The 72,089-nt window shown below is 47.8% G+C and overlaps 1 protein-coding gene across 1 annotated transcript; it reads left to right on the top strand.

Moving 5' to 3' along the window:
- Positions 1-17,954: 17,954 nt before the first annotated feature.
- Positions 17,955-62,415, top strand: LOC146025510 (uncharacterized). The gene is made up of 3 exons (XM_083155523.1): positions 17,955-18,177; positions 27,608-27,845; positions 62,207-62,415. Exons 1-3 carry the CDS (start codon positions 18,100-18,102, stop codon positions 62,218-62,220), a joined length of 330 nt encoding a protein of 109 aa, XP_083011649.1. The 5' UTR covers positions 17,955-18,099; the 3' UTR covers positions 62,221-62,415.
- The last annotated feature ends 9,674 nt before the right edge of the window (positions 62,416-72,089 follow it).

Raw genomic sequence — 72,089 nt, 5'->3', positions numbered from 1 at the left:
TTTCAAAATACAATGCATTACTGTGACTTACCATCAAAAGCAGCAGCAAAGACCTCCACCGGGAGCTCACTATCCATATTGGATATCCCCCTGACCTCGGCCACATCAATTACATCCAACGCGTCCTGCTCCAGGGGGGTATACTCCAAATTATCTGGCATAGGCCCCCTCCCGGTGGACATGCTGTGGTTGTACCGGTCAGTCATCTTCCTCTTCAGTGTCGTTTTGAAGTCTGTCCACCTACAAGTTTAAAAATACAAATATCACCATGAGATATGTGCACCACTGTGCTAGTGAACATCATGACTACGTTACATTTCCTAGTGTGGGTGATCTTATGTTTTTTAGCCATATGTGTCCCACACACACATTAATGTCTCCATTAGGAGGCATTTCAGTGTCTCATCTCATTCATTAGGCCACTAAATGCACATACATAGATCACTATGCAGAAATGACATCATCCATGGCCAAATTATGCACCTCCACCTGTTGTTAAACTACACATTCCACCATAGCTTGACAGTGTGGTTATTATGGAGTAATTTAACTATGGGATGGCATACTGGGATGTGTAGTTTCTCACCAGCTACATGTGCACAGTTTGGTCATTCTTGTTTCAGTAGCATCATATGGAACATGTTACAACAACTCTTTCAAAAACACACTTTCTCTTGTCCCATCACATACTTCACATACTTCACATGAGCAGAACTGTGCCCATAACCTCACATCACACCAATGGTGCATGTTTCATATATAAATGTGGGTTATTAGACATGGTTGTGTTCACATGTGACATTGAAGTGTAGCACTATCTACAAACACACCTTTCTATTATTCTCAAAACATACATGTAACATATGTACACACATATGACATTATCAGGGGGACAAACACACTTGCATTTTCTTCACCGCTAGCCAATCTCTGACCACTGGTGACACCTGGTTCACTTCCTCTGTGATCTTGTCCCAAAGGTTTCTCCTTGCACTGGCACCCGGCTTCCTGGTTGCCAATTCGATCCATTCGCGTGCCCTGGGCACTAAAATTCACAATTCTGCCTCTACAAATGCAGGGTTTCTCTTTTTGGTGGTGGTATCCTGCTCAGTCCTCACCCTAGATGTTGCAGCTCGTTTTCTGGTGGCCCCAGTTCTCTCACCATGCACCTGCTGGGTCACACCTGTTTGGAGAGATGCAACCTCTTGTTCTGGCTGGTTGCTTGGCCCTTGTGGAGCTGGTGGAGTTTGAACAGGGCCTGTTAGTGAGGGGCCCGCTTGGTCTTGCAGGCTACTTCTCTCTTGGGCCCTCCTTCTCCGCTCCTGTTCCCTCTTCTGCAAAGCTTCAAGCAGGGATTCTGCTGTAGCTCTCTGTAGAGCGTCCTCAGCTGCGGAATCATCTGAGCTAGACATGTTTGCAGCAATTCTGGCCTGCATCTGACTGAATATTTATATGGTAATCTCCCGCCATGAACAAGGGGGCGTATATTTTTCCCCGCAATGTAGTAGCTAATTTACGCCGATATTTCCCGGCGATAATTCCCGCTTAAATTACGCAGGTCTCAACGCACCTGATCATTCACCTGTATATGCACATACACAGGTTGTGGAGCATTGTTTGCTACATGGTGAAATGTGTGCACCTGTCATTCCAATGATGAGTGTTGTCAGCTGGTATCTGTTGGAGTTCGTGTATGCTTTCTGAGTCACATTTCAAAACATCACTTATAATGCTTTCCTTACATATGTAATGAGTATGAAATTGTCATACACCAACATGTTGCATTGTGCCTTTTTTAGCAGCGTATTTATTAGTAGACGGTTGCGTGTATTATTTTCAGCACACTGTATATACAGTACGTCTCTCTATACATTGAAAGCATGCTGTTGGTTATGGTGTGTGTATATCAGAACGGTCCGCGTAAGTTTCTATTCGCATCCAGTTTGTTAATGTAAGAAGGATTAATAAAGTTAATACTAAACAAACAATTGTTTAGACCAATCAGCAAGCACCAAAAGTGATATATGTACCTGCAATTAATAACTGCGCCATTGCCAATATGACTTCAACCAGGGCTAGCGCGTTTTCTACCCAGGAGCTGGTGGCCTTGGTTGAGGTCATGGACCGGCGCCTGGGGCCCAGGGGCCCATATGTGTCCAACATGGACAAGCGGCGGGCATATAATGCTGCTCGCCGGCTAATATACGCCCGGACCGGCGTACAGAGAAGCCTAGCACAAGTCGAGCGGCGCTGGTCTGACCTGCGCCGGCGCCAGCCAGTGATGCTGAGTTCCATTCGCCGCCATATTGCCCGATGTAAGTTTTTATTAACTAGTATGTCTGCGTTTTTTTTCAATGATTTCTGTACTATTTATAAATATGTTCATGAGTATGTGGGTGTATATGGGTGTATAGGGGGTGTATAGGGGGTGTATATGGGGTGTATAGGGGGTGTATATGGGGTGTATATGGGTGTATATGGGGTGTATATGGGGTGTATAGGGGGTGTATATGGGGTGTATATGGGTGTATATGGGGTGTATATGGGGTGTATATGGGGTGTATATGGGTGTATATGGGGTGTATAGGGGGTGTATATGGGTGTATAGGGGGTGTATATGGGGTGTATATGGGTGTATAGCGGGTGTATATGGGGTGTATAGGGGGGTATAAGTAGTCGCTCTGTTTTTGGGTGTAGCATATCAATTAGTTAGCATGATAAATGTCTGAAATATAACAGCAATGATAATTTGGTCTGTAGTAGGGAAAGGGGAGTGGGAGGTTACCAGGGCACAGGTATGAGAAAATAAATAGAATAAAGTGTGTTCAAATCCACAGTATTATATATTTATAGATATAAGTACAGTACCTATATTCAAGAATAAAGAGTGTGGAGGTGCTCCCTAGAGAGTAAAAGTATAGTATCGGGAAAGAAGGGAACGACTCTCTTTTTGTTGGGGCACTCTTGTTCAGTAATTAATACAGTTTGATACAGAAAATTAGAGAAGATGGGTGAGTATGTGACAGACACAGTTACGTCAATTGTGGTAAAACCCTCAATTTGTAGTGATACACTATCGGTATGTTCAGGGATGTTCCCTGATACAAGTATTCTTAATTTATTAAAATATAGCTTTTAATGAAATTACAGTAAAATTAGACACTAGACATGGACACACAAACAGATAACATGAATAGATACAACCGCCTGGTCCAAGACTATACCTGGGATGTAATCCCTCTAATAGATATTTAAGGAATAGGCTCCCTCTAGCAAATTTATAGGTGTTTCTTTCTATAAGTCTGAATTGGTCAGACACAAAACAGCCACAGACAACGTATATACAGAGAAAAAATTATTATTGCTTCATAATCTATAGAACAAGTGCTGCACAATCTATGTAAAAGATTTAGATACTGAAATATTATATGTAATTGCTTCTTACATTAGAAGTTTACAGTGTTTCCATACTTGTATCAAAAGTTTCAATGTTTGGAATGTTGTTTGGATACACTGTGAAACTTTTTGCACTTTTTAATATATTGTGCTCATGTACAGTTCCCTTGTTTTGGCTGTATTAGCCACCCTTCTCCTACACAGTTCCAGCTGATATAGTTATGTTAAATAAACTCTTATCGACTGTTTTAGAGAATTAGTGGATTTTAGAAAGAAGGCTAGTATTGGTTTCTATGACAGTATACTGTATGTATCAGTTTCACAGAGAATAATATAGGTCTCAGCGAAAATATGAGTAGGTATTAAGGTCAATTTTGCAAAAAAGAGGCAAAAGAACCGGTCTCCACTCTACCAGGAAATAAGGGAAAGGAAAAGTGAGGTAGAACGAAAGAATTGATAACCAAAACAGAACACTCCAAGGTGACACTACGCCGACTCTATATACCTATAGTATGGATAGGAAGGTAATTGTTCACAGTCAAGTCTCCTTAACTGTTACTGGTCACATTCCCCCATACCGGCTACCACTAGGTATGTTTTAAGTGGGCTTTTGCAGGTATTGTGGGAAGTCAACCTTAATTCCCTATGAATCCCCTTGGGGTGGCTGCTGCCCAGCTTTATATACCTATGGCAAGGTTTGGGGATCAATGGTTTCCTACAGTGGGGTCACCCCCTCTGTGTACTTGAAAGTCCCAGGTTTTGCTAGCTTCCGTCAGGATATTGATGGGCTTTTAGGTATTGCGGGTGAGCGGACCTCAAAATGGCCTAGGGATCTATGTGGGAAGGAGGTGGGGTGGCTGCTGTCCGTTTCTATACCTGTGGCAGTACTGGACTCATAAGTTTCCTGCAGAGGGGTCACCCCCTCCGTGTACTCAGATGGTCCGAATAGATGCAGGCTTCCTGTCAGGGTCAGGTGACACTGAGGGGCCAATAAGGTATAACGGGTGAGCGAACCCCACTAGTTTGTTTGGTATCAAAGAAAAGTTATATAAGAGAGGGGAAGTAGAGAAGATGCATATATCTGTCACTGCATATTTGAAAAATAGTCTACCCTTCTGTTACGTCATACAATGAATAACAGTGTAATAGTGGCTATATACTAGCTTTATTGTATCATATAATCTAGCCAGCAAGGGGAAAGATACCACAATTTTAAGGAGGGTATAATGGTAGATATTGCGGAGAATGCTAGTGTATGGGTGAAATGTAGCAAGATAGAAAGACCAAGTAGGAAAAAGTAGAAAAAAGAGGAGGGGAGAGAGATAGTATGGTAAGGGATAAAGTAAGGATAGAGACAGAGAGGAGAAAGGGCAGGGGAGACCGAGAATACCTCACTGTTCACCCCGGGGATCAGGTCTGTGATCACGCCCGGGTATCCTGCTCAGATGTGGCCGCGGGTCTCAAAGGCTGCTGTGACAGCGTCTGCTGCCGTGAAGGGAGTGTAACACTCTGCAGCCGGCTGTGTGATCGTGTCTATGCTGCTCTCGGTGCTGCGCTCTGAGGTATTCCAAACGGATTAGCTGCAGTTGGGGTCTCTCCAGGCCGGCCAGAGCAACGCGAACAGTGGTACAAGGTAGTCACCAGGGACGAGCCGGGTAGTCCACAAGTCCCCACACGCTGCTGTCAGCGTGTGTACTTTGCATCCACAGCGGGTCTCTGCGGTTGCTGAGACAGCGTCTGCTACCTTGGGGGGGGGGGGGGGGTTTGTAATACTCTGCAGCCGGCTGTATGATGATGTATATGCTGCTGTCGGTGCTGTACTCTGAAATGTTTCCAGTATGAGCTGCCGATAAGGTCTCTCCAAACCGGCTAGAGCAGCGCGAGCAGTAGTGCAGGGTAATGACAGGGGACGAGCTGGGTAATCCACGAGTCCCCTCACGCTGCTGTCAGCGTGTGTAGTTTGTATCCACAAACGATCGTTTCGCCCTGAGGCTTTCTCAATGTGTGTGTAGAGAGTCTTTCCCTTCTTTCCCGATACTTGCAATGATAATTTGTAAGGTTATGAGCATGACTAATGTGAATTTTTCTTTCCCCCATTTTTATGAAACCCAACCTTCGATTTCTATGCCATCAACATGAACATTTCAGCACGGGCAAGGGCACGCATGGAAGCCCGGGAGGAGGCAGCCCGGGAGCAGGCAGCCCGGGAGCAGGCAGCCCAGGAGGAGGAAGAGGAGGAGGAAGAGGAGGAGGAAGAGGAGGAGGAAGAGGAGGAGACTATGGGTCCTGCTGGTGACCACCAAATTTCAACATCCCCTTCCACCAGCCACTCCCCTACCCCCACCCCCTCCCCTACCCACACCCCCACCCCCACCCCTACCCCCACCCCCTCCCCACCCCATTTCCAACCCCCCTACACCTCTCCACCTCTCCACCACCCACCCCCAAACCTCTCCAATCCCCACTCCAACCCACTACCTGTATCCCAAGTCCTATCCCATCCCCCTTGCTCCTGACCCCCCCAACCACCGGACACCCAACCAGCGGCAAGCAGGATGGCTCAACTAGCCATAAGTAAATAATGTGTCTAATGTTTACCTACACATTTCTACACATAAACAATCACAACAACCACATATGTGTATCCAACATCAACATTAGTTGCAACATATCACTGCAGGGCGACCATGAGGTGTGGCCTGTTCTTCTCCAGGAACAAGGGTCCCCTTGGTGGTTTTTTGGAGTGTGGCCATGGCTCACCCCTTGAATAATTGACATAACAGTACATCCAATGAGATATCCGACATTAGTGGTGTTGTAGTTATGTGGGTCCAGGTGTTGGGTAACTCCACTTCCCAGCATGATGTGCAACATTCATTTATAGATTGTTTTGTTCATAGTGTGTGAGGCCATGCGGATGCATGCTTTACAAACATAGCTTTAGGCCTATAATTTGTACAGCAATGTCCTAAATTTAAAATAGTAAGGAGTGCTTAAGCCGCAACAATGTCATAACCCTTAAATAGCACAGCCTAATTGTGAGGTTAGAGGTGAGTCCCCCAAAACAAAACTACCAATTGGGATACAGCATACATTCATCCAATAAGGAGTAATTTTTATATTTTTATGTAATATGTACAGTATGTGTGTGTCAACAGAATAGTATTTTGGACCATGTTTACAGCATACCCATCTTCAATGTAGTGGAAAAATGTATGTGGCCTTCACACTTAACTCACAAATTCATATTATGTTACAATGCAATAAACATTTATGTATATGATATATTAATTATAATGTGTTTTTCCCCTTCACTACAGACACTGAACAGCACCAGGAGGAGGTGGCCCATATAGTAGTGGAAATGTTCCTGACCATCCTCTACCTCAATATTCTTTTCGGCCAACTGCAGGCCCTTCTTTAATTTTTTTTCAGATTGTTATTTTCTATTCTTAATAAAAAAAAGTTGATGTTCAGTTAGAAGTTGGCTGTGTTTTTAATCATAAATATGTGAGAGGGTTTGTAAGGGCAGGTACATACAGATGTGTCATGTAAGTTATATTGGTAATTTGAGGTGAGGGGTAATGAATGATGTGTGAATGTGTGTGTTTTGGGGTGAAATAACACATAGTGAAAAGGCATGATTTTTTATTGTTGTTAGATGAAAACATCACACATAACATCAGGTCAGGTATACATGTTAAAAAAATCAGATCAAACTAATTAGGGACATAATTTAGTACATACACACAAACACCAACATAAAAGAGGATTTTGGTACTCACCGATAAATCCATTTCTCTGAATCAGCAGGAGACACTGGAGATTACATCGGAGATTACATCGGGTTTAGAGCTGGGAATGCTGGGAGCTAGGCACTACTAAATTTGTTTCAGGGCAGGCTGGCTCCTCCCCTCTAAGACCCATCATACCCCCAGTTAGGAAATTGTCCTACTCGAGGAGATGGTAACAAAAAACATAATTATACAACTTGAATCATAACAACTTGCATACAACAGTCATATTTAACTTTTATGAACAGACCGGGCCTGAACTGGCCCCACAACCAACAGGATCAAGAGCTGGGAGGGCGTCCAGTGTCTCCTGCTGATTCAGAGAAATGGATTTATCGGTGAGTACCAAAATCCTCTTTTCTCTCTCATGCAGCAGGAGACACTGGAGATTACATCGGGGAGGTACCAAAGACCGTTCCCCGGGCGGGTGAGCTCTGTGGATCCTGCAACACCAACCGACCAAAGTTTGTCGCCGGTGCTGCAAACGTGTCAAATTGGTAAAAGCGAACGAACGTGTTCACTGATGACCATGTGGCTGCCCTACAAAGCTGAGATGCTGAAGCCCCTCGCCTGGCAGCCCATGATGTGCTTACTGACCTGGTTGAATGTGCTGTCAACACTGACGGCGGAGTCTTTCCTGCATGGATGTATGCTTGCCGAATGGTCAGCCGAATCCATCTGGCCAATGTCTGCTTTGACGCTGGCCATCCTCTGCGGAAAGCATCGTAGAGGACGAACAAACGATCCGATTTTCGGATCTGTGCGGTTCTTTTGACATAAATCTTTAGAGCTCTAACTACGTCCAAGGAGGATTGAGACGTAGGAGCCCCTAGAAAAGAAGGGACTACTATTGGCTGATTTATGTGGTAAGAGGACACTACCTTAGGTAGAAAAGACGGGTGAGTCCTCAGTTCTGCCCTGTCTTCGTGAAATACTAGATACGGCGCTTTGCAGGATAGTGCACTCAGCTCGGACACGCGTCGTGCTGATGCCAGGGCGAGCAAAAGTACTGTTTTCCAGACCAGAGATTTTAAAGGAACTTCTTCCAGAGGTTCGAACACCTCTGATTGTAGGAACGTCAGGACTAAATTTAAGTCCCACGGCGGAGCCGGTGGAACGAAGGGAGGTTGTATCCTAAGAACTCCCTGTAAGAAAGTTTGAATCTCCGGAATGAGGGCCAACCTCTTTTGGAATAGTATCGACAGTGCAGAGATCTGTACCTTAAGTGAACCTAGGCGGAGGCCACCGTCTAGGCCTCTTTGAAGGAATAGTAAGAGCCTGGATAATTTGAATATCCTAAACGGCCACCCTTTACTTGTGCACCACTCAGCATACGATCTCCAAATGCGATGGTAGTGAGCAGCTGAAGATGGTTTACGCGCCTTTAACATAGTAGGGATGACTGTCCTTGGAATCCCCTTTTCCTTCAGGACCTCGGATTCAATAGCCACGCCGTCAAATGGAGGGAGGCTAGGTGTTGATGATGGAATGGTCCTTGTAGCAGTAGGTCGTGTCTCTGCGGTAGAGGGTATGGTTGGTCGGCCAGCAGCTGTTGGATGTCCGAGAACCAACTTCTCCGTGGCCAAAACGGAGCGATTAGAATTGCCTGTGTTCTTTCCCTTTTCAACTTCTTTAGCACCTGTCCCAGTAAGGGCAGAGGTGGAAATAGATACACCAGGCTGAACGTCCACGGAATTGCCAGTGCGTCGGTTGCTATGGCCCTTGGATCCCTTGTTCTTGCTACGTACCTTGGCAGGAGGTGATTTTTCCTTGACGCCATTAGGTCGACCTGGGGAGTTCCCCATCTCTCTGTGAGTTGCAGAAACACTTCGGGGTGTAGTGACCACTCCCCCGGGTGTAGATCCTCCCTGCTGAGAAAATCTGCTTCGAGATTTTCCACTCCCGGAATGAATATGGCTATCAGATGTACCTGCCAATTTTCCGCCCACTGTAGGATTCTGGTGACCTCTGTCATTGCTTGTCGGCTCTTTGTGCCGCCTTGTCGATTTACGTACGCTACTGCTGTTGCGTTGTCTGATTGGATCTTTACAGACTTCCCTTGAAGGAGATCCTGTGCTGCTATTAGAGCGTTGAAGATTGCCCTTAGTTCTAGAACGTTGATCGACAATAGACTCTCTTCTGCACTCCATCGCCCTTGAAGCCGAAGGTGGAGTACCACTGCGCCCCACCCTCGGAGACTGGCATCCGTTGTCAATAGGATCCAATCCCATATTGCAAATCGGCGCCCCTGCCTGAGATGGTCGGAGTGGAGCCACCACAATAGGGCGTGGCGGGCTCGAGTGGATAATTGGATCTGTCTGTGTAGAAACAGATGTGATCCCGCTCCTTTCCTCAGTAGGTCTAACTGGAAGGGCCTCGAGTGGAAGCGCCCCCACGTTATGGCTGGGAATGCTGCCACCATCTTCCCCAGAAGTTTTACACACAAGTGTAGTTGTACCCGACGGTGACTCAAGGTCTGTCGAATGAGCCTCTGTATGTCGCTGATCTTGTCGTTCGGCAGAAATACTCTCCGCTCTCTTGTGTCCAGCCAGAGTCCCAGGAAAAGGATCCTCTGTGTTGGTCGGAGCGATGACTTCTTGAAGTTGATGATCCAGCCCAAACTGGTTAGGGTCTGGACCGTCAACAGAGCATGATGTTCCAGTACTGCTGGAGATGGTGCTTTTACGAGTAAATCGTCTAAATACGGTATTATAGTGACCCCTTGGTTCCGGAGGTGCGCTATAATGATCAACAGTGTCTTTGTAAAGACCCTGGGTGCCGATGATAAGCCGAAGGGCAGGGCCCTGAACTGAAAATGTTCCTTTCCTATAGCAAATCTCAGATACGCTTGATGAGGCCTCCATATTGGTATATGTAGGTAGGCATCCTTGATGTCCAGCGAGAGCATGTACTCGTTGTGTTCCAAGGATGCTATGACGGAGTGAATAGACTCCATCTTGAAGGGTTGGTAAGCCACCATCAGATTTAGAGATTTGAGATTTAAGATGGGTCGTACTGACCCATCCGGTTTGGGCACTACAAAGAGATTGGAGTAGTATCCCTTGCTCCTTTGAGTAGAAGGCACTGGGATGATTACCTGTGCAGCAAGTAAGGTGTCTACTGCACTCTGGAGTGCCCTCCCTTTGTCTTGCGCAATGGGGAGAGCTGTAGTGAAGAATCGGGTGGGGGGAGGAAGATCGAATTGAATCCGATAACCCTCTGAAATTAGGCTGCGAATCCAAGGGTCCTCCGTTAGAGAGAACCACTGGGTTCTGAAATCCAGTAGCCTTGCCCCCACTATAGACTCTCCTAAGAAAGCTGGCAAATTGTCATGCCACTGGCTTTTGTGCTTGCTTGGGCTCTGTACGGGTGACAGTGGCCTGAGGTCTGCTTCTGGCACGAGTACCTCTAGTGGAGTGGAAACCTCGCCCCCTTCCTCGAAAGGAATTCTGTGGGCGAAAGGAATTAAATGACTGAAAGGACGGCCCTGTGTATTGGCGTCTAGCAGGTGGAGGTGCTGTTGGGAGGAAAGCAGATTTTCCACCTGTTGCTTGGGCTATCCATTTGTCCAATTCTGGGCCAAAGAGGACTTCTCCCGTAAACGGGAGACCCTCTACAGCCCTTTTAGACTCAGCATCTGCCTGCCATGAGCGGAGCCATAAAGCTCTTCTGGCGGATATTGCGTTAGCTGAAATGCGTGCGGATATCAAAGAAATGTCTCTGGCCGCTTCCCCTAAATAGTTAGCTGACTCTTTTATATGTTCCGCCAGTTGTCTTATTTCTTCCGGAGCTATGCCTGAGTCTAGTCCTTCTATAATCATGTCCGCCCACTTGGCATTGGCCTTGTTTACCCAGGCGGAGACAATAGCTGGTCTGAGTTGGGCCCCAGCCGCCATGTAAATAGTTTTGAGGGTGGACTCTAACTTACGGTCTGACGGGTCCTTTAAGGAGCATGCGCCTGGGACCGGTAGAGTGGTCTTTTTTGATAATCTGGACACCGATGCGTCCACTGGAGGCGGGGTCTCCCATTTTCCTAGGGCAGAAACTTCAAACGGATAGACTACTGGAAAACGTTTCGGAATTTGGAAACGTTTGTCAGGTTGCTTCCATGCTGCTAACAATTTTTCCTGGTTTGGACAGGGAAAAACTATGGAGGATTTCTTTGTTTGTCCAAACAGGTCAAACTCCTGTGGTTCTGGAGTTGGATCGTCTGGTAATTTTAACACCTGTTTTACCGCCACAATAAGAGCTTCCACTCCCATGTGTGTGGGTTCAGGCTCAGGTTCTGGAAGAACCTCCTGTACCTCTTCCCATTCTCCTTCCTCCATTTCATTATAAGGAGCATGATCCTCCTCTGAATCACCCTCCCCCTCAGAGTACACAACCTGTAGAGGACGCTTTTGTCTCACAGGTGCTGTTCTTTGGGGATTTTGCATGGATGTAGCCAGGGTGTCTACAGATCTAGCCAGGGTAGCCACCCATGGAGGTTCTGCACTACGGTTTTCTGCTAATTCAGCAGATAACCTCTCCATAGTACCTTATAAGAGAGATACCCATTGTGGTGTGGGTGCCTCCCCTGAATCACCTGCCTGGGAAGACGGTGGAGAAACAGTGCAGGCTTTACATATATTTGTCTTTCCATCAGCCGAGTGCTGTGTAAATCTAGCATTACACAAAGTACAAACATATAGCTTCTGTGAAGCCTTGGTGCTTGATTTGCTGGTCATGATTTCAGCACAAACCCGGTCTGAGAGTTATATTCACAGATACCTGCACGCACACACACACAAAACACACAACACAGATATGCTGTTTGGGGTGTTGGGTCCTGGAGGTTAGAAACTACCACCTATTTTCCCTGTGCTGTCCACACTAGGACAAATAATTTTCCCCACACTACTGTGCTGTGTAGCCAAATGCTGCTGAACACCTATAGGGAGAAGCAGACATTAACAAGGCTTTAGCGTGTGTGTTCTGGCCGCGCCATGCCGCTTACAAACAGCCTCAGGCTTCTTCCCGCCTGCACCCTCACCCAAAATGGCGGCTTCCCGCGCTCCCTCCGACGCGCTGCTCAGGGCTTCCAGCCGCGTACCTGTCCCTAAGCCTCCGACAAGCACCTGCGTGCACCGCCGGAGACCGGGGGAGCGCGGCTCTGACCCCCGCTGCCGCCTGAGGGATAGCGCGCGGTCGCGATGCAGTCTGCGGTACTCACTGTGTCTGTGTCTGACGGTCCCTTCGTAGGCGGCCGCAGGAACACTGGAAAGTCTGGCAGATGCCTTTTAGTGAGGCTCTGACAGGCTGCTTGGTAGAACCAAGGGCGCAGGACACCCGGACCCACACTTTTAAATGAAGCAGGGAAGGGTTCCTTTTCTTTAAAATTCTTCCGCTGTTGGAGCAGTGTAAAACTGTGACCAGCTCCCGTGGCACAATTTTCTAACTGGGGGTATGATGGGTCTTAGAGGGGAGGAGCCAGCCTGCCCTGAAACAAATTTAGTAGTGCCTACTGTAGCTCCCAGCATTCCCAGCTCTAAACCCGATGTAATCTCCGATGTAATCTCCAGTGTCTCCTGCTGCATGAGAGAGAAATTTATTTACAAGTAAAAGCAATGTGGGGACACATAGATAGTGATTAAAATGCCACATTAGAACATAACAAATATACATGTAATGAGGGTTAAAATGTTGTTTTATTAGGGTCTTTATTAAGGTAGACAATTGAGTTAATAGAAAACAATAATTGAATAACAATTAGAATAATTAATTAATTGTCAGAATTATAGTTGAAAGGCAAGATTTGCAGGTCCATATATGTGAAGGGTATGCCAGCGTGCACGGACGTACGCTCACTCTCACGAGCGGTGACATAAGCTGAGTTTTCCATTGAAAACAATAGGGACCCGTCCGTGCAAGCTGGCGTACGCTCAGATAGCCGCAAGAAGTCGGTGGGAAGACGGACGAGAGACGTCCGTAAACGGTGGCGTACGCTCTGTTGTACGCCAGTTGTCGGAGTCTAAGGGGTGAGCCGTCGGTGTACGTTGGCGTACGCTCAATTGTACGCCACTCCCCTTCGACGTTGTTTCTGGCCGTACGTATGCGGCTGATTTGTGGGTGGACTTAACCTCAACGGCCGCGTACGGAGAGCGTACGCTAATATGGAACGTACGCACGTTTGGCCGCACCGATCAGAATAACCTCCATAGAGTGTAAGCAGCACTGGGGCAGGGGCTGATGTGACTGATACGCTCTCTGTAATGTGTGTACAAGTGATAGGGAATATAGAGTGTAAGCACCACTGGGGCAGGGACTGATGTGACTGATATGCTCTCTGTAATGTGTGTACATGTGATAGGGAATATAGAGTGTAAGCAGCACTGGGGCAGGGACTGATGTGACTGATATTCTCTCTGTAATGTGTGTGTACATGTGGTAGGGAATGTAGAGTGTAAGCAGCACTGGGGCAGGGGCTGATGTGACGGATACGCTCTCTGTAATGTGTGAACATGCGATAGGGAATATAGAGTGTAAGCAGCACTGGGGCAGGGGCTGATGTGACTGATATGCTCTCTGTAATGTGTGTACATGTGATAGGGAACATAGAATGTAAGCACCACTGCGGCAGGGGCTGATGTGACTGATACGCTCTCTGTAATGTGTGTACATGTGATAGGGAATATACAGTGTAAGCAGCACTGGGGCAGGGGCTGATGTGACTGATACGCTCTCTGTAATGTGTGTGTACATGTGATAGGGAATATAAAGTGTAAGCACCACTGGGGGAGGGGCTGATGTGACTGATACGCTCTCTGTAATGTGTGTACATGTGATAGGGAATATACAGTGTAAGCACCACTGGGGCAGGGGCTGATGTGACTGATACGCTCTCTGTAATGTATGTGTACAAGTGATAGATAATATAGAGTGTAAGCACCACTGGGGCAGGGACTGATGTGACTGATACACTCTCTGTAATGTGTGTACATGTGATAGGGAATATAGAGTGTAAGCACCACTGGGGCAGGGACTAATGTGACTGGTATGCTCTCTGTAATGTGTGTACATGCGATAGGGAATATAGAGTGTAAGCAGCACTGGGGCAAGGGCTGATGTCTCTGATACGCTCTCTGTAATGTATATGTACATGTGATAGGGAATATAGAGTGTAAACAGCAATGGTGCAGGGACTGATGTGACTGATACGCTCTCTGTAATGTGTGTACATATGATGGGGAATATAGAGTGTAAGCAGCACTGGGGCAGGGGCTGATGTGACTGATACGCTCTCTGTAATGTGTGTACATGCGATAGGGAATATAGAGTGTAAGCTGCACTGGGGCAGGGGCTGATGTGACTGATATGCTCTCTGTAATGTGTGTACATGTGATAGGGAATATAAAGTGTAAGCACCACTGGGGCAGGGGCTAATGTGACTGATACGCTCTCTGTAATGTGTGTGTACATGTGATAGGGAATATACAGTGTAAGCACCACTGGGGCAGGGGCTGATGTGACTGATACGCTCTCTGTAATGTGTGTACATGTGATAGGGAATATACAGTGTAAGCACCACTGGGGCAGGGGCTGATGTGACTGATACGCTCTCTGTAATGTATGTGTACAAGTGATAGATAATATAGAGTGTAAGCACCACTGGGGCAGGGACTGATGTGACTGATACACTCTCTGTAATGTGTGTACATGTGTTAGGGAATATAGAGTGTAAGCACCACTGGGGCAGGGACTAATGTGACTGGTATGCTCTCTGTAATGTGTGTACATGTGACAGGGAATATAGAGTGTAAGCACCACTGGGGCAGGGGCTGATGTGACTGATACGCTCTCTGTAATGTGTGTACATGTGATAGGGAATATAGAGTGTAAGCAGCACTGGGGCAGGGGCTGATGTGACTGATACGCTCTCTGTAATGTGTGTACATGTGATAGGGAATATAGAGTGTAAGCACCACTGGGGCAGGGACTAATGTGACTGGTATGCTCTCTGTAATGTGTGTACATGCGATAGGGAATATAGAGTGTAAGCACCACTGGGGCAGGGGCTGATGTGACTGATACGCTCTCTGTAATGTGTGTACATGTGATAGGGAATATAGAGTGTAAGCAGCACTGGGGCAGGGGCTGATGTGACTGATACTCTCTATGTAATGTGTGTACATGTGCAGGGGCGGATCCAGGATAAAATGACAGTGATAAAAGAGGGTTTAGGTGGGGGAGGGGCAGTGTTAGTGGTGCCAGTGTACATGCTAAGAGAGCGGCAGAGAGAGGGTGGGAATGGGATTAAAAATAGGCGCTGGCATTTAAAGTACTCAGGCCCTTCATGGCGACAAAAGCGAAGGATGTAGTTGTACGCGCGCCGAAGGCGCGCTCCGGAAAAGGGGTGTGTTCACTCAACAGAGGTGTGTCCTTGAGTGTAGTCTACAACACCATATACAACTTCTACACATTATGCAACAAAATACTAGACCCCTTTATACTTCCCCCTTACACATGATGCCAAATGGATTGAGCCAAAATTCACATAATGCCACATGGATTGTGTCAAAATTCACATAATGCCACATGGATTAAGCCAAAATTTACATAATAACACACGGATTGAGCCAAAATTCACATAATGCCACATGGATTGTGTCAAAATTCACATAATGCCACATGGATGGAGTCAAAATTCACATAATGCCACATGGATTGAGCCAAAATTCACATAATGCCACACAGATTGATCCAAAACTCACATAATGCCACACGGATTGAGCCAAAATTTACATAATAACACACGGACTGAGCCAAAATTCACATAATGCCACACGGATTGAGACAAAATTCACATAATGCCACACGGATTGAGACAAAATTCACATAATGCCACATGGATTGAGCCAAAATTCACATAATGCCACACGGATTGAGACAAAATTCACATAATGCCACATGGATTGAGACAAAATTCCATAATGTCACACAGATTAAGCCAAAATTCACATAATGCCACACGGATTGAGACAAAATTCACATAATGCCACATGGATTGAGCCAAAATTCACATAATGCAACATGGATTGAGCAAAAATTCACATAATGCAACATGGATTGAGCCAAAATTCACATAATGCCACATATATTAAGCCAAAATTCACATAATGCCACACGGATTGAGCCAAAATTCACATAATGCCATACGGATTGAGACAGAATTCACATAATGCCACACAGATTAAGCCAAAATTCACAATACGCTTCATAAACAGGGACATTGTCCACCAAAGGCACGCATTACACATTTACACCATAATGTCCATTACACGTTAAGTTACACGCCATTATGTCCATGATGTATTATGCCAAACACCATAATGTCTATTAAAAATTATGCTACATAAGTGCTGCTTATCTACATGCTCACTGCCAAGGGTTCCATGCTCATTGCCAGAGGTTCCATGCTCGTTGCCATGTGGGATTACATGTTCATTGCCAAGGGGGAATACATGCTCGCGGTAAACGGGGGACAGCCGCCGCCAGGCAGAAGTGATAGCCACTGACAGTGGCAGAGCCTGGCTGTATTCAGAGCACTGCAGGTCCTGGCTATTTGAAATAATACCCCTTTCACACCAGAAAATGCATTCCCAGTATGGCCCCTTTTACACCAGCCTAGTTCCTGCATTTTCTGGTGTGAGGGGGAGAGAAAACTACCCCTCCCCCCCCCCCCCCCCCACCTTTAACCAGTTATCTCATTTAACCGGCTATATCTTCCGAGGCAACTGACCCATTTACATGAGTATCATACTGAAGAACTTTTGAGTAGGCTTTGAATGATTTTGGTCCAGTGAAACTGGAACGTTTGGTTCTAGAGTAATCTGCCCTCAAAGAACATGAACAGCCATGAAATTACATTTAAAAAAAAAAAACGGTTTACACGCTATATCACTGGAACCGATTGACCGATATGGACCAGCCTGGTATCATATTGAAGGCCCAGCGATTTGGAATTAAGGGAGATCAACCACAAGCTTCTGTGTTGCCAGGGCGGGAACTGGCAGCCATCGGAACCGGGTGGGGGCCGGAATTGACGGTCCCATATTATCCTATGGGGAAAAAACGTTACAGCTTTGCCAGGTGATATCTCCGGTTCCCGGGGGCTAGAGACACGGGGCTGGGCTCGTTGGAAAGCCCTGGTCCTCAGCTACCCCCCCCCCCTGAATCCGCCACTGTACATGTGATAGGGAATATAGAGTGTGCACATGTGCACCAGTTACATGATCTAGGAAATGTGACAGTTTGTAATGTCTACATCTGTGCACCAGCTAGTTGGTCTGGGAAATGTGACAGGTAGTAATGGATACTTCTGTTCACCAGCTAAGTGGTCTGGGAAATGTGACAGCTAGTAATGAATACACATGTGCACCAGCTACATGATCTAGGAAATGTGACAGTTTGTAATTGCTACATCTGTGCACCGGCTAGGTGATCTTGGAAATGTGATAGTTAGTAATGACTGCAACTGTGCACCAGCTAGGTGGTCTGGGAAATGTGACAGTTAGTAATGACTACACCTGTGCACCAGCTAGATGGTCTGGGAAATGTGACAGTTAGTAATGACTACACCTGTGCACCAGCTAGGCGATTTTGAAAATGGTATTAGCAACACTTTACTGAGCCCATTGTATTTATTTTTTTACAGAATGTGCTGTAAACTGATTAACGTGTTAATTTCAGAGTTCTTTAATTTGTGTGTATTATGCTTCTAGTGCCATTTTCGATCAGATAGAGGAAGAGATCTCTAGAATATAAAAAGCCATCCCCAGGGATAGAAGGAAGAGTATCCACCACTAGAGGGCAGCGGAGTCCAATACTAACGGAGAAGTAGCAAGAGATTTGCAGCAAGGAAATAACCACAATGGGAAGGCTCACTATTAAGAATGAGACACCGTATGATTTTACGTATTTGCATGGCCTAATTTGGTGGACAGGAGAGGTGAGTCTATAGCTCCAATTCCAAATCAGGGGCAAATGCAGAAATTATGAAGGGTGGGTTTCTGGATATGTGCGTGATATATATATTAATATATATTATAATGGGCTGTCAAGGTGACAAAGGGGCATTTGGACCCCGAACCATTGGTTCACATGGTTTCTACTTAATACATTTCTGCTTTGTGAAGTCTCTGAGTGCCGATTGCCATCTACTACATTCCAACAGAGGGCACCAAAGCAACTGTACAAGGGCTTGATTTTGCACACCATAATGCCACTTACATATTGCATCACACACCATAAGACGTCACACAATATATAGTGATTGTCCATTAACACTAGCTTAACTCTCTATATTACCCCTAGAAATAAATCACACGGACACATCTTATCACTAAAGATAAAAACATGGACAACCACTGCATAAGTTGCATAGGTCATGGCTAGTTAGTAACTGGTATGACCCTATTTGTAAAGGGATGGCTAGGAACAGCGCTTGGAGACCATCTCTGGTCAATTGGTGTTAATAATGGCAGAAACTAAAACACCCCAACCTATAACAAGGGCGATGAACACCCCACCTATCTAAAGGTACAAACTATGCTGTGATGATCTCACTGCCCCTTTTATGGCATGGTGAGGACATTTCCAGGAAGTGGCCCACATCCCCCCACAGAGGTAGAACTCACCAGCCGTCCTGGTCAAGAGGGGCAATACCGCACAGCAACCACCTGTACCTCAACATGACCTCCGGTGGAGAGCTCCTTCCGGCCACAGCCCAGTTCTAAAATTACCCCTCCAGGTTAACCACTGCAGAACCGTGGCCCAATAACGCGTAAACACAGCTGTAAACTAAAAGTGCAGTAAAGGCAGAGTGTCATGTGCTAAAAACTGCAAGGCTGCAACTGTCCTACATGGCACACAAGCCCTTGCCAGCAGCACTGGGCAGATGTCACTGGAATCCTGGGCACCCAAAGACACCCAGCAACCCTTGCCTAGCTGATCAGTCTTAGAACGGCGGATCTTGCCCATTGCCAGTCCATACTGGAAGACCATGTCTTTGAACAACAGACCTGAATCATGAGACCTCTTATCAGCCACTACCAGTTTGCTAATATGAAACACACCGAAGAAAGCAAATGTGCAAGCAACCTGAACAGGGTTTCCTCAAAACTTGCTCTCAGCAAACCAGGGTGAGCATGCAATGAAATTACGCCCCAAATCCATGCAGCATCAGTAAACAGCTGCAGTATGGAATTAGGGGATGGTTTTGCGGGCCACAATTAAACTGAACCAGGAAAGTGGACCAGAAGACCAGGTCCTCATGAATCTCCTGGGACAATCCAATGGTATGATGTGGGTCCCTGACTCCTGCCGTGGCCCTCTCGAAAGCTCCGAAGAGTCTGGTGGCAAAAAAACCAATGCTTTCCCGCTGTACAGTCTCTCGGACCTACAAAAGGAAATCATCAGGGTAGCGTGCCACACGGTGGCAACCTTTATCAGACTGTATGTACCACTGCAAAAAAGTGCTCAATTACTCAAAGTAGGAACAGGAGACAGAACAGCCCATGGGCAGGGACTTGTCAATGGAAAAACCGCCATCTAATTGAAAACACATAAAACTGAAGGGTCCAGGTGAAGCTACAAAAAGTGAAAGGCGGACTCAATGTCCAACTTGGCCATTAGTGTGCAACCCCCAGAACTGAGGAGCAGGCTGAGGACCTCATCAAACAGTTGATACCGAACACTTCAGATTTCTTTATTATGGAAGAACCGTGGGGGGTACAACAGGTGCTGAATCAACCGGTATTTACCGGGAGCTTTCTTAGGTACCACACCCCAGGGGGGATAAGCACATATCAGGCAGTGGCTCCAATGGAAAACCCGCCCAATGCCACCTCGGCCTGCACCTTCTGCCGTACCACCAGCGGAAAATTTCTGGCCGACTTCAAATTCCTGCTAGAAACTACATATATATATATATATATATATATATATATATATATATATATATATATATATATATAGAGAGTGTGTCAGCCCGGCACTCCACAAGAGACTTGGAGACAGCTGCCGCGGGTGCCTTCCAGGCACAATGGATAGAAGGTGATATAATACAAATAGAGGCACTCCAGCGGTCTTGGTGAATACAATCCACGTTTACTGTGATACAAACGTTTCGGGGATATAGATTCCCCTTCTTCAGTGTACAATAACGTTATTGTACACTGAAGAAGGGGAATCTATATCCCCGAAACGTTTGTATCACAGTAAACGTGGATTGTATTCACCAAGACCGCTGGAGTGCCTCTATTTGTATTATATCACCTTCTATATATATATATATATATATATATATATATATATATATATATAGTGGAACAGTGCTAAAAACAAGCAAAGTTTCAACAGCAATGTGTCGTCATCAGGCTCACTGTGCAATAAAACAAACAACCCTTAAATACCTTAAGATGCTGGTCAAAGCGCGGGAAACGGACCTCCGTGTGCCGAGCAGCAACAGAATCATCAAATCTAGCCCAGATGGGGAAGACTACCCCAGTGGAAGATTTATACAAAGACCTACTTAAACTACACAAACGTCATACAGACTATTTTATGCACGGTGTTACTTTGAGTGACTATCATAGATCTATGAAAATACCGAGGGGACTACGTGTGCGCAATAGTCCCACAATCGGTAAGAATGATCCAGCATTTTGTAAAAAGTGGGTGTCGATCGTTAATAAGTGCTCTCTAGATCTTATTTTACTTACTATTGAACAATGCACCAAGGAACTGACGGTTACATCTGAGAAAATCACCGCCTTTGAGGCATTGCGTAAAGTGGAGCTACAAAGTGATATCACAACAAACTGGTATAACAAATTATCAGTGCAGATCCAATCATACAAACAGGAACTGGTGAAATTCAAGAAGGAAAAGAGGGCTAAAGTTGATCTCGATTATGAGAATAACTTGGTATATAGATGGACAGAAACTTCCCGTGAATCGGGTAATAAGAAACCATTTTTCCGCAGATACCGGGGTAAATTTAACAGAAACCAGGATTCATCGAGTTCAACTCCTCTAACAGGTGAACGGTGACCTGGTGCGGACCTTGGAGGGCATTTTACCCGCAGACCTGGTGGCTGTATGTGACCCGGGACCCATATATGCTATATCCACGCCTGTTTGAACTGTATTCACAACACAGTTCAACGCCATCTGAAACTGATTCCGAGGTTGGAATAATGATTTGATAGCTGATGTTCCAACATAGAAGTGTCCTGGATATCTAATTAAGGGAAGTACACCATTCCCCATCACCATTCAGCGCTGGTTGAAGGGTTTATTTTACTCCTTTTTGCACTCGTATTTTGTGCAGCAGATAAGGGGGGTGCCCTGGTGATACAGGATGCTGACAATTATCATTGGCAAGTAATGAAGCACTTGGACGACACCAGCACATATAGTAGATTACAACAAGACTCCTGTCTTTAAGAGACTTTTGCAAGAGACGTTACAAATGGCGGTGGATAAGAAAGAGATCTCTAAAGTTAATGGAGGCACTGATTCCTAAGCACCCAATAGTACCTGTGATGTACGGTATTCCAAAGATTCACAAATCTGTGAGCATGATGACGACACATTGCTGTTGAAAAGTTGCTTGTTTTACCACTGTTCCACTAAAAGGATTTTGATTTAATTGTGCTGAAGTGCTGCATTTTTGTTTGCTGGTCTATATATAATGTATGTGGACACATTTGTATATATATATATATATATATATATATATATATATATATATTATCCCCAATACTCCTCTCGCGCTTTTATGCACAATAATATTAGAACACAATAATATTAGAATCAACTTTAACTTCAATTGCGGCTGCTTAACCACCAGGTTTCCTGAGGGCTAGGAAACAATACCCACAATACACTTCCCAAATGGTGGTATAGCGCCTGAATTAAATGTCCATATGCCACATCAATGTTCTTAAAACCAAAAGACGTTGGATTTCCAAGAGGTTCTTTATTTGGCTCTTAAAAGGTTCAAACAATGTCCCAACGCGTTTCGTCTAATATAGACTTCATCAGGGGAAATAGTTCAAATTCTTCCAATAGGTATCCAGACGTGTATTTACTTTGTCCTTATAACGTTAACAGTGAAGTTTCCTTAGAACTGGATCAGCTAACAGTCCTAATTCTTTCGGGGGATCCCGAGATATTTTATCTCAATGGGGATTCGAATAGTGTTATGTTAGCCAATTATCTGATAAATGTGCAAAAGTGCAAATATCCTCTGCATTCAGTGCTGGACCAATTCTTTTTAGTGTAATCTTATAATGGATGATTATCCCAAACAGATAGCACCAGATGAATCCTCCCAAATGAGCTCCTTCTCGTACAGGGAAAATTCACCACGTCTGGTACCTATTGGAAGAATTTGAACTATTTCCCCTGATGAAGTCTATATTAGACGAAACGCGTTGGGACATTGTTTGAACCTTTTAAGAGCCAAATAAAGAACCTCTTGGAAATCCAACGTCTTTTGGTTTTAAGAACATTGATGTGGCATATGGACATTTAATTCAGGCGCTATACCACCATTTGGGAAGTATATATATATATATATATATATGTCAAAAGGTCAAAAAGAACGTCACTCCCGGCTCTTGTAACTTGTCAAATAGATTTTATCTGTATGTGCCAACGGCGTTTCGAGCCTGTGGCTCGTCTTCAGGACAATAACCTATATATATATATATATATATATATATATATATATATATATATATATATATAAAACACAGCGTTGGCAGCACTCGTCAAAATAACAGACCAGGATTCACGTTCTTGCAGTCAACGTTTCGAAGCTTTTATTGATATGCTTCTTCTTCAGGACAAGATCTTGTCCTGAAGAAGAAGCATATCAATAAAAGCTTCGAAACGTTGACTGCAAGAACGTGAATCCTGGTCTGTTATTTTGACGAGTGCTGCCAACGCTGTGTTTTGTATTTGCCCCCAGCCCGGGGAGCTATTGGCTGGCACCGCACCTTACTGAGATTGAGGAGTGCTGCTTCATCCCGTATTCTATATATATATATATATATATATATATATATATATATATATATATATATATATATATATATATATATATACAGGTTGAGTATCCCGTATCCAAAATGCTCGGGACCAGGAGAATTTTGGATAACGGATTATTCCGTATTTCGGAATATTTTAATATTTCAATGATGTATTTTGAAGTATCTTGCATGTATGCTGTATAAACACATAAAATACACACAAATATATTTTATTACCACATAAAATACACACAAATATATTTTATTTGTTCAAAAAACAAGGTTTCAAAACATGAAACAAAATTTGTGTACTAACTCAGATATTGAATTTGAATGCCAAGCAATCATTTTCTTGCACATATATAGTGCCAGTTACATATCATGTCCCCAGTGATGCTGTTACAAATGTCCCCAGTGAGTTTTTAGCAAAAAAAAATTTTTTTTTCCACTTTCTGAAATGTATGGTTTTCGGAATAATTCGGATAACGGATACTCGGATACGGGATACTCAACCTGTATATATATATATATATATATATATATATATATATATATATATATATATATATATATATATATATAATATAATATATATCATCCAAAGGCCTAGGGTCTAGGATAAATGACGGCACTCAGAGACTTTCCAGCATAAAAAGAAGTGTATTAAAAACACAAACAGCGGGTAACGCTTCGGGGGACAAACCCCTTCTTCAGACCCTTCCTGACATTCCTTTTAGACACATGCCGCACAGTGGTGATACAGGTATAAAATTAGCTCAGTGGGAATCATTAAGTTGTAACCTGTAGATATTAAAGCTAATTCTGCAAAGAAAATCCCAAACAGTACAGAGTAAAGACAAAATCACTGAGGGTCCACTGGCTATTTGAGGCATGTGCTTTACAGTTTAGGACAGAAAGTAGTATTGCACGTTACAATCATAATGTGACTTATAAAGCAAGGACCTAGTGCAAGTTGCATGGCACACGCTACACAGTACACAGCAACGATGTACATTATATATGTAATATATATATATATATATATATATATGTTCAATTAAGTCCAGGAAGTACCTGTGCACACCTTTGGTCACATGAGTCAGTGCACAGGTCAGAGCAACAAGGTAACAGGCAATCCACTGGAGGACAGAATCATGTGACTGCAAGTGTCATGGCGGCACCCAAGCAGCGTGGAACAGCATGGGATGCCGACCAGACTCCAGAGTGATGTCACACAGATCCTGCCATGGAGAATACCCAGGGACAGCGCAGGACAAGGACCTGCGTCGCAGGACGCACCAGCGTGCGGGTAAGGAATGCGGACGCGGTTGCAGATGCGAACGCACACTGCAGTTTCTGACAGTGCCCCCCCTTTAAAGGTGGGCTCCGAACACCTTTTAGCCTTGTCTGGATTCTCTTGGAGAAACTGTGCAATCAAACAAGGAGCGTGGACGTCAGCATCATTAACCCAACTTCTCTCTTCAGTACCATATCCCTTCCAGTCTATCAGATACTGGATGTGACCATACCTGCATCAAATATCTAGCACTTTGTTGACCTCAAACTCCACCCCATGGTGAGTGCGTACTTTGGGAAGTACCGGAGAGGACGACTGGAACCGATTCAACACGAGAGGTCTTAGTAATGAGTTATGGAAGGAGTTGGTTATCCTGAGATAATGAGGTAACTGAGCTTGTAGGATTACAGGATTAATCATCTGCATTACAGGATACGGACCAATGAATCTTGGGGCAAATTTCATGGAAAGAATGCGCAATCTTATATTGCGGGTGGAGAGCCAGACTTTGTCACCCGGTTTAAGCTCGGGAACTTTTTTCCTTCTGCGATCCGCAAAGAATTTTTACTTCTTGGATGCCTTCTTTAGGGCAAGATGTACATTCTTCCAAATTTGGGAAAAATGCACATAGGCAGACTTGGCAGCAGGTACCTCCATTGGTGGTAGATCCTCAAATACTGGAGGGCGAGGATGTTGCCCAAACACTGTGAAGAAGGGAGTGTGGCCAGTGGACGTATGATATCTGAAGTTGTGCACAAATTCTGCCCAGGGCAGCAGATCGATCCAGTCATCTTGGGAGGACGAAACATATAGGCGGAGGAAGTTCTCAAGGTCCTGGTTCACCCTCTCCATCTGTCCTTTGACTGGGGATGGTATGCTGATGAGAATTTGAGGTCCACCTTGAATACTTTGCATAAAGCCCTCCAGAAACTGGCGACAAATTGGACACCGCGGTTAGATACGATCTCTATAGGAAGCTTAAAAATGTTCTGGACAAACAATTTTGCCAGTTGCGGGGCAGAAGGCAGACCCTTCAGGGGTACAAAATGGGCCATTTTAAAAAAACGATCCACCCTGACCCATATGGTATTGAACTCCTGGGACTTCGGAAGATCAGAGATGAAGTCCATTGAGATATGGGTCCATGGACAATTAGGAATCGAGAGTAGCACCAATGTGCCAGCCGGAGCTTGGTGGAAGACCTTGTGTTGCGCACATATAGGACAGGAAGCTACAAAGTCCTTGACATCCTTCCGAAGATGGGGCCACCAATAGGACCAATGAATGATCTCCCAGGTTTTCAAGATGGCAGGGTGACCAAAAGATTGAGATGAATGAGCTTTGGATGTAGCTCAGGGGGCACAAATATCTTCCCTCGGGCGGCACAGACGACAAGTCAGTAGAAGCAAAGGCTGTAGGATTTCTTATTGGATTGGATTCGGGTATACCGATGTCCTCTTCTAGGGAACGGGACAAAGCAACGGCTTTGGCATTCTGGGAACCAGGAAGAAACAAAATCTTAAAATTAAACCTGGAGAAGAACAAGAACCAACGAGACTGTCTGGGGTTCAAACACTGAGCGGACTGAATGTACAGAAGGTTCTTGTGGTCTGTGTAGATTGTCACTGGATGCTTGGCTCCCTCCAGAAGGTAACGCCACTCTTCTAGAGCCAATTTAATAGCCAATAACTCCTGGTCACCGATGGCGTAATTCTTCTCTGCCGGTAGGAATTTGCGTGGAGAATCGTAACCGATGAATGGCCTGGAAACTGCTGGAATGTCAGCAGTCTGGGAACTGCTGGAAAGTCAGCAGTCAGGGAACTGTTAGGTTTGTATGAAGTGTTGACACCTGTGTTGACTTGGGAGTTGAAGGTGGTGATGGCCCTTTAAGGGCAATGCAAACTTGCTGGCAGTTGCTGGAGAGCTCTAGCTTCTTCCTCTGGAGAACTGCAGATGGTATAAGCAGCTGGAAGATGTCCTGGCAGGTGAAGGGTGTCCAGGGAGCTTTCAGGAATCAACAGCAGCTGTATCAGAGTACTCAGGAACACAGGTACTCAGGAACAAGGGAATCTGGAGCCTAGAACGCTGACTCCTGGTAGCACACATGATTAAGACTAGTTGTTCAAGGCAGGGGTAATGGGCCAGAGGCCTTACCTATATCCCCCCAGCTGGTCTGTGATTGGCTGCAACCTGCAGCAGCAATTAAGTCCAGGAAGTACCTGTGTACACCTTTGGTCACATGAGTCAGTGCACAGGTCAGAGCAACAATGTCACAGGCAATCCAGGATGCACCAGCGTGCGGGTAAGGAATGCGGACGCGGTTGCAGATGCGAACGCACACTGCGGATTCTGACATCCTCCTCCTAACCTCTTTGCTCCTGCTATCCTGCCTACCCTACCTCCCATCTGTTCCCATCTGTTCCTACTTATCCTATTATTTTTCGTTTGTCCACCCACCTCCTTTTAGTCTGTTAACTCTTAGGAGTAGGGGCCTCCTTTCTCACGTACTCACCCTACCTCTTTACCTCACCTGCCTTGTTCTTCCCTTCCTCCACTTCATCTTCAGTCTCCTTGACAATTTTAGTTCTATCAGCTGTACCCCTATTTATGCTGTATTTTATCATCACACCCGTCCAGGCCGCCCCTTCCCCGGGCTGCTTAAAACAATGTCCCGGGCCAGGGATTTAAATGCCAATCCGCCCCTGGCTCTATGGAGACTGACTGAATTCTGGGTATGGGAGCAACACCAGATATATTCAATTTAGAGTCAGGTTGCAACTCTATGTGATCGTAGTAAGGCCTCAAATTAACATCTGGGACTGTGTGACAACCTGTGTGCATACAGCAATTGTCTACCATCACGTGTACAGCAACTGCATCTGAGGATACCGCTATAAATGTCACTTTGGGGCAGATTTAACAACCAGGGTGAAATGTACTACTAAGTCATGTGTTATATCTGCCCCCATGTGTTATCCTACAGTATTTTGCCCTCTGTTTCCCATGTATGCAGTTTAAGTCTTTGGCCTAATTTTGTTTAGGGAGGTGGATTGCTTCATGCTGGGGAAATAGTCTGGGCAGAAAAGAATCCAATTCCCTGCTGCCTATACTTGAAGTATGGACATCACTCTGTAGAAGGTCTGGAAAGTACCTACGACTTCAAGTCGGAGTTCTTTGGCCTACTAAGTCGAAAATATATCCTCCGCGTTTCTGACAATCAGGAAAAAATCCTTCTCATTTGTGAAGGTTTTGACGAAGTCTTGGAATGTACAAACTACGGTAAGAAAGTGATGAACCTTTTCTTATAGCCAAGAATCATTGAGTTTGTGATTGTATAGTTAAGTCTTATTGGTTATCCTTTTTTTTACTTCTTTTTTATTGAAAATTCTGTGCAATTCATACATTTTCATATGTTGTACAAGTAATGACTTAACATACAATTAGTGCCAATAAAATTGCTTTCCATTAAAAAAGAAAAACAATATTAAACATTTCACTTTGTAAATAATTATAACATTATATCAATCCTATCATTATTTATTTATGTAATGTTTTTATTGATTGTGAAACGTATTAAGGTGGGAGAGGGCGACTTACCGGCACCCCGCTCTGGTCAACGAAATAATGGAAACATGACGACATAGTTTGTGGCAATTAAAATGGTCACAGCTTTATTTCACAAATCCATAAACATAACCAAACACTTTTGCAGGGCAAGGGATAGAAAGGGGAGCGGTGCGCTCTGTTCCTGCTAATGTGGTACCCCTGGGACGTGTCCGTTCCACCGCCGTGGGTACGCGACCACGCCCCCTACCAAGTTGGTACCGCCTGGGCCGTGCCAGTCACCACCATGTGACTCACATGAACACGCCCCTTACACGCTATGGGCCGTGCCAGTCACCACCATGTGACTCACGTGAACACGCCCCTTACACGCTATGGGCCGTGCCAGCCACCATCATGTGACTCACGTGAACACGCCCCTTACCATTATGGGATCAGCTACCATCCGCACCTCACCCTACCTGGCACGCAACCCGTATGGCCCCTGCCGTATTAATGCTGGAACCAGGCGTGCGGCCGCCTAATGGTGAGTATGCGAGGCATTCTGTAACTCCCCTACATTTCCTGCCTTGTGCACCGCTCCCTTCCCGCAATACTGTGACAACATTATTATTCAAGCATCTTATACACCGTAATGACAATGACAACCAAAGTCAATGTTACAATTACCCTCATAGCCAATATAGTCCTCCTATACAACATAATACAACAAGTATGCAAACAGTATATACATATATATATATTATATAAATTTCCCTTTTTTTTTTTTTTTTTTTTTTTTTTAAACACAACATTTTGACGTGACAACTACAACATTTCTAAACATGTCCAATACAAGATTCACAACCTGACACCTGCCAAGTGCCTTTCTCCGGCTTTTACCAAAACAACTGGGCTGGGTGGGTGGGTGTTTCTGTCCTAGCTGGGTGATGAGTGAACTCAGACCCCCTGCTCTCTGCTTTTGTTCCTGCTGCTGCTCACGCCCCCCTCAATTAAACCTGTCCTTTCTCACTGGCCCTCCTCATGGCTAGGTGACAAGAAGGGGACCGGCTACCCTGGCTGCTGCCTCCCCCCCCATCCCCCCGAACCCAGGTTTCCCTCCGTTGACCTGCAGGGTGCCTAGCGCCCCACCCCCTTATCCTGCTTCAGGGGCCATTTTGGCCCCCTGCGCTCCCTTAAGGTGGGAGAGGGCGACTTACCGGCACCCCGCTCTGGTCAACGAAATAATGGAAACATGACGACATAGTTTGTGGCAATTAAAATGGTCACAGCTTTATTTCACAAATCCATAAACATAACCAAACACTTTTGCAGGGCAAGGGATAGAAAGGGGAGCGGTGCGCTCTGTTCCTGCTAATGTGGTACCCCTGGGACGTGTCCGTTCCACCGCCGTGGGTACGCGACCACGCCCCCTACCAAGTTGGTACCGCCTGGGCCGTGCCAGTCACCACCATGTGACTCACATGAACACGCCCCTTACACGCTATGGGCCGTGCCAGTCACCACCATGTGACTCACGTGAACACGCCCCTTACACGCTATGGGCCGTGCCAGCCACCATCATGTGACTCACGTGAACACGCCCCTTACCATTATGGGATCAGCTACCATCCGCACCTCACCCTACCTGGCACGCAACCCGTATGGCCCCTGCCGTATTAATGCTGGAACCAGGCGTGCGGCCGCCTAATGGTGAGTATGCGAGGCATTCTGTAACTCCCCTACATTTCCTGCCTTGTGCACCGCTCCCTTCCCGCCACACGAGGTTCCCGGCGCGCCGGGTACCGAAGCCCCCACCCTGCCCTAGCAACACCACCTTCCTCCGCAACTTATGCACTTTGTGGCTCCTCACCTGCACTGCATGGGACTCCTCCCACCGGACTGTGACCGTTCCCCACTGGTTGCCCCCCAGTAACCTCATGCCACCCGGATCGTGCAAATGCATCTAAAACCATAATCACCATATGGCCCTTGAAATACATTTAAATGCTGCTGCTATGCTGATCTTCCCAGCAAGACACTCATTTGCCTGCAGCTCCACTCTGCCGCTCCACATTGGTTACAATGGTTCAATGGTTTGGTTCAAAGATGGCGCTGATATTACACCAGTGCAGCCCACCTCACACACAATGATTCAACATAAAACACTTCTATGCATATAGAGCCATCGACCCTACTGCACCAGCCTATATCTCCTCACTTTCCACCAAATATCTCCCATCCACTTTGTCCAGTCTGCCCTGAAAACTACCTCTCAGGCAAACCTGCCATATTTTGTCTGCTGTTACCAGCTTGTTTAATCACTGTCTACCAGTGTCAGGTGCCACGGACACAGCTGCACTATCTATGAAACCGTAAATAAACAAATAATTAATGAACTTGCCCGCATGTTTTTCCTGCCCAGCTGTTTGCTTCTAATAAACCAGCTGTCCCAGCCTTGTGAACAATGTGTACTACTCCGCCCCCCCCCCTGGAGTGACCCTGCTATCAGCGTTTGGCCTCTCCTTTCAAAGACCACAAGCTGTGAGCCTTCCTGCCATAAAACCAACAGGGCTGGGGGGGGGGGGGGGGGGCGGAATTGTCCTCAATTGGTATCACTCTAGCATCAAAGTATTTCCTCACCCTATCTGGGAAGGTGGGGGCTGCCCATGGGCGCTTGTGGAACTATCTCTCCCAGCATATCTGCTGTCTAGGACACCTTCTAAACAAAAGAAAGGGACAAAATGCCATACATTTGCAGTTTGCCCCAGGTAAATTTAACGTGCCTCTGCTCGCACTGTATATACAGTGTAAGCCTGTCCAGTGTGCCCATGTCTTTACCTTAAACCCACCTTCCCCATATCATTGCATATACCATGTAACCCGCGCTGGGCCAGACTGGCTTCCTTATAAGGACCCTAAAACCCTCCAGGAAGCCCTCTGGTGCAAAAACCCTGACTTCCCCGCCTCGGCTTGCCCTATTTTACTTAACAGGGCATCTGGCCCTGGCGCGGCTAACTTCTTAATCTTAATGTTTAATCCTGCCAATCGCAGCCTTTCCCTCAGCTCCTTGCACTTCTCATCAAGGTCTGTACCTGAGTCGCTATCTCCCGCAATGCTCTGCTTGTTACGGCTGAGCGCCCCTGTGCCTATGCCATCATCTGCGGTGCTCTGCTTGCTATTACTGCACGGCAATGCCCCTGTGCCTACCGCTATGCTCTGTCTGCCCTCTCCAGTAACCTCGGACACGGAAACATTTTTCACATTGCTACCCAGCCAAACCGCACCAATACATGCATATACATTACAAACATTGCTTATCTCACCAATACCGTGCGTTGCCAATCCGATGCTTCCTTGAACCGCGCTTCTCTGGGCAATGGCCCCAGTCTCCACCGATTGTGTTGGCACCCTGCTGGCCGAGGCATGGGTCAAACTGCTTCCACCTGGCTGTGCTGCCGCCCTGCTGGTCGAGGCATGGGCCAATGTGTCCCCAATTGTTCCGTGGCAAGATCCCCCCGCCCCCCTCTGGCTTGCTCCAACAATGCCTGCGTCTGCTCCTCATCGGCAAGACATTCTGGCCCCTGCGCCCTTGGGGTATCAAATCTCTGTGCCCGCTGCCCATTAGCAGGGGTAGTGGGGCTGCAATACTCCCTCCGGGGGAGGGAAACAAAATGGGCCGAGTGGGCGAAATTACCCTGGCTCCCGCCCCCCGCCGCTGGCACCTGGCAATCCTCCCGGCCCCCCCTACGACTTGGGGTGAAATTGGGCTGCCGAGCAGAGCTATTGTAGCTCTGGGTTTCCGCCAGGAAGACCCACTTTCCCCGCACCCCTGGAGACCCTGATGTGCTCTCCCTGCTCCCCCTCCCCCCTGTGTCCCGGCATACCTCCCTGCACCCCTTCCGGCGTGTCCAATTGGGCCTGGTGCATAAAAACACTGTCCTGGCCCTCCACCCCTGATTCGTGCCCCTCTGATCCCGCGGCCTCAGGAATCACCTCCCCCCTCAAACGCTTGCCTTCACCCTGTAGCAATGCCCCGTCTGACCTGGCCGGAATTTCCCTTCTGTGTCCCCGTGCTGCTGCTTGTGCTGCTGCTGGCCAGATGCTTGAGAAACCTTGCTGAACCGACTTGCTCTGCACTTCTTTTCTCAGACCACTAGATGGCGCCCGCGAGCTTCTTCTCCCCTGTATGTGTTGCCTTCCTCGATCATCCCCCCTCTGAAACGTGCTGGATTACTCCTGCTTCCATCCGAACGATTTACTGGCTTTTTACGTCCCTCCATGCTGCTCCCTGAGATGGCCTGCGAATGCTGGAATGTGAGGAATGTTAGGTATGAAGCCGGTACTGCTGGATGTGCAGCTGGGAAAGCACTATCCTCCTTGAATGTGCACTCAGCTGGGACTGCTACAGGCCTTCTTGGAATGCAGTAACTGCTCCCTGCTGATTCCTTTGTTCTGCTGGATATAAGTGTTGGAGCTGCTGAAGATGTGTTTCTGTCCTAGCTGGGTGATGAGTGAACTCAGACCCCCTGCTCTCTGCTTTTGTTCCTGCTGCTGCTCACGCCCCCCTCAATTAAACCTGTCCTTTCTCACTGGCCCTCCTCATGGCTAGGTGACAAGAAGGGGACCGGCTACCCTGGCTGCTGCCTCCCCCCCCATCCCCCCGAACCCAGGTTTCCCTCCGTTGACCTGCAGGGTGCCTAGCGCCCCACCCCCTTATCCTGCTTCAGGGGCCATTTTGGCCCCCTGCGCTCCCTATATGTGTTTTATCTTAACCATCAATTCACCATGTTACTTTTAGATTTAACATTTGACTTTAATTAATCCCCCTTCAGTCCTCCCCGATATTTCCTCTATCTCTTTCTATCTAATTTGATTTATTTTATTTCCTTCCCTCAGAATGGGTCATTTCCATTACTTTGTAACTCTAGCTCATACCATGAGGTCGAGGCCACTGACATAGGCCGGGTATTAGCGTGTGGTAGCCATATGTCAAAGAACATTTTAGCTTTTTCTCCTTATCTCTGATCATTTCTATCCAGTCCATCTGGAATAAATATGTTATTCTGGGGATTAGTAAAGATTATGTAAGAGCATGTATGAGTGTCCACTGTGATAATATTGTCTTTCTTGTGGCTGCTGCTATTTTGGCCAGTAATATACGTTGCCCTCGTGAGAGTCTAGTTTGCAAGGGATAGATGTCCCACAAAGCCCATTCGGGTGTAGGGATTACCTCGATGTCACACCTATCTTGTATGTATTTACTTACTTTTCCCCAAAATCTCTTTACTTCCCCGTATCCCCACATACAATAGAGTAAGCCCGCACCTGGATTTAGACATTAGAAACAGTTTGCATCTGTAGATGCTTCCATATGAAACCTCCTATTTGGAGTATAGTAGGCCCTGTGGAACAATTTATATTGCATTTCCATATAAGAAACACCTACAGATATTTATTTATACGAATAAACGCTGTCAGCACAGATTGAAGGGTTACTTCTGGTAGATCTTCTTTCCATCTTGCCAGCCCTGTCTGTATACTATCTATCTGGATTTGCCGTTTAATCTGTGCATACAGTAGGGAGGTTGTACTTTTTTTTTTTTTGCCCGACATATCGTTACTTCCATATCTTGGGGGAATTTTACTAAGAATACCAATACGAAATTTGGTATTGGTATTCTTAATATGAATGACTACGACTGCATACCGCTGTTTCAGCCGTATGCAAAGTCGTGTTCCGGAGTGGGATTTACAAAGCAGTCATATACGACTGCTTTGTAACCCTCCAATGTCGTATTAATTCGTATTAGCGGCCGTATATACGGCCGCTAATACAAATTCATACAGGCAGTCTGCACGGATAAGTCAGATCTGTGCAGGCTGCAGAGTGTAAAAAACCAGCACCAGCCTGAAAGAGCTGGGGCTGGTAATAAAAAATCAGGAAACCAACCAAAAAGGGGTTCCCCAATTTTTTAAAACCAGCCTCAGGCTCCATGGCCGGGGCTGGTTCCCAAAATACGGGGAACAAAATGAATAGGGACTTATAGTTCCACAGTATTAAACATTAGTTTATTCTATTTTTTTTTACACAGAATCAGCCCGGGTCCCCCCTCCAGGACTTACCTGACCAGGCTGAAGCCTGGTGCTGTCCCCGGTGACCCTGGAGCGGTGGTCACCGGGCTGATTCTGTGTAAAAAAAAATAGAATAAACTATTGTTTAATACTGTGGAACTATTAGTCCCAGCAAGCCTCCCCTCGCAAGCTGGGACTTGGAGAACCACAAGTCCCTGCATGCGGGGCATTAAAGGGCCCGCTGGCTCTTGTAGTTCCACAGTAGTAAAAATAGTCAAATAAACACACTGACACCCAAGAAAAATAAAGCTTTATTACATCCAAAGCCCTTACATACTGATACTTACCTATCTTGAGCCTGTAGGTAGGTCCCTGGGTCCGGGGCTCCTTGGTCCAGGGGTCCGGGGCTCCATGGTCCAGGGGTCCGGCTCCGGGGTCCAGAGGTCCGCAGAAATCCATAGGGGACCTGTGTAAGAAAATTCTCCTCAGGCGTAGATCTGTCCTCTTCTTTCCGTAGTAGTCCTCCGGTACTTGGCAACAAAACAAAACGGCATCCTGGCACCAACGAACAGAAGAAGCACTGAAAGTTCATCTTCAGCGCTTCTCCTCTGAATGATTCTATTGGCCGCCTAGAGGCCAATCAGGAGCCGCAAAATTCGGAATTCCCAATTAGTGGAACAAGCTCATGACGAGGATCTGCAGAACTACAGAAAACAATCCTTAAATCCTTGTTACATATTAGGAATGGGTCTCGGGGTTAATCAACCACATAGCATGTGGGTAAATCATGTAGTCATGGTATTAGCCGCCACCGCCGCCCGTCCTACTTACTCAGCAGGGTTCCTTCTCCTTCACTTGCCGGGACGGTGGCTGGTGGCAAAGAGCCCGTTACTCTCCCTTTTGCAGGCAGTTGCCAAGCAATGCCCTGAGCTTCCGTCCTGCGAATGACGGCGGGGTAGCATCGGAGCGCTGCCTGGCAACGTCCCGGACTTCCACCGAGCGGCTTTGCAGCACACAGGGGGACAACGCTGGGTGGTGGTTTTGAATATGAGACCGGCATTTTCTGGGCACAGATGCCAGTTATAGTTCTTCTCCCCAAGGGTCATTCCTAGTCCCTCTCCTCTTCTCCCTCTACACCCCCTCTCTGGGCACCCTCATCAGCTCCTACAGCTTCCATTACCACCTTAATGCTGATTTTTATTTTATTATTTATTAACAGTTTCTTATATAGCGCACACATATTCCGCAGCGCTTTACAGAGTATAGCTATGAGCAAAAACACGAATTACAGCACAAGACAGATTAGGACAAGTACATGGTTAATACGGATAGTTGCATCAGGGGACAGGACACTGAAACAATCATCAGGGTGGCAGAGGTTTATATATTCTAAGAAAGGCACATGAGGAGAGAGGGCCCTGCCCGTGAGAGCTTACATTCTAAAGGGGAGGGTTAGACAGACAGGGGTGACACAGAAGGGGTAGCAGTGGGCATAAACAGTAGGTTAGGATGAGAGATAGTCGGGTTTTATGCTGGAGGGTGGGAAAAGGCAGCTTAAGCTGGGTACACATATGTACAATCGTCGGGCCGTTCTTCCGATCTGCGGACGAACGGCCGTTCGATTGTATATATGTGTACGCTGTCCCGATCCCTTCGTTGCGATCGATAAACGGCCAAAAACGCTCTTGGCCGTCCACGGTCGGTCGGTCGCAGGTTCTTTGCTGCTTAATATTCTTCCGACAGGACGGCTCCATATCGAAAGAAAAGTGACATGTGTACGCACATTCGATCGATATGCAGCCCGTTCCTGCGATCATTCCTCCCAAAAGCAGCACGCCCATGTGGGTGTTGACTAGCTGCGTCATCCCTCCATCAGCGCAGCATGTAAACAACAGGAAGTCTTCTCCCCCGTACTTTCCGCGCCATGCTGTTAAAGAATATTCGTTGTGTGTGCATTCCTTTTGAAATAAATAATCGTTGTGTGTGCATTCCTGACAGATATAGTTATAGAAGATAGATAGATAGATAGATAGATAGATATGTGATGTTCATTGTTCTGCATAAACACTTAACATTTATTAAGAAATACTGACAAAAAATACTGTGAACACTTTGTTTATTTGGGTGGTCGGACCTGAACAGAGTATCACATACAGGTGCTTGCGTGAAGGTGTAGCAGGAACGCCCACCCACCCAAAAAACATAAAAACACATTTGAACATGGTGGTGTATGTAGTGGAAAGCGGTCCCACGGCAGCAACGCATCACATGGGAACATCCCGGCCTGCTCACATGTGATGCATTGCTGCCGTGGGACTGCTTGCCATGACATAAGTGCCACGTGTGAAGGTGTAGCAGGAAAGCCCACCCACCCAAAAAACATAAAAACACATTTGAACATGGTGGTGTATGTAGTGGAAAGCGGTCCCACGGCAGCAACGCATCACATGGGAACATCCCGGCCTGCTCACATGTGATGCATTGCTGCCGTGGGACTGCTTGCCATGACATAAGTGCCACGTGTGAAGGTGTAGCAGGAAAGCCCACCCACCCAAAAAACATAAAAACACATTTGAACATGGTGGTGTATGTAGTGGAAAGCGGTCCCACGGCAGCAACGCATCACATGGGAACATCCCGGCCTGCTCACATGTGATGCATTGCTGCCGTGGGACTGCTTGCCATGACATAAGTGCCACGTGTGAAGGTGTAGCAGGAAAGGCCACCCACCCAAAAAACATAAAAACACATTTGAACATGGTGGTGTATGTAGTGGAAAGCGGTCCCACGGCAGCAACGCATCACATGGGAACATCCCAGCCTGCTCACATGTGATGCATTGCTGCCGTGGGACTGCTTGCCATGACATGCACCATTTTAAGGTGCATGCTGCTGGCCTCCAAATAAACAAGAAGGAGAAAAAAGTAAAATAAAGTACACAAACTATTTTTTGACTTTATAATGCAAACCGTTATAAATTTTTTCATATAAAGAGTGTACTACTGCTACGCCTTTTTGGATTTTCGTAATTTTTTGGGCTACGGTATGGACTTTCCCGCTTAGTTCTTGTAGACATTTATGGACTTGTGTCATGTTTTCTTGCATTGTGCTTTCGTCGCTGGACGTGTCAGGTGATGGTGTGTTCTTCTCCCCCTCTGCACTGACATCTGAAATCTCGATGATATCTATAAGTACAGATAAAGAAATGTTTACCTTTCCACAAATGATACGTCACTATCCCATAAAGATGATTTGCAGTATACACTCACCATCTACACTGCTGGTGATCGCAATCACTTGGTGGCCCTCTGTGGTCCCTTCCATCGGCTGCGCAGCCTGGATATCATCTATAGTGACAAGGTAAAGTGACATATTACTACCCCTTGTTGTGTGTATAAAACATGTGTTGTTCTGTTGGTGTGCTGGTACAAAACCTTACCTGTTGTACTCTCCTTCTTTATTTTCAGGTTGGAGGCCCTGTCTCTGCCTTCCTCATGTCTTCTCCTGGATTGGATTTCCTCTGAGTAAAAACAAGCAACATGTCAGCAAAACACACAAAATGTAATGGATCAAGACAGTATATTAATAAAGCCACCTAGGGCATTGGACTCACTTCTTTTAATAATTCCACGAATTTTCTTGAGCTTGGCCTGCTCCTTGTGCTTCAGGTCCGACCACCGTTTTTGTAGCTGGTATTTGGACCTTCTTTTCCCAAACTTCTCCTTTATCTCCTTGCATACACGCTGCATAATAATTTCTTTTCTATAATTTGTCTTGGGGTATGTTTTTCTCGAACAATCGTAGTCCCTTCTATCCAGCATTTTGACCATCAGTTCCACCTCTGCAGATGACATGGCGGATGCGCGCGTCACTTTTTTCTCCTTGTTGTCCTGTCTCTCAGCGATTTCTTTATCTGTTGTTATCAGTGCTGAATTGGAAAACAAAGGTGCTGTACTGGCCTCCCCCATATGCGGTGGCGCCAGACCCTCCGACATGGCTCCTCGATGTCCCGTGTCTGTGTGACGCGAAGCACGTGAGTGGGGCGGAGATTCCTGCGCTCATCCAATCACTGTGTTTCAAGCCACGTTCAGCACGAAAGAATATTCCGTCGTTGCTGTTCGAGTGATCGGAGCTGCGCTGCGAATTTTCCGGACTATTTATCGACATTTCTTTCGGTGAGTATTAAAACAAAATGTGTAGTTTTCTATGACAGGGACTTCAATCTGTGGGCCATGGGTATGCTGGGACTTGTAGTGACCGTGTATCCTATGTCCCACAGAGTTTCAACTCCTGTACTATAGCTACAGTATATCTAGTGGCCCACAGACTGAACACCTGTACATTAAATGGTTTATGGTGTGCTTTGTGTATCAAGAAAATAATATGCCTTTTTATTTTATTTTTTGGAACAGAAATTCAACCATGGCAGAAAAAAATGTCGAATTTATGAAGGACTTCATTGAGGCCTACAGGGATCAGAATTGTCTCTGGAATACCAAATCCAAAGACCATTCGAATCGGCAGAAGAGGCTATCTGCTCTGGAGGAGCTGGTGAGGGTGAGCCAGACATACTACCCCACAGCAAATGTAGAGTGGGTCCGGACTCGGATCGCTAATATGAGGACCGTATTTAAAAAGGAACTAAATAAGGTGGAGTCCTCAAAGCGGTCTGGGGCAGGGGCAGACCAAGTCTATGTGCCCAGGCTGTGGTACTACGACCTGCTGGCCTTCACGGTGGACCAGGAGCTGCCCAGGGATTCGGTCAGCAACACTGCAAGGAACCAGCCTGCCCCCTCCACCTCCGCGTGCAACCAAGAGGTTTCTGATGACACCATTTGCGGCACAGTAATGCCCCTTTCCCACTGCAGCCTTAAAACGGTATATTGCCGATTTTTGAGGGCAAAATACCGTTTAAGGCTGCAGTGGGAAAGCGCCAGAGTTGAAATACCGTTTAAAGTTAAACGGTATTTCAACCCGTTTACAAAGCAGAGTCCTACACGGTTAAATAACGTTTAAGAGGCAGTGGGAATGCCTCTTAAACATTATTTAGCCTCCAGGCAGTCCCAGTGCCTGATGAAACCTAGTAGTTCGCACTTTGTGCATGTGTAATGTGTGCACGTGCATACTAATGAGCCGCTAATTACATATGCGCATATGTAATGAGCGGCTCATTAGTATGCACGTGCACTCATTACATATGCGAAAAATGAGAACTAGGTCTCATCAGGCACTGGGACTGCCTGTACCCCGCATGGACCCTGCAATGACCCCCGCTGCCTCCCCACTGCCCACAGGTAAGTACAAGGGGAGGGGAGGTGGGGGCACAGGGCAGGTAGGGGGGTTAGGCACTATTTACACTGGGGGGGGGGATTAGGCTCTCTTTACACTGGGGGAAGGGGGGGTTAGGCACTCTACATTATACACGTTCACTGCAATGGGAATGGTACTTAAATGGTATTTAAAACGGTAATCTGCTGCAGTGGGAATGCTAATACCGTTTTAAATACCATTTAAGATTACCAGTACTTTAAACTGGTCTGCAGTGGGAAAGCAGTATTAAGTAGACGGATTTTATTTTAAATTTTTTTTTTAAACCAGATAAATATAACAGCAAGTACAGTATAAAAATTGTGAACATGTAAAATGAAAAGGGGGGGTATCGCCCCCTGCAACTGACCTCTCTGTTGGGCACAACAGAGAGGTCAGTTGCAGGGGGCGATACCCCCCCTTTTGGTTATACATCGTCAATTTGACCTTCTCTGTGGCCCTAATTCTGGTTCTTTTCAGTGGTGTGTGGGCTGCGTTCTTCTGCGTAGATATAAAAATATATGGAAGTCTTAAAAATCGATAGTGATACATCATCTTGTTTTGTTACAGCCATCGCTATTTGCCGAGGATGAATCTTCGGCATCGCTGGAGGTGGCATCACAGCTGCCTTCACCGGCCCTCTGCTCCACCCCCACACCAACCGCCACGACCAGCGCTGAACCTCTAGCAAGCGCTCAAACTACAGCAGAAGCACCATCAAGAAGAGGGCGCAAAAGGCCGAGGCAGACTCCAGATGCTGCGGACGTGGCAACCACCAAGATCCTGGAGTCTGCCAACAGATTGATGACCATGGAGGAGGATGATGCGGACCGGGTGGGGAGTGTATTGGCTGACAATTTGCGAAAGTTGGACCCGGCTACAAGGGTGGAGGTAGAGCGCATATTTTATGAGACGCTGTACCGGGCCCGTGTGGGGACTCTGTCCCGGCACACACGGCTCACCGATGAGACCCCTCTGCCTAGGGTTGAATTTCAACCCATCAGCCCAGCTCCTATACCCCAACAAGCGGTATTTCACCCGGTGCAATATCCCCAGTACCAACATTTCCAGCCACCAACTGGGCAAAGGCAGCACCAACCGGCAACGTCGGCTAATACGCTCCCACCAGGTCCACCTGGTGGCCCCTTCCAGAGTTTAGTGGAAAGTCCATCTCCCTCCCAACCACCGATGGATACAGGGGATTATGGGGTGGGACAAGTTTACCACAATATGTAAATATTTTATATAGTTTATTCAAGTGCATTATTTTTTTAATAATATAGTTTAAATATTTTTATGTTTAAGTATTTCTTTATTATTTATTTACTTGTTATTTATGTTATATTTGTTATAAGTTTATAAGTTAATAATTTATATAAAAATAAAAAATTCTCTAATCTAGTTGGTGTCCGTGTGAAAATATCATTTACCATGCAGGGTGACTATAGGGCACAGATATACATATGGGGTACATGCATATTGTTTCAATATTTACCTTCATGTATTGCTCCTGGAGACTGTACAAAAGTACCAGGAGAAATTGGCATAGAAATAGGTGTGGTGGAGCCACTACTTGCTAGTACATAAACACCAGTACTGGGTACAGTCTGCACTCCAGGTGTCGTGGCATTGTGCCCTCCAGGAATGCCTGGCACCTGAGTACTACCACTCACTTGCCGTGATTCGGCCTCCACCTCCCCCTCCTTGCTGCAAGAAGACGCAGAGGACAACTTGTGCGGAACTGTGAGTATACAAATTTTATTGGCAAAATATTGATTAGTACACACCAAAAAACAATATATTTACAATGACAAAAACGTACATTTTTAAGCAATCATGTCATTCTGCCACTCCACAGCCCCAACACCATTGAAATAATTCAAGTACTCGTCTCTTGACAACTTTGCTTGCGTTGATGCATTTCTGGTGTTTAAATTATTTGCCAAAGCTGTCAGACCAATAGGCTCGTCAACAACTTGGCTTTCGTCCACTGTAGCCCCCAGTTGTTGTGTGTGCACCGCTTTTCTGCGCATGTAGTTGTGCAGCACACAACAGGCCAGCACCACTTTGTCAATCTTATCTAGGCGCAGATTGATGGCACTGTGAAAAATTCTGAATTTATTACTCAGAATCCCAAACGCATTTTCAACCACTCGCCTGGCACGTGACAGGCGATAGTTAAAAATGCGCCGTTCCCTGTTCAGTGCCCTTTGTGGGTAGGGTTTAAGGACATTAGGGTGCAATGCAAAGGCCTCATCCGCCACAAAAACAAAGTTCAAACCGTGCTCATTTTCAGTCCGCTCTGGCAGATTCAGTTCATTTATTTTCAGTTTGTCATGGAAAAATGTATTCTCCAGGGCTCCTCCATCTGAAACTCTACCATTTTTCCCAATGTCCACAAATACAAACTCGTATCGAGCATTAGCGATGGCCATTAGAACAATGCTGAAGAACCCCTTATAGTTATAATAAAAAGAGCCACTCTTTGCAGGGGGCATGATTCTGACGTGTTTGCCATCGATAGCTCCACCACAATTAGGGAAATTCCAAAGATCACGGAAATCACGTGCAATATTTTGCCACTCCTCCTTGGTCGATGGAAACTGCAATATAAAAGTATATGCGTATTAATAATCTGTTGGGTTGATTTTAGACCCATCAGCCCTCCCCCATTGCAGCCTCAAAGCTATTACCCGCCTTATCAAAATGACCCCCCACCCACTGGTGTAAAAGTTTAAATTAACAGGCATTGTAAAGATATACATATAGGGTACAGGTATGTGCACAGCTATACATATGGGGGACATGTATGTAATTTCCATATTTACCTTCATGTATTTGTCCTGTAGAACTTGGACGATGGCATCACAGGTGTCTGGTATTATCAACCCCAGCGCTTGAGATGATATTGCGGTGGTGAATCTCAGGTCGGCAAGGGTCCTGCCTGTTGCCAGGTAACGCAGCGTTGCCACCAGTCTCTGCTCTGCAGAAATAGGCCTCCTGAAATAGGTGTCCTCTCTCTCTATTAAAGGGGTAACCAGTGTCAGCAGCTCCATGAAGGTAGCGTCATCCATACGGAGATAATTCCTGAAATCATCAGGATTGTTCTCCCGTATCTCCTGTAGCAATGGCATGTGGGAGAAGGTGTCTCTCCTCAGAAGCCAGTCTCTGGTCCAGCAGCTCCGATTCTTGGTCCTTTTTCTTTTTTTAATAGCCTGCAATCTAGTGGCCATAGCAGCAAAAATGCACGCACGAGCCTTCCTTCTCCTCAAGCTCATAATTAAAAAGGCCCAAATGCACCGATAGACGAACGTACGTACGTATATCCTGCACAGCTAGCAATGGATCTGAATAGTCACGGCTCTATTCACTGTACTACACGAACGATTCTTTGTTCCGTGATCACGCCTCGTTTTGGTATGCTCTTTTAATCCAGCCCATTATGATAATGTTGTGTACATTTTTATCGTGCGAATAGCCAGAACGGGAGAGTGTGTACGGTGGTACAATCTTTTTCTTGCGATTGTTTGGACGGGAGTACATCAGACGTCGCAATTAAAATTGTACATATGTGTACGCGCAGATCGGTCGTATGTTTCGGACGGCCGAACGTGTATTCGGTCGATCGAACGGTCGCAAGAAAAATGAAATTGTAAATATGTGTACCCAGCTTTAGTCTTTGATATTTTAAGTCTAAAAAAGCGCTGGGTCATCCAAGAGTAGACAGCAGAGAGACAGTTGGAGATATGAGTGAGGATAGAGCATACTTGCCTACTTTTGAAAACTAGTTTCAGGGAGAATAGTTGGTAATAGAATTTTGCACAGCGCCCCATTGAGGGGGCGTGTCATGCTCCACCCAAAGGGCGTGTCTAGTTCCATATATAGAGAGATTGTGAAAAGAGATTGTGAACATGGCACGAGAAGCGGGGGGGGGGGATGTAATATAAAATGATTTATATCCAAATGTAGATGAGCCCCAAAGCAGTTAGTAAGAGATACTATACTTGGTAAAGTGCTGGGAAATGGGGCTGATGATTCAATGTACAGTAAATGTATCTATCTCTCATTCCTTTTTCCCCAAAAAAATGTAACAGTGTAATGTGGGCTAGGTGACATGAGGGAGATTGCTAGACTAATGATGGAGAGAGGGAGATTGCTGCTATGTCAGGGAGTCTCCTGCAGAATGCAGGAGGGGAGGTAACTGTGATTTAACAGTGTAATGTGGGGTAGGGGAAATGAGGGAGATTGCTAGACTAATGAGGGAGAGAGGGAGATTGCTACTATTTCAGGGAGTCTCCTGCAGAATGCAGGAGGGTAGGCAACTATGGGATAGAGGGAGAGAGATCAGGAAAGGAGCGTTAGATTTCAGTATTATCAGCATAGATGTGATAATGGAAGTCGAGTGAGCAAATAAGCTCACCCAGAGAGGATGTATAGAGAAAAAGAAGAAGAGGGCCAAGAATAAAATTTTGGGGGACACCTACTATCAATGGAAGAGCAGGAGAGGTGAAGTCATTAGAGGTACAGCTGGGCATTTTCAAAAGTGACAGTGCAAATACAAGCATTAACAGTGATAGTAAAAGTTGTTTGCAGATGTAAGAATGATGATAGTATGGTAGAATCGCCAGATTAAGCAGCCAGGAGTAGTATGTTGTGAGAATGAATTGAACTCACTCAAAGCAGTCTTTGGTTTTCTCAGTTGTTGCTTCTGTCCTTCTGTTTCACTTCAGTGTAACGCCAGTATAACGCCACAGTTATATTTAAATTATGCCACACTTTAAAAATGATGTACTTCAAAACTATTATGCACACAGCTAAACCATGCACGCAGCCTATTCGGCCACAGCCTATGTAATGATCTTAAAATGCATCTGCACTCATTAACTGGACTCTTCCCACCCAATCCCAACCCCCCTACTACAATGAATGGTAATAAAAGTTTCTTACATAAACATCCATGCATTCCAAGATAGCATGTGTCATTAAGAGTTATAAGATATTCCTCCCTTCACATAGGCAACTGAGATTTGATTTTTAACTTAACACATTTCTGATATCTAAAGCAGTGTGCAGATTGATCAATTACCAAAGCATTTAAATACATCCAGCACGTGAGGTGTAATAATCTGCAGCCCAGACCAAGTATGTAGAACTAGGTGATTCATCGCGCCCTACGGGCGCTCTTCACACCGGCGTAAGGGGCTACGCCCCTTAATTTGTGAACATTTGTATTGTGAGAAATATGGTTAGAATTGTATGAAAGATGCCCTGTATTGCAGCTTCTGGCAGTGGGTGAGGGTCCAGCGTGGCAGCACAGGAGTACCGGACGGTGGCCCTGAGTCAGTGTCTCCTTCTACTGGGTGGGAGTTAGGGTGCATGAGAGCAGGAGGCTGGGATATGAGGCATGATAGGGGTATGTGGGCAACACAGCGTCAGCGATTACCCAGTGGTGGAAGTTACGGTTCAGGAGAGCAGGAAGCTGGGTAGTGATAGGGGTGTGTGGGCATACGGGGGACTAAAGAGGGTGGTGGACACAGTGCAGCTTCTGCCAGTGGGTGAGGGTCCAGCGTGGCAGCACAGAAATACAGGAGTCAGTGTCTCCTCCAACTGGGTGGGAGTTAGGGTGCATGAGAGCAGGAGGCTGGGCGGTAAAGCATGATAGGGGAATGTGGGCAACACAGGGTGAGCGGGTCTCCACTGGCGGAAGTTACGGGGCAGGAGAACAGGAGGCAGGGCAGTGTCCTCCCACATTGATGGCAAAAGTATTCAACATCGGCCATAAACCATCGATTATTTGAAAATCATTGATGGTCGATGGGCATCCCTAGAACTGGAGGAGGGTGGGGGACAGTATGCAGCTCCCGGCAGTGGGTGAGCGTCTGCTCCCACTGGGAGGGAGTGAGCGTGCATGAGAGCAGGAGGCTGTATAATAGTGGTATGTGGGCAAGACATTGATAAAAGTTGTGGCGCTGGTGCAGAGGGCAGTGGGGAAACCTGCAGTGCGGCAGCCAGGGCCCGATTTCTCACCTAGGGGCGGTACCTGCTTGTGGTGGTACAGGATCCCCCATTGTCACGGGGGTACGTGAAATGCGGGAGCGGGGGCCGCGGTGGTCCGCTGGGGGGTGGAATTGCCGGAAGGGGGTCTGGGGGGTCTGCAAATTGCGGGAGGGGTGGTGGTGTGTGGGGATCCGCGGTTAGCGGGAGGGGGCGGGGGTCCGCAAATCGTGGGCGGGGGCGCGGGGGGGCTTGAATCGTGGGAAGGGGGGTCCGCAAATTGCGGGAGGGGGGTTGTCGGGGTTAGTGAATTGCGGGAGGGGGGGTTGCGGAGGTCCGTGAATTGCGGGAGGGGCGCGTGGGGTGCCGTGAGTCAAGAGGGGGTGGTGCGGGGGTCCGTGAATCACGGGAGGGGTCATGAATCGCAGGAGGCGGGGGTCGTGGGGGGGCTGCGAATCGCAGGAGAGGGGGTGTGGGGGGTTGCCGTGAATTGCATGAGGGGGGCGTGAATCAAGGGAGGGTGGGCGCAGGGGGGTGGTGCGGGGGTCCGTGAATCGCGGGAGGGGGCATGAATCGCGGGAGGGGGGGTCGTGGGGGGTTCCGAATCGCAGGAAGGGGGGTATGGGGGGTGCCGTGAATTGCGTGAGGGGGGCATGAATCGCGGGAGGGGGGGTCCCCGAATGTGTGAATTACGGGCGGTCGCAAATCGCGAGAGGTGCCGAGGGGGCCCGCAAATCGCGGGAGGGGGGCGCTACGGGGGGTTTCGAGAATCGCGGGAGGGGGGGTCGTGAGGGGTTGCGAATCGCAGGAAGGGGGGTGCCGTGAATTGCGTGAGGGGGGCATGAATCGCAGGAGGTGGGGTCCCCGAATGTGTGAATTAGGGGGCGGTCGCAAATCGCGAGAAGTGCCGAGGGGGCCCGCGAATCGCGGGAGGGGGGCGCTACGGGGGGTTCCGTGAATCGCGGGAGGGGTCGGCGCGAATTGCGGGAGGGGGGTCGCAAATCACAGTAGGGGGGGGGGTGCCGTGAATCGCGGGAGGGGGGGTCGCGGGGGGGCCTTTTAATGCCGGGAGGGGGGGTCGCAGGGGTCCCGCGAATCGCGGGAGGATGCAGGGGTCCTGCGAATCGCGGGAGGGGGCTCGCGGGAGGGAGGGGTCGCTGGGGTCCCGCGATTTGCGGGAGGGTCGCGGGGGTCCCGTGTTTCGCGGGAGGGGGTGGTCGCGGAGGTCCAGCGAATCGCGGGAGGGGGTGGTCGGGTCTGGGACGGATATTAGACAGCACTTACATCGACAGCCATTACATCGACACCATTAGTTCGACAGCTCAATAGGTCGACATGGTTTTAGGTTGACATACCATTAGGTCGACATGTCATTATGTCGACAGCTCATTAGGTCGACAGCTCATTAGGTCGACATGTTTTTAGGTCGACACTGCCATTAGGTCGACAGAGTCTATGTCGACAGTCAAAAGGTCGACATGGGTTTTTTCACTGTTTTTTGGCCGAAATGTCGACACAGTCGACATGGACACAGTTTGAAGTGTACCGCAGCCGCTCGCTATGCTTCGGGCACGGTGCCTCGCTGCGCTCGGCACACTATATTATTCTCCCACCACGCCCTAGTGGATAGTAGGGCATGAAATACCGCCTGTCGGCACATGTCGGCTCAATAAACAGTGAAAAAACCACATGACGACATTTTGACTGTCGACATAGACACTGTCGACCTAATGGCAGTGTCGACCTAAAAACATGTCGACCTAATGAGCTGTCGACCTAATGAGCTGTCGACCTAATGAGCTGTCGACATAATGACATGTCGACCTAATGGTATGTTGACCTAAAACCATGTCGACGCGACTTGCGGGAGGGTGGAAAGCTGGGGTCCCGCGAATCGCGGGAGGGGGGGTGTGGGGTCCTGCGAATGGCGGGAGGGGGGGTCACGGGGGTTCCGCAAATCGCGGGAGGGGGGGTCGCGGGGGTCCCGCGAATCGCGGGAGGGGGGGTCGCGGGGGTCCCGCGAATCGCGGGAGGGGGGGTCGCGGGGGTCCCGCGAATCGCGGGAGGGGGGTCGCGGGGGTCCCGCGATTCGCGGGAGGGGGGGGTCGCGGGGGTCCCGCGATTCGCGGGAGGGGGGGTCACGGGGGGTCCCGCGAATCGGGGGAGGGGGGGTCGCGGGGGGGTCCCGCAAATCGCGGGAGGGGGGGGTCGCGGGGGGTCCCGCGAATCGCGGGAGGGGGGTCGCGGGGGTCCTGGCAGAGGGTAGGGATGTGCAGGAGTAATGGTGGATGGTGGCTGTGGAGTAATGGTGGATGGTGGGCGTGTACTGTAGCCCTGGCTGGGCAGGGGGAGGTGATGTCAAGGGGGTGGAACGTCAGACACATGAAAGTGAAACTGTTCTACACAGGAACGTTCTCCACAGGGGTTGAGTGACAGATCTGGCTAAATATATAAGAGATGCTGGTTACCTATGACAATATCAAATCAATCTAGGACAGAGGGTGGAATAATCTGCATCCCAGACCAAGTATGTAGAATGCTGGTTACCTATGACAATATCAAATCAATCTAGGACAGAGGGTAGAATAATCTGCAGCCCAGTCCAAGTATGTAGAATGCTGGTTACCTATGACAATATCAAATAAATCTAGGACAGAGGGTGGAATAATCTGCATCCCAGACCAAGGGCCGCATTTATCAAGGGGGTAATGACACAAAAAATGCGAAAACCGGCCTTTAACGTGAAATTGAAGTATCCCACAAATGTATCAATGTGCTATCTCCTTTATTATCGCAAGATGAAGGGCACAGATATCGCATGTTTACTGTTTTCGCAGCTCCTATCTTTACAATAGGAACTGCTGTCTTTTAAAATGTATCAAGTTCCGAAAGCATTTTTCTTTCGGAACTTGATCCCCGATATCTTCGCGAGGCTAAAGTGGCGTTAGAACCCTCCCCGGTGTGCCCTCCTCCCTTACCTGTTAGTATGCTGCCATTGCCGCTCAGCATTACTGCCATCTTTTACCCACCAGAGCGGGGTCCCAATAGCAGGTAGCTTGTGTCCCCCACTGCAGCGCCGATCGGATCACCCACCAAACAGCAGCCCCGACAGGAGGCAGCTTGTGTCCCCCACTGCAGCGCTGATCGGATCACCCACCAAACAGCAGCCCCGACAGGAGGCAGCTTGTGTCCCCCACTGCAGCGCTGATCGGAGCACCCACCAAACAGCAGCCCCGACAGGAGGCAGCTTGTGTCCCCCACTGCAGCGCTGATCGGAGCACCCACCAAACAGCAGCCCCGACAGGAGGCAGCTTGTGTCCCCCACTGCAGCGCTGATCGGAGCACCCACCAAACAGCAGCCCCGACAGGAGGCAGCTTGTGTCCCCCACTGCAGCGCTGATCGGAGCACCCACCAAACAGCAGCCCCGACAGGAGGCAGCTTGTGTCCCCCACTGCAGCGCCGGAGTGGTGATAAAAGTGTGGAGAGACTGCTCTCACTACTCAGCAGTAGCCAGCACATCCTCTCCTCTGCTCTGGCTCCCTCCGTGCACAGACTGCTCCTGCTCCCTCCGTGCAGACTGCTCCTGCTCCCTCCGTGCAGACTGCTCCTGCTCCCTCCGTGCACTGGATCTTTAGGTTATGCATGTGTGACAATGTATATCTGTATGTGTATATATATATATATATATATATATATATATATATATAATATATATATATATATATATGTATTTCTGTGTAATAAAATATATATATATATATATATATATATATCAAGTGCCTGTAGTGCCTTGCTGCATGTCCATTGATTGGTCTGGTGAAAAGGGGGAGTGTCCGGGCGAGTGTTCTTAGAAGAAACACTTCGCCTTTACAGGAAGCTGCTGATCGCTGGGACAGCGTTTTTACGCACCCGCTCTCCCTGCCCACATCCTTTCATACATTCAGGTGATGTTGGAGAACACCGCAATGCGATGCCAATGCGATTTTCAACGATGTTATCATGAGTACATCGCATTTCATTGATAAATGGGGCCCCAAGTATGTAGAATGCTGGTTACCTATGACAATATCAAATCAATCTAGGACAGAGGGTAGAATAATCTGCAGCCCAGTCCAAGTATGTAGAATGCTGGTTACCTATGACAATATCAAATAAATCTAGGACAGAGGGTGGAATAATCTGCAGCCCAGACCAAGTATGTAGAATGCTGGTTACCTATGACAATATCAAATCAATCTAGGACAGAGGGTAGAATAATCTGCATCCCAGACCAAGTATGTAGAATGCTGGTTACCTATGACAAGGGGCTGGCTGGCAACTTTCAGCCTGTGGGGCAAACACAAGCAAGTGGCCCCAGAGTGATAGAGACTGTACTAGGGAAAAGGAGACAGAGGAAGAAACGGCCGAGGAAAAGGAGCTAGTGAGAGACAGCAGATGTGATGCTGCCTGATTTACGAATCCCTAGAAATTGTTCCCTGCAGCTACCATTTCCCACAGTTATGGGCCACACATTGCGTAGCTAGCCTGCAGAAGGTTCCTGCAGAACCCTCTCTGGCAATGGCCAATGCGTGTTTGCAGTCAATGGGACTGTGCATGTACAGTAGCCACAGTAGCACCTGGAGCACATAACAGGGATGAACATCCGGCCAATAGAAACTGCATATTGCAATGTGATACTGGTTGCTCATACCATCTCCAGATCGCACTGCATATGCGATTTTTCGATAAATGGGCCCCATAGCCAGAGAGAACAAAGGGGACAGGAAGATAGTGAGAGAGGTCGCAGTAGAGAGGAAGGCTACAGGGGAGATAACGAGGGAGGCAGCAGGAGAGAGAGCGAGGGAGGCCGCGGGAAAGAGCGCGAGGTAGGCCGCAGGGGAGACAGCGAGGGAGGCCGCAGGGGAGACAGCGAGGGAGGCCGCAGGGGAGATAGCGAGGGAGGCAGCAGGGCAGACAGCGAGAGAGGCCGCAGGGCAGACAGCGAGGGAGGCCGCAGGGGAGACAGCGAGGGAGGCCGCAGGAGAGACAGCGAGGGAGGCAGCAGGGCAGACAGCGAGGGAGGCCACGGGAGAGAGAGCGAGGGAGGCCACAGGGCAGACACAGCGAGGGAGGCCGCAGGGGAGAGAGTGTGGTAGGCCGCGGGAGAGACAGCGAGGGAGGCCGCAGGGGAGACAGCGAGGGAGACCGCATGAGAGACAGTGAGGGAGGCCGCAGGAGAGACGCCGCAGGGGAGACAGCGAGGGAGGATGCAGGGGAGACAGCAAGGGAGACCGCATGAGAGACAGTGAGGGAGGCCGCATGAGAGACGCCGCAGGGGAGACAGCGAGGGAGGCCGCAGGAGAGACAGCAAGGGAGGCCGCAGGGGAGACAGCGAGGGAGGCCGCAGGAGAGACAGCGAGGGAGGCCGCAGGTGAGACAGCGAGGGAGGCCGCAGGAGAGACAGCGAGGGAGGATGCAGGGGAGACAGCAAGGGAGACCGCATGAGAGACAGCGAGGGAGGCCACGGGAGAGAGAGCGAGGGAGGCCACAGGGCAGACACAGCGAGGGAGGCCGCAGGGGAGAGAGTGTGGTAGGCCGCGGGAGAGACAGCGAGGTAGGCCGCAGGGGAGACAGCGAGGGAGGCCGCAGGAGAGACAGCGAGGGAGGCCGCAGGTGAGACAGCGAGGGAGGCCGCAGGAAAGACAGCGAGGGAGGATGCAGGGGAGACAGCAAGGGAGACCGCATGAGAGACAGCGAGGGAGGCCACGGGAGAGAGAGCGAGGGAGGCCACAGGGCAGACACAGCGAGGGAGGCCGCAGGGGAGAGAGTGTGGTAGGCCGCGGGAGAGACAGCGAGGGAGGCCGCAGGGGAGACAGCGAGGGAGACCGCATGAGAGACAGTGAGGGAGGCCGCAGGAGAGACGCCGCAGGGGAGACAGCGAGGGAGGATGCAGGGGAGACAGCAAGGGAGACCGCATGAGAGACAGTGAGGGAGGCCGCAGGAGAGACGCCGCAGGGGAGACAGCGAGGGAGGCCGCAGGAGAGACAGCAAGGGAGGCCGCAGGGGAGACAGCGAGGGAGGCCGCAGGTGAGACAGCGAGGGAGGCCGCAGGGGAGACAGCGAGGGAGGATGCAGGGGAGACAGCAAGGGAGACCGCATGAGAGACAGCGAGGGAGGCCGCAGGAGAGACGCCGCAGGGGAGACAGCGAGGGAGACCGCAGGGGAGACAGCGAGGGAGGCCGCAGGAGAGACAGCGAGGGAGGCCGCAGGTGAGACAGCGAGGGAGGCCGCAGGAGAGACAGCGAGGGAGGCCGCAGGGGAGACAGCGAGGGAGGCCGCAGGAGAGACAGCGAGGGAGGCCGCAGGTGAGACAGCGAGGGAGGCCGCAGGAGAGACAGCGAGGGAGGCCGCAGGAGAGACAGCGAGGGAGGCCGCAGGGGAGACAGCGAGGGAGACCGCATGAGAGACAGTGAGGGAGGCCGCAGGAGAGACGCCGCAGGGGAGACAGCGAGGGAGGAGGCAGGGGAGACAGCAAGGGAGACCGCATGAGAGACAGTGAGGGAGGCCGCAGGAGAGACGCCGCAGGGGAGACAGCGAGGGAGGCCACAGGGGAGACAGCGAGGGAGGCCACAGGGGAGACAGCGAGGGAGGCCGCAGGAGAGACAGCGAGGGAGGCCGCAGGTGAGACAGCGAGGGAGGCCGCAGGAGAGACAGCGAGGGAGGCCGCAGGGGAGACAGCGAGGGAGGCCGCAGGAGAGACAGCGAGGGAGGCCGCAGGTGAGACAGCGAGGGAGGCCGCAGGAGAGACAGCGAGGGAGGCCACAGGGGAGACAGCGAGGGAGGCCGCAGGAGAGACAGCGAGGGAGGCCGCAGGGGAGACAGCGAGGGAGGCCGCAGGAGAGACAGCGAGGGAGGCCGCAGGTGAGACAGCGAGGGAGGCCGCAGGAGAGACAGCGAGGGAGGCCGCAGGAGAGACAGCGAGGGAGGCCGCAGGTAAGACAGCAAGGAAGGCCGCAGGAGAGACAGCGAGGAAGGCCGCAGGGGAGACAGCGAGGGAGGCCGCAGGGGAGAGGGTGAGAGTGAGAGAGATTGCAGGGGGAAAAGTGAGAGAGACCACAGAGAAAGAGTCAAGGGTGAGGGGAGAGGGAAAGAAACTGAGAGTGAGAGAGACCACAAGCTTGAGATAGAGACTGTAGGGAAAAGGGAGAGAGTGAGAAAACCTGTAGAAGAGATAAAGAGACTGCAGGGGTGAGGGAGAGAGAGGTAGAAAGACTGCAGTAGAAATTGGAAAAGACTGCAGTGCAGGGGGTACCTCTGTGTTGTTCTCTGCAGCTGTTCTCAGGTGCAGCTTTCTCCAGCCTGTGCGGTGCCAGGGGGAAGCAGGGAGGGACCAGAGAGAGTGAGTAGAAGACGAGCTTTGGGGGCGGAGCTACCTCGGAATAAGAAAGTAGGCTGATCTGGTAGTGGGGGGGCTGAGGGGGGAACCTGTGAATGAGAGGGGCTTCTTCCTATGGCAGGTTCCTGAATAATAATCAGGATGTGCAGGAGAGTCCCCTTATAGTGCCCCCTTCTCATGCTGCTTGCAGCAGCCAGACACTGACAGTCGGGAGGAAGGAGATAAACCTTCCCGGCTGTCAGATCTGCAAACACAGCAGCCCTATTTCTGCAAAATTGTTCTGGCCTGGGGGGCAGAAGGCACCCTGCCCCCCTGCCCAGCCCGCCACTGCCTATGACAATATCAAATCAATCTAGGACAGAGGGTGGAATAATCTGCAGCCCAGACCAAGTATGTAGAATGTTGGTTACCTTGATGAGAAGAGATGAGAAGAGAAGTCAGTTCATTCAGGATAAGCTGAAGATATGTCTAGAACGCCAGTATAACGCCACAGTTATAGTTAAATTATGCCGCACTTTTAAAATGATGCAATTCAAAACTATTATGCACACAGCCTATACGGCCCACAGCCTATGTAGCTGATGATACTATAATCTATCCTCTAATCCTCCCCCAACCTTCCCTCATCACTCCTGTCCAAGGTCTCCGAATGCCTCACGGCCATCTCAGCCTGGATGACCCAACGCTTCCTGAAACTAAACATGGCTAAAACTGAACTTCTAATCTTCCATCCCCCGAACATCCCCTCTTCTCCCACTATCTCCATCAGCATTGGTGAAACCGAGATCATGTCCACCGACCAAACACGCTGCCTCGGTGTCATCATTGACTCCTCCCTCTCTTTCACCCCCCACATTCGTGCTCTCTCACAGTCTTGCCGCTTTCACCTACGCAACATCTCACGCATCAGACCATTACTCTCCACTGACGCGACCAAAATTCTCACTCACTCTTTTGTCATATCCCGACTACTGCAACATCCTTCTCTCTGGGCTACCTCTCACCCGCCTCGCACCTCTCCAATCCATTCTTAACGCTGCTGCTAGGCTCATCTTCCTCTCCCGCCGCTCTACCTCCGCCTCCCCCCTCTGTCTATCTCTTCACTGGCTCCCCATTCCTTTCCGAGTTCTCTTTAAACTCCTCACCACCACCTACAAGGCTCTCTCCTCCTCCACCGTTCCTTACCTCTCTTCACTGATCTCTATCCACACTCCCTCCCGTCCTCTTCGCTCCATCGCTGACCGCCGACTGACCTCTCACCTAATCACCTCCTCTCACTCCCGTGTCCAAGACTTCTCTCGCGCTGCCCCCCTGCACTGGAACAACCTCCCGCCACCCATCAGGCTTTCTGATTCCCTTACCTCCTTCAAGCGCTCCCTCAAAACCCACTTCTTCCGACTAGCCTATCCCTCCTCCTCCTAACCTCTTTCGCTCCTCCTATCCTGCCTACCCTACCCCTCCATCTGTTCCCATCCGTTCCTACTTATCCTATTGTTTTTCGTTCGTCCACCCACCTATTTTTAGTATGTTAACTCTTATGAGTAGGGTCCTCCTTCCTCACGTACTCACCCTACCTCTGTACCTCACCAGCGCTCCTGCCCTGTTCTTCCCTTCCTCTACTTCATCTTCAGTCTCCTCGACAATTTCCACACCTACTTCAGAACTGATGCTGATTTTAGTTCTACCAGCTATACCCCTATTTATGCTGTATTTTATCAACACACCCTGTACGTTACCTTGTAATTTTTGTTTGTTTGCTATGTACGGCGCTGCGGACACTTTGTGGTGCCTTATAAAAAAACAAACTACAGTACTACTACTACTACTACTACTACTACTACTACTACTACTACTACTACTACTTGGTCTGGTTAGAGTGTTCCTGGTTCCCAGGCTCCACTGTCCACTGCATTGTGCCTGTCTCGTGCTGCCCTGCAGTCAAGCTTGTTCCAGTATAGGAAACAGAAGACCAGCACTATATAAATTTGGTGATATTACCAATAAAAATAAATATTATGCAATATGTTAAAGTATTCCTAACGGTTCTGCTGTCTTGTTTAAGGCTGCTCAATGCCCCAATAATGGAAAAAGACAAGGAAAAAAACACAAAACTGTGCAGAGTTGGAATACTCTTGAAATAACATGGATTTATACAACAATCTCTTATATATTTAGCCAGATCTGTCACTCAACCCCTGTGGAGAACGTTCCTGTGTAGAACAGTTTCACTTTCATGTGTCTGACGTTCCACCCCCTTGACATCACCTCCCCCTGCCCAGCCAGGGCTACAGTACACGCCCACCATCCACCATTACTCCACAGCCACCATCCACCATTACTCCTGCACATCCCTACCCTCTGCCAGGACCCCCGCGACCCCCCTCCCGCGATTCGCGGGACCCCCCGCGACCCCCCCCCCTCCCGCGATTTGCGGGACCCCCCCGCGACCCCCCCTCCCCCGATTCGCGGGACCCCCCGTGACCCCCCCTCCCGCGAATCGCGGGACCCCCGCGACCCCCCCCTCCCGCGAATCGCGGGACCCCCGCGACCCCCCTCCCGCGATTCGCGGGACCCCCGCGACCCCCCCTCCCGCGATTCGCGGGACCCCCGCGACCCCCCCTCCCGCGATTCGCGGGACCCCCGCGACCCCCCCTCCCGCGATTTGCGGAACCCCCGTGACCCCCCCTCCCGCCATTCGCAGGACCCCACACCCCCCCTCCCGCGATTCGCGGGACCCCAGCTTTCCACCCTCCCGCAAGTCGCGTCGACATGGTTTTAGGTCAACATACCATTAGGTCGACATGTCATTATGTCGACAGCTCATTAGGTCGACAGCTCATTAGGTCGACAGCTCATTAGGTCGACATGTTTTTAGGTCGACACTGCCATTAGGTCGACAGTGTCTATGTCGACAGTCAAAATGTCGTCATGTGGTTTTTTTCACTGTTTATTGAGCCGACATGTGCCGACAGGCGGTATTTCATGCCCTACTATCCACTAGGGCGTGGTGGGAGAATAATATAGTGTGCCGAGCGCAGCGAGGCACCGTGCCCGAAGCATAGCGAGCGGCTGCGGTACACTTCAAACTGTGTCCATGTCGACTGTGTCGACATTTCGGCCAAAAAACAGTGAAAAAACCCATGTCGACCTTTTGACTGTCGACATAGACTCTGTCGACCTAATGGCAGTGTCGACCTAAAAACATGTCGACCTAATGAGCTGTCGACCTAATGAGCTGTCGACATAATGACATGTCGACCTAATGGTATGTCAACCTAAAACCATGTCGACCTATTGAGCTGTCGAACTAATGGTGTCGATGTAATGGCTGTCGATGTAAGTGCTGTCTAATATCCGTCCCAGACCCGACCACCCCCTCCCGCGATTCGCTGGACCTCCGCGACCACCCCCTCCCGCGGAACACGGGACCCCCGCGACCCTCCCGCAAATCGCGGGACCCCAGCGACCCCTCCCTCCCGCGAGCCCCCTCCCGCGATTCGCAGGACCCCTGCATCCTCCCGCGATTCGCGGGACCCCTGCGACCCCCCCTCCCGGCATTAAAAGGCCCCCCCGCGACCCCCCCTCCCGCGATTCACGGCACACCCCCCCCTACTGTGATTTGCGACCCCCCTCCCGCAATTCGCGCCGACCCCTCCCGCGATTCACGGAACCCCCCGTAGCGCCCCCCTCCCGCGATTCGCGGGCCCCCTCGGCACTTCTCGCGATTTGCGACCGCCCCCTAATTCACACATTCGGGGACCCCACCTCCTGCGATTCATGCCCCCCTCACGCAATTCACGGCACCCCCCTTCCTGCGATTCGCAACCCCTCACGACCCCCCCTCCCGCGATTCTCGAAACCCCCCGTAGCGCCCCCCTCCCGCGATTTGCGGGCCCCCTCGGCACCTCTCGCGATTTGCGACCGCCCGTAATTCACACATTCGGGGACCCCCCCTCCCGCGATTCATGCCCCCCTCACGCAATTCACGGCACCCCCCATACCCCCCTTCCTGCGATTCGGAACCCCCCACGACCCCCCCTCCCGCGATTCATGCCCCCTCCCGCGATTCACGGACCCCCGCACCACCCCCCTGCGCCCACCCTCCCTTGATTCACGCCCCCCTCATGCAATTCACGGCAACCCCCCACACCCCCTCTCCTGCGATTCGCAGCCCCCCCACGACCCCCGCCTCCTGCGATTCATGACCCCTCCCGTGATTCACGGACCCCCGCACCACCCCCTCTTGACTCACGGCACCCCACGCGCCCCTCCCGCAATTCACGGACCTCCGCAACCCCCCCTCCCGCAATTCACTAACCCCGACAACCCCCCTCCCGCAATTTGCGGACCCCCCTTCCCACGATTCAAGCCCCCCCGCGCCCCCGCCCACGATTTGCGGACCCCCGCCCCCTCCCGCTAACCGCGGATCCCCACACACCACCACCCCTCCCGCAATTTGCAGACCCCCCAGACCCCCTTCCGGCAATTCCACCCCCCAGCGGACCACCGCGGCCCCCGCTCCCGCATTTCACGTACCCCCGTGACAATGGGGGATCCTGTACCACCACAAGCAGGTACCGCCCCTAGGTGAGAAATCGGGCCCTGGCTGCCGCACTGCAGGTTTCCCCACTGCCCTCTGCACCAGCGCCACAACTTTTATCAATGTCTTGCCCACATACCACTATTATACAGCCTCCTGCTCTCATGCACGCTCACTCCCTCCCAGTGGGAGCAGACGCTCACCCACTGCCGGGAGCTGCATACTGTCCCCCACCCTCCTCCAGTTCTAGGGATGCCCATCGACCATCAATGATTTTCAAATAATCGATGGTTTATGGCCGATGTTGAATACTTTTGCCATCAATGTGGGAGGACACTGCCCTGCCTCCTGTTCTCCTGCCCCGTAACTTCCGCCAGTGGAGACCCGCTCACCCTGTGTTGCCCACATTCCCCTATCATGCTTTACCGCCCAGCCTCCTGCTCTCATGCACCCTAACTCCCACCCAGTTGGAGGAGACACTGACTCCTGTATTTCTGTGCTGCCACGCTGGACCCTCACCCACTGGCAGAAGCTGCACTGTGTCCACCACCCTCTTTAGTCCCCCGTATGCCCACACACCCCTATCACTACCCAGCTTCCTGCTCTCCTGAACCGTAACTTCCACCACTGGGTAATCGCTGACGCTGTGTTGCCCACATACCCCTATCATGCCTCATATCCCAGCCTCCTGCTCTCATGCACCCTAACTCCCACCCAGTAGAAGGAGACACTGACTCAGGGCCACCGTCCGGTACTCCTGTGCTGCCACGCTGGACCCTCACCCACTGCCAGAAGCTGCAATACAGGGCATCTTTCATACAATTCTAACCATATTTCTCACAATACAAATGTTCACAAATTAAGGGGCGTAGCCCCTTACGCCGGTGTGAAGAGCGCCCGTAGGGCGCGATGAATCACCTAGTAATATAATAAGCTGTACAGCTAATAGGTGGCCACTATTATAAGATCATAACGCAATCACAGTAAAATACAAATAAATAAAACAACCTTTAAACATATATGTCAATTATGGTTAGGTAATGAGCCCTTCAAGCAGATGGTTAATAGCGTCTCTATATGGTAATTTGTGCTAAGAACATAATCTATAGTAATTATCTTATGATTAGTTGCTTTTAATTGCCAGGAAAAGTTATAGGCAGTTCTGTGGGCGCATAGGGATATCAACTTTATCCTCTAAATAGCTTGTTAAAAGTAAGTCCATAGGGACGAAGCCGCACGAGCGTCCAAAAAGGGGGTGCGTCTTATGCAAATGGTAGGCGCGGCTTATGCAAATGAGCCACGTCCCCGTTTTCGGCCGCAAATAGACGCTGTGCGCATGTGCACAGCGTCTATTCTGTGAAATTGGGGGGGCTCCGAACTGCCCCCCCGGCAGCAGGACACCTCCGGCCGCGGGTGGGAGAGCGGGACAGGACCCGGTAATCGGGACTGTCCCACTGAAATCGGGATTGTTGGGAGGTATGGGTTAAGGTAAGTAGCTGTTATTAGTAAGCCTTGTGGTTACCTTGCTGTATGTTAATTTTGAAGTCATGTCTGGCCAGACAGAGAATAAAAAGGTGCCTTACAACCTTAGAAGATAGAGATGTCCTCTTGTGCCTCCCAGTTGCTGACGCTGAATGTCTTTAGGGCAACTTTATGAAACACCAGTAAAATTGACGTTCTGCAGGGTACAAAATAGGATCCTGGAATGCATATAAGAGATGGATGCCTGTGTCTCTTGTGTCCCTTACGCATTTCTCAGCCTGCTGTTAGCCTCAGCGGCTTCTTCAGAAAGAGATTTTGTACAGTGCAATGCTTGGCCCAGGTTTCAGCTACAGCCTGTAAGTCTGGCCAACCCCTGAACTTCCTGTGGATTACCATCACCCAGATAAGTCAGGGGTTGTGTGCATTTATTATCTTTGTGCATTGTAGCATCCGTGCTCTAGTGATATATTTTGCCACGTTCCCATCTTGTGTATTGTTACACCTGGTATTTTGTATTTAGTGTGTCACCTTTTAGCATTGTTGTTTCCCGGGGTCTTGGGGTGCCTGTTCCCAGATCCTTCTCAGGAGCCCGTAGACTCTGGGGTTATCCCATTCTATTTCTCTGTATTAGTCATAGTTGCCTAACTTTTACTTTTCCTTTCCAGGAGAAGCACATGGTGGGGGATGCAGGGGGGAGACTGATGTCCCCCATTCCACAAAACGCGTGATTCGCGGGTTCGCGATGAGGGGGTGGGGCTTAAATTATGCGAAATGCTGCAATTTATGTCATTTTAGCCCCGCCCCCTCCCCCATACATCGCGAATTCCAGCATTTGTAGTTGCTTTTAATCCAGGACATCCATAAAAAACATGAGACAAGGGCTCTAAACAATAGTCTCATGTTTTTTATGGATGTCCTGGATTAAAAGCTTTTCTACATTTTCAACACCTGACTGGCCTAAAAAATTCTGTTTTTGAATAACTATTAAAGAAACTGCTACAGGCTTTGTGCCGCCACCTAAAGTGGTGAGTAAGGTATGCCATTATCCTTTGGCTTATTCCCCATTTAATCTTAAAAAAAGATATCTACATGTTGGGTATATCCTTTCTTGTATGTATTCTGGATGAAATATGGTGAGAAATCCTGAGGTTCTACGTCTCTAAAAGCAAAAGAAACCTTGATGAGTGGACTGCCCGACACACAAGTGTGAGTTGGGGTACGCCCACTTTTTTGATCTTAAAACATCTCAAAAAATTATTTAGGGGTGAGTGATACAATATTATTATATATTGTATACACCTCACCCACTACTCTCTAAAAGCCTATGCAATATCTGACATATGGTACACTAATTTTCTTCTAAGATAAACTGGGAGCACACCACGTCAACATACGAGGAGAAAAAACGGTACTCTTTACTTAGAAGGGCGCCCATCATGGCCATCTCGGGCATTGAATGCACTAAAAAATCGGGTGCGATGCGACCGACGAGATGCCCGTGATTTCCCATAGGGAACAATGTTAAATGTCTCAATTGACCCGATTTTCCTGTTCAATGCCTCAATTGACCAGATTTTTCCATAGGAAACAATGTTAAATGGGCCACAGAGGCCAAATAGGCACCCTGAAGTGTATAATGGCCACCCGAATTGTTAACGCCACCCCACGATCAACGTCAACCCGAAGCGTGGCGAGCGCAGCGAGCCCGCGAGGGGCGGCGGTACGCGTCCTACGACCTTTTCATACCCCCACTATCCACGTTGGCGTGGAGTTGAGAATAGAATAGTGTGGCGAGCGCAGCGAGCCACCGAGCCCAAAGCGTGGCGAGGGGACGCGGATACCTTCACAGGTATCCGCGTCCCCTCGCGGGCTTCACAGCTGTCCGCGTCCCCTCGCGGGGCTCGCTACGCTCGCCACGCTTCGGGCTCGGTGGCTCGCTGCGCTCTCCACACTTTCTATTCTCAACTCCATGCCGACGTGGATAGTGGGGGTATGAAAAGGTCGTAGGACGCGTACCGCTGCGCTCGCCACGCTTCGGGTTGACGTTGATCGTGGGGTGGCGTTAACAATTCGGGTGGCCATTATACACTTCAGGGTGCCTATTTGGCCTCTGTGGCCCATTTATTATTGTTTCCTATGGAAAAATCTGGTCAATTGAGTCATTGAACAGGAAAATCGGGTCAATTGAGACATTTAACATTGTTCCCTATGGGAAATCACGGGCATCTCGTCGGTCGCATCGCACCCGATTTTTTAGTGCATTCAATGCCCGAGATTTTTTACTAACGATGCCCACGATCAAAATCGTGGGCGCCGTTCTAAGTAAAGAGTACCGAAAAAACGTACAAAAGAAACCTTTATGAGTTTAACATCATCTCTATTACCGTGAGTTGGGGTACGCCCATATTTCAAAAAGATACCTTTATATATGTATCACTCTTATACTCTTGGAGTTCATGTAAGAAGTCACATCTCTTTTCAAGCAACTATAGACACAATACTAAAGATACCTTTATGAGCTTAACACCAGCTTACTCAAACGTGAGTCTGGTATGCTTATCTTAATTTTGTTCACTTTATTTGTACCAACACAGCAACAATAGAAATATTCACGAATATAAGAAATAATTCTTTATTTTTAAATTCTTTTTTTCATCACGAACACAAACTGGTGTTTGAAACACATTGGACCAGATCCTAACATCACTAAGAGAGATAATATCAAGAAAGGAAGACTGTATTCTACTATATCTCTAAGTATTTTCTGTTGCGCCTCATTGTATATCAGCTCCAAATTTTTTCTTGTTTGCATGTTGGTAAAGTGTGGGTGACACTTGTAGGGGCTGTAACACCAGGGCTGCATAGCGCCATATATAATTCTGTCATCCCAAAATCCTAGTTCTAATTCACCTGGAAGCTTTAGTTTGCAGGAGGCTAAAAGACAGCATGGCAAGCATAACAATTTGTCCAAAATAAAAGTTCACATCTCTATTGAAGCATCAGTGCTGCGGACAGCAGAGGTCTCATCAAGTATGCCAAGGGTTGAAGAAGGGGGGGAGGGGGGGGGGGATCTTTTCTGCTAATTTGGTCAGTCTAATATCTGATGGCAGCCCTGGCCTTAACTAGACCCCACAGTCATAATATATAGTTTATGCTGTTTGTAGTGTTTGTATATTCTTCACAGCTCACCATGAATAAGAATAACTGGAATCCCTGCACTAACTCTGTAATACTACTGTATATAAATATTGTCATCATGAAATGCACAAGGCTACTGGACTCAGATCTCCATAAGGGAAGTAACACAATGTCTCTCATTATAGGTAAAGAAAAGTAGGAAGAGCAGAAGAAAAGTCAGGAGTAGGAAGAGCGGAGGAGAAATGAACAGATCGCCTGAGAGAGACGGATTCAGGAGATTGGACAAGAAAGTAAGGCTCTACAAGTGAAGCTCAGCATTACCCTAGAGAAGCTCCAGCAAGGATATTTTTTTTTTTTTACAATTTTTGAAATATTGGTAAAGTACAGCAAGATATACGTCAATAAAGAAATTTGAACAAAAAATAAAGAGTTGGTGGTTGTCATACATTATGTATAAGAACTGGTCATTGATATCATGGTAAAAGAGATATCAGAAAAGATGTGAATGAACGATAAAAGCACCGCTAGATTAAATATAAAAAAATGACTCATCATGAGGTAAGCAACTTAAAAAACATACATGAAATGAGGCACTTCAAGACATAAAATATATCACAAAATGATGATGGTAAAGGGATATGGATGGTGGTGGGGGAGGGGGGGACGTGTGTCAGAGTGAAGACAAAAGACAACAACAGCTAAAGGTTTATCTATATAATAAGTTGAAGAGTGTGTGTGTGCGTGTGTGTGTGTGTTTGTGTGCGTGTCTGTCGCATTACGGACACACCGTGGCACTCAGAGTCGCCAAATTCGGCAACAAGGTACCTCTGGACCCGGTGGTGCGCACCTCGAAGCCGTTTTTGGGAAATTTCACTTAGAAATAACACAACGGTTTAATTTACCTTAATTGATGATCTGGAAAATAGATCAGCGATCTGGGAAACCGAAGACAAAGGAACAACACTACACCTGGGGCCTTATTCTAGTTCACTCTTTCTGACAAAATCCTTCTTAGATGGACAAAACCAAGTGCACTGCAGGTGGGGCAGATGTAACTTGTGCAGAGAGATTTAGATTTGGGTGCGGTTTTACTTCAAAGTGAGATCTATATTGCAGTGTAAAAATAAAGCAGCCAGTATTTACCCTGCACAGAAACAAAATAACTCATCCAAATCTAATTCTCTCTGCACATTTTACATCTGCCCCCTGCAGTGCACATGGTTTTGTCCATCTAAGAAGGAATTTGTCAGAAAGAGTGAACTAGAATAAGGCCCCTGATATCATTGCTGTCATTGAGTATGAATGACACATTCTAACATTATGGTGGAGGCTTTCAACAATTGGGAATAAGGCGCCTATTGAATTATCATGATTGACATTTACCTTAAATTAACTTCTAAATTACCCCTAGAAATGAATCACATGGACAGCTTATTCTAAAATAATCACACAGACAACTGCATAAGTTAAAAGGTCGACAATATATATTAAGTGGTATGACCCTATTGAAAGGGATGGCCAGGAGAGCGATTGGAGACCAGCTCAGGTCAAAAAATGTTGATAATGGCGGCGACTACAACGCCCCAACTTATAACCAGGGCGACGAACCGCCCCCCATTGAATTTAAGGCACAGCCCGCACTGTGACGGTCTTACCGCCCCTCCTATGGCATGGCGAGTACACTTCAAGAAATTGGCCAACGTCCCCCCTCGGGGGCAGGACTAACCAGCCGTCCTGGCAGAGGGGAGCAATACTGCACAGTGACCACCTGTACCTCAAAATTGACCTATGGTCGAGAGCGATTTCCCGCCACAGCTAGGTTCAAAATTACCACTATAGGTAATTACTGCAGAACCGCCGCCCTCCAACCCTAAGGGGGAAATTTACTAATATGAATTTGTAAAAAATAGGTGTATTCATAGGCAGAAATACACCTATTTTTTACACATTTGTATTTTCGGGATTTACTATCCCGAAAATACGGCAATTCGTATTCCTAAAGATGGCACAAGATGAAGCCTGGTGCTGTCCCCGGTGACCCTGTGCGTGGTCACCAGGCTGGTAAAATGGTGTAAAAAAAAAAATATAAACTATTGTTTAAAACTGTGGAACTATGAGTCCCAGCAAAACTCCCCACAAGCTGAGACTTGGAGAACCACAAGTCCCAGCCTGTGAGACATTAAAGGGTCCGCTGGGTCTTGTAGTTCCACAGTAATAAAAATAGTTAAATAAACACACTGACACATAAGAAAAATAACTACAAGTGCCATCGGGCCCTTTAATGCCCCGCAGGCTGGGACTTGTGGTTCTCCAAGTCCCAGCTTGCGGGGAGGCTTGCTGGGACTCATAGTTCCACAGTGAAAAACAATAGTTTTTAATTCTATTTTTTTACACTCAATCAGCCCGGTGGCTACCGCTCCAGGGCCACAGGGGACAGCACCAGGCTTCAGCCTGGTCAGGCAAGTCCTGGAGGGGGGGACCCCTTTATTGGGGGGGTCCCCACTCCCCCAGGGCCCCTGGCCAGGCTGACTGGTCAGTAGGGTGAGGTTTTGGCCATGGGAACTTATATAATAAGTGTCCCCCGGCTGTGACATTACCCTGCTGGCTGGTTTGGCCTGGGGCTGTTTCTTAAAATACGGGGGACCCCTAGTCATTTTGTCCCCCGTATTTTGGGAACCAGCCCCGGACCTGGAGCCTGGGGCTGGTTTTAAAAAATCGGGGAACCCCTATTTGTCAGGTTTCCTGATTTTTTATTACCAGCCCTGGTTTTTTCAGCCTGGTGTTGGTTATGGCTGTGGGGGGGGGGACCCCACGCTGTTTTTTTTGTTAATTATTTATTTATTTATTTAAAAAAAAAATTTACACCTTGCAGCCTGCACGGATCTGACTGATCCGAGCAGACTGCCTACACTAATTCGTATTAGCGGCCGTATATACGACCAGCTAACACAAATTTATATGACATCGGAGGGTTACAAAGCAGTCGTATATGACTGCTTTAGAAACAAACAAAATTTGTTGTAGCCAGGCGCAACTCTCTCAAAAAGATTTACTTATAAACCACCATTAAATATGCAGGGGTTTATTGGAATAAAAACATACAAACAGATATATGCAGAAATATGTATACAAACAAAATATTCTTCTGGACATCAGAATAGGATCGCCAATTTTCATATATTCATGGGCCGTTTCGGAGACACGCAAAAGGACACACTTTGATTCTATACAGTGCAATCTTCCATCTGTTTGCACTGTGCCTGGACACTTTATTTGGACCGTACCTTCCGGCATCTGCACTTTCATGCACTTGCACTTTATTTGGGGGACTCATCAAAGAACTAAGCTTCCTGCGGTGGTGCCGCAGAAACTTCATTTGAAGCATAGCCCACCGCAGCACCTGTCTATGGTGAGATAAAATTATGTTTTGACCCCTGAATATATGAAAATTGGCGATCCTATTCTGATGTCCAGAAGAATATTTTGTTTGTATACATATTTCTGCATATATCTGTTTGTATGTTTTTATTCCAATAAACCCCTGCATATTTAATGGTGGTTTATATGTAAATCTTTTTGAGAGAGTTGCGCCTGGCTACAACAAATTTTGTTTGTTTCTAGTGCCTCCAGGAGGTGGTGTACCTCCTCTGTGTTGTAGTAGGCAGCACCCTCTCAATTCAATGCGCTATTGTCATTTCCACAAACCTGTGCATATCAAAGTATATGACCGCTTTGTAAATTCCCATCCGGAACACGACTTTGCATACGGCTGAAGCAGTCGTAGTGAAAATACTCATATGAAATTTTAGGTTTTCCATTTCAGTAAATTTCCCCCTAACAATAGACCTAAACATAACTCTATGGGTGCACTGGAAGCTAACTGATGCTTTGATGCTCAGAAACTAAACAAGTGCCCATGCACCAAACATTGACATGAGTCATTGAGGGAAGGTAAGGGGCTGAAAAGAAAAACCTAACCGGTTAGCATCGTAAACTTAAACTGTAAAATAGACACAACTTAAAGTTAGGACGTTTTCAATGCACAACTTGAATTAGTACACCAAGGACCCAAGTGAAGGTGAAAACCTTAAAAAACCTCCGTAGGACTTGAGGGGTAAGCCAATTGGGAATGAGCCCACTAGCGGAGGAAAAAGTAAAAAATTCCCTTCACACCCTCGATTCCTGAGCGATGGCCATTCCAAAACCCGAGTGTAAAACAAAGTTTTTAGGGTCCGCGCCAAAGGCTCTTGCTAAACCTTATCTAAATGTATATGTAAACCCTGTTTGAGAGTGATATAGATAAATATACTTATATGTACGTATGTGGACTACTATCTTTATATGTTTCTTGGAGACTATAATAGAATGTATTTGGTATGTCCCTTTCACAGAGAGAATATTTTAAGCAGAACTTTTTGTAGAAAAGGCTTTATGGCTACCTATAAGTGAGAAAGAGGTGGTAGAAGGGAAACACCCCTTCATTATCTACAGTGGATTTGTCTATACAATGGAAAGAGTTAAGGGAATGTGCCAATCTCTTTAGAGTTGGGGGAGATATTTAAGAGCGAACTGATTGTACCCGAGAGAGAGTTAAATAAAGTTGGCGTGTGCATGGGCTGTAGTTCAGTTGCCCGCTGAAGATGAGTTTATAAAAGGGGAAGCTGGGGAAGTTTCTGGAGCTTTCCCTCTGAGGAGAGTGGTGAGAGAGAAGCAGCCCGCTGCTGGGTGAAGTATTAACTGTTGCCGCGGGGATATGACATGGCTACCTCCGTGTGACACAGAGAAGCTGGGGAGCTGAGGAAAGTGTCAGCTTACCATAGAAAGGGGGTGGTGAGTTCCGATCCAGACCCTCCCATATTAGAAATTAAGGGAGGGACATCCCTCACCATATACACGGAGCAGGAGCATTATATATATTGCTGGCCATACTGTGACACTGAGTGAGAGGGAGAAATTGAGCACATCAGCTACATCTATCCTCCTGCAGATAGGTTCTCAGGTACACCCAGAAGCAGACTATTAAACTTCATCCTGCATATTATAAATATACATCTGAGTGAAGAGGCTAAAGCACCAGTGAAATAAGGATGGCACGACAGGCTGCAATATATATATATATATATATATATATATATATATATATATATATATATATATATATATATATATATATATATATATATATATATATATATACAGTCCGTATAGGAGCAGCACAGCCTCAACAGGAATGAATTAGGGTGCCTTCCACAAACCTGAAAGAGGTTCTCAATAGAACAGACCATACGGCGGCACTCCTCCCAATAAAGGTTCTTTAGGCAGTAATGGACATCAACGTTTCGAACTTTAATATGCAGTTCTTCTTCAGGATACACAAACACCATAAGCACATTACACATATCTATACATACCACAGATAATTGACACCCGCCTCCAGCGTCCATCAGCGTGGCCTCCAGCTGGCGTCCTGGCGTCCACGTGTGCTGCGCACAAGATGCGCGTCATCACGCTGACAGAGACGTCCAACCCCGGCCGCTGAGTGGATACTGGTTGTCATAACAACAGTAAATAATCAACACCATCGCGTGAACAAAACATGGAAAGGTTGGAGACATAAGAATATACAACACATCTTACAGTAGAACATATAATAGTAAAAACGGCATGAGTATGTCAATATCAAACTGTGCAAAAAAACGTAAGATCGGGCTATCAATAATCCATAATATAGTATACGAGCCAGAAAAACATGTTACGATGTTAGCCGTAGTGAGACAGTCATATGTACTAAAGAAAACAATGCAGTCCTCGGAATTCATTTAATCCATTTGGCGCCAGCGTATTGAGACGCTGGATCCACCGGGCTTCACATTGCAATAACTTTAAGGATCTATTGCCTACCCTCAGCGCTGCTGGCACATGATCAATGAACATGTAGCGGAGCGCTGGTACTGTGTGATGGGCCTCCAAAAAGTGCCTAGCGACCGGCTGGTCGCTGCTGCCCTTTTCATATGCCTGCTTGATTGCATGCCTGTGTCCAGCCATGCGTTCACGCAGCGTATGGTCCGTCTTACCAATGTAATTCAATGAACATGGACACATAATCATATAAATGATGAATTTAGTAGTACATGTGACCCTATGCCTAATAGCAAACCTTTTCCCACTAGAAGGGTGACAAAAGGAAGTGCCACTGATCATGGCTCTGCATGTAATGCACCCTGCACGTGCACCCAAAAACTGCTCACTACCACTTTGCTGTAACTTAGCAATGTCAGTCTTCACGACCATGTCCCGCACACTCCTGCCACGAGTGTAACAGGACATGATCGTGGTACCCGACAATTGCAATGAATTATCCATTTGGACCAGTGGCCATAATTTCTTGACATTTTTGTTGACCTCAGAGCTGGCCGTATTATAATGATTGACCCATGGCATCCTATCCGCTTTTTTCTTAGGTTTTTTTTGGTTCAAAAGTAGAGACTCTCTAATTTTAGATAGGGCTTTCAATTTGCCTTCATCCAGCAATGCTGGACTATAATCTCTGGTCAGGAATTTGCTAACCATGATGTCAATCTGTTTCCTGGCTAGAGCATCTGTGCTGCAGATGCGCCTAGCCCGTAAGAACTGTGAATAAGGTAAGCTGTATTTAACAGCACGTGGGTGACAGCTTTTGGCATGTAATATAGTGTTGCGGTCAGTCGGCTTGGTGTAAACCGAAGTCTCCACCTTACCGTCACTGACCGTCAATGCTACATCCAAAAAACAAACTGATACTGTGTTGACAGTGAATGTCAACTTAACAGGACTCTGGGACCTGTTGTGGCCCTCAATCAACTCAACGAACTCATTGTGCGGGCCAGTCCAGATCATGAATAAATCATCGATGTACCGCGTATGGAAAAAAATCCTACGTGATACATCGATGGAAGAAAAAAATATATCCTTCTCGACCTCCATCATGTATGCGTTGGCGTATGAAGGGGCGAAATTACTCCCCATCGCACAGCCAACGCATTGCAGATAGAATGTCTTTTCGAACAGGAAATAATTGTGCGTGAGCACAAGATCAAGTAGTTCAAGCACAAAATTCACATCGGGGCCACAATAATTACCATTGTCAGTTAAAAGCCTCCGAACAGACCCAAGTCACGCATCATTAGGTATAATCGTATAAAGACTTGACACATCAATACTACATAATAGACTACCGGTGGGAATCGTGTCAAGTTCATTTAATTTAACAAGAAATGATGTAGTGTCAAGAAGATGCCCCGGTGAAGCCCTGATACAAGGCTGCAAGAGGGCATCAATATACGTTGAGACATTCTGGAAAAGCGAGCCACGTGCTGCTATTATGGGCCTACCAGGGGGGTCAATTAACCCCTTGTGTATCTTAGGCAAAGTGTAGAGTAATGGAACAACAGGATTAGATACCTTCAATGCCACTGATAATTCATGTGTAATAGTACCATCACGGACAGACCTGTCAAGGATGTTATTCAAAGCAGTTGAAAATTCAATAGTAGGGTCTTTACATAATGGTCTATAAACAGAAACATCAGCCAGCTGTCTTGCGATGTCCCGTTTATAATCAATCAGATCTTGTAACACCACAGCACCGCCTTTATCGGCGGGCCGTATGATGATATTAGTGTAAGAGCTGAGATCACGCAAGGCAGCAAACTCATCCTTAGTTAAATTAGACCCCACACAATTAGACTTGGTACTTGCAATTACATCTCTGGAAACATTGTAATCTAATGCATTAATGAAAGATGTAATGTTAGCATTCATGGACAACGGATCAGACACTGATCTAGGTTGTAATTTCAACAACTGCTGGGGGATTTCAGGAACCACTGGAGTCGACATCACAACAGGTCTAATGGCAGCTTGCTTATTGAAATGTTCTTTTGATTTCAATGTCCTGTTTAGCTTGTATTTTTCAATTTCCCACTGCATTTCATCAAACTTTGCAGTGGGAACAAACGAGAGTCCTTTACACAAGACACTATGTTCAGCTTGTGTTAACACATGTGTCGAAAGGTTAAAGACTATGTTCTCAGGGGTGGTCTGCCGCGTCTTCCTTTCCCTTTGGCACTGTCCCCCTCGCCTCGTCCTGTGCCTTCGGCGTGTAGGACTTGCCTGGTGCATACCCCTGAAGGGGGAATCGGTTGTTTAACCCTGCATCTTGGTTTAGGGGCTCCATCGGAATCACTTGTAGTGGGCACCTCATAGGAGTCAGAGCCATCATGGATCTGGCGTCCCAGTTTTTTAGGGAATCTGCCAAAAGGACGCTGATGGACTTGTTGTCGACCACCTTGTATCCAGGAATAAACCTGGTTATGCTTGTAATCGGAGTTAACTTCATCCAGATTTTGTTTTTTAAACTGGACCAGGTCCCTCTTATAACTGGCAACCTGTTTACTCAGTCTCTCGAGCCAGTCGACAGAAGTATTAGCGGTAAATAATGTCTTATGCTTATCCTCAAATTTTTTAATGCGTTCTTTAGTCAGTTCAATTTCTCGTCCTGACTCCTCGATTACCAATAAGATCAAATCGAGGCTACACTTATTGAGGATAGCTATCCATCGCTTACAAAATGATACATTAAACCGTCCAATTGTTTGGGCATTTCGGACACGGAACCCCCTAGGGATACGTTTAGTTTTATAATACTCACTAAGAGTGATCCCGTGGTATAGATAGTCCACCTCTTTCTGCTTAATTATAAGCCAGTCCTTGTAAAGGAACTCCAATGGTCTGGTCTCATCAATGGCATCATCGTCAAAAAATTTCTTTGACAATATCACTTCTGCATCGGACTCAGAAAACGATAGTACATTGCCCTGAGTGATTAATGCCAGGTTGATATTATCCATAGTGTCATTGCCGTCACCTCCACCTTCAGCCATAATGTGAGGAAAACGATAGACAAGTGAAAAAGTCCTGTAGTCCCAAATATGCTCAAGGGAAAACGGGGTGCTTCAGCTCCAAACCCAACCAACAGTCTGCCAACCGTGGCGGGATTAACACAGTCCGTATAGGAGCAGCACAGCCTCAACAGGAATGAATTAGGGTGCCTTCCACAAACCTCAAAGAGGTTCTCAATAGAACAGACCATACGGCGGCACTCCTCCCAATAAAGGTTCTTTAGGCAGTAATGGACATCAACGTTTCGAACTTTAATAAGCAGTTCTTCTTCAGGATACACAAACATCATAAGCACATTACACATATTTATACATACCACAGATAATTGACACCCGCCTCCAGCGTCCATCACCGCGGCCTCCAGCTGGCGTCCTAACGTCTACGTGTGCTGCGCACAAGATGCGCGTCATCACGCTGACAGAGACGTCCAACCCCGGCCGCTGAGAGGATACTGGTTGTCATAACAACAGTAAATAATCAACTATTATATGTTCTACTGTATGATGTGGTGTATATTCTTATGTCCCCAACCTTTCCATGTTTTGTTCACGCGATGGTGTTGATTATTTACTGTTGTTATGACAACCAGTATCCATTTATATGAACATAAAAACAAAAAACAAATCATGGATGACAGTTATGATACGGAGTGGAGGACAGCGGAGAAGAAAAGAAATTTTAATGCCTTAATGAGCTCCTACCATAATAGGTAGCAGGCGTGAGGATTTTAATCCCGTTTAATAACATCAAATGATAGACATGGAAAAAGCTATTACAATAGTCCCAAGGGGTACATAATCACCCATAGTGTGTAGTCACCTAGTATTGATAATATTAATACCTTTAGCAGATTTAGCGGATCACATACAGTGTCCAGCACATGACGGAGGGAAACTCAATGCGCGACCTGAGTAGGTGGTGGGCGTTACTATAGGAAGGAATGTAAATATTAAAAAATGCTAAGTGCGCACCTTCACCAGCACTTCTAGCTGGATGATCTCCAGTGAAAATATAAAGACTTACATATATGCCACAGGAAAGCTGATAATACGTCTGTGGGGTCAAAGACCCAAAAAAGTCATTCACACAGGTGTGTTTCAGAGATGTGCCTTAATAGAAAATGGGCAT

The sequence above is a fragment of the Crinia signifera genome, chromosome 1, assembly GCF_055691185.1.
Source record: "Crinia signifera chromosome 1, ASM5569118v1, whole genome shotgun sequence".
Classification (NCBI taxonomy): Eukaryota; Metazoa; Chordata; class Amphibia; order Anura; family Myobatrachidae; genus Crinia; species Crinia signifera.
The sequence above is the reverse complement of the archived record's forward strand: the minus strand, read 5'-3'. Positions and strand labels throughout refer to the sequence as shown.

Excerpts from the sequence above, each read along its gene's own strand:
- LOC146025510 (XM_083155523.1), top strand. The coding sequence starts at position 18,100 with ATGGGAAGGCTCACTATTAAGAATGAGACACCGTATGATTTTACGTAT. Across the intron at positions 18,178-27,607 it reads TAATTTGGTGGACAGGAGAG|GGAGGTGGATTGCTTCATGC; the intron begins GTGAGTCTATAG and ends AATTTTGTTTAG.